General features: G+C 42.6%; 3 protein-coding genes across 3 annotated transcripts; 1 reads left to right on the forward strand and 2 right to left on the reverse strand.

Annotated features, from left to right (window-relative positions):
* Nucleotides 1-3914: 3914 nt before the first annotated feature.
* On the reverse strand, nt 3915-28858 carry arap3 (ArfGAP with RhoGAP domain, ankyrin repeat and PH domain 3). The gene is made up of 34 exons (XM_047018825.1): nt 28493-28858; nt 19004-20126; nt 18782-18804; nt 18558-18640; nt 18347-18423; nt 18019-18255; nt 17506-17575; nt 17219-17339; nt 16578-16762; nt 16159-16265; nt 15627-15826; nt 15080-15165; nt 14428-14610; nt 13652-13793; nt 12970-13074; nt 12427-12583; nt 12194-12296; nt 11515-11713; nt 11364-11427; nt 10969-11132; nt 10503-10715; nt 10282-10387; nt 9954-10101; nt 9709-9777; nt 9521-9595; nt 9171-9288; nt 8618-8746; nt 8259-8395; nt 7823-7905; nt 7678-7713; nt 7290-7353; nt 6803-6940; nt 6667-6705; nt 3915-5728 (listed from the first exon to the last, which is right to left on the reverse strand). The coding sequence occupies exons 2-34, from the start codon at nt 20047-20049 to the stop codon at nt 5219-5221; spliced, it is 5217 nt and encodes a 1738-aa protein (XP_046874781.1). The 5' UTR covers nt 20050-20126; nt 28493-28858; the 3' UTR covers nt 3915-5218.
* A 1033-nt stretch (nt 28859-29891) lies between these two features.
* Nucleotides 29892-38268, reverse strand: stard15 (StAR-related lipid transfer (START) domain containing 15). The gene is made up of 6 exons (XM_047020918.1): nt 37641-38268; nt 34314-34461; nt 33178-33281; nt 32597-32714; nt 31629-31681; nt 29892-30888 (listed from the first exon to the last, which is right to left on the reverse strand). Exons 1-6 carry the CDS (start codon nt 37785-37787, stop codon nt 30673-30675), a joined length of 786 nt encoding a protein of 261 aa, XP_046876874.1. The 5' UTR covers nt 37788-38268; the 3' UTR covers nt 29892-30672.
* Nucleotides 38269-42546: 4278 nt separating this feature from the next.
* Nucleotides 42547-53736, forward strand: tgfbi (transforming growth factor, beta-induced). Its single transcript, XM_047021594.1, has 17 exons — nt 42547-42737; nt 42961-43059; nt 46354-46418; nt 46616-46773; nt 46948-47112; nt 47312-47458; nt 47688-47829; nt 48037-48249; nt 48386-48523; nt 48852-48994; nt 49831-49967; nt 50692-50822; nt 51711-51835; nt 52137-52239; nt 52457-52524; nt 52670-52694; nt 53072-53736. The coding sequence occupies exons 1-17, from the start codon at nt 42622-42624 to the stop codon at nt 53131-53133; spliced, it is 2037 nt and encodes a 678-aa protein (XP_046877550.1). The 5' UTR covers nt 42547-42621; the 3' UTR covers nt 53134-53736.
* Nucleotides 53737-53962: the final 226 nt, after the last annotated feature.

A 53962-nucleotide genomic window follows, 5' to 3' on the forward strand; every position in this document is an offset into this window, starting at 1 on the left:
GAGGAGGAGCGAGGAGAAGTTGCGTTGTCCCCCCCCCTTCCCCCCTCCCCTCTCCCCCACCTCCCTTCTGTGTGTTGGGGTCTGTCGTGGGGGTTAGGAGATTTAGGGGCTGTGAGGGAGGGAGGGGAAGTGCAGAGGTGATTTTTGTTAGTGGGCAGGCCAAGGGAGGGCGGTGCAGGAGTTGTGAGGTGGAGGAAGGGGGGGGGACGGGGACGGAGGAGGAGGTGGAGGAGCCTGCGGTGGTAGGAAAGGAAAAACTGGAGCAGATGGGCCTGATTGTGCTCTCTACGCAAATTAAGGAGCGAGACATCTGCAGCGAGGAGAGGCATACTGGTGGTCCAAGGCAATTAAGGTGGGGGGGTGGGGGGGAGGAGGGGGTGTTGGTGGACTGTGGTGGTTTCGGGGCTGGGGGAGTGGGGGCAAGAGAGAGAGAGAGAGAGAGAGGGAGAGGGAGAGAGAGAGAGAGAGAGAGAGGGAGCAGAGGACAGTCCTGCCCCTGACGGTGCATTGAGATGAAGTCAGGCTTACATTACAATGAGGGACGGTTACAATAGGGGGAGCCGTCGAGGTGGAGATGGGCTTAGCTGGGTCGCGGGGGAGGGGAAGGGCGGGGGGAGTGAAGATTAATGTACGGGAGCAGCCAGCGACAACACACTCTGTCCAGCAGCCAATGTGAGTGATGCACAGGAGGGAGGGAGGGAGTCTCAGTGTGGCTGTTGGTGGTGAGGGACTATAGGCTTGGTCTGAGTTATAAAGTGTGTCCTTTTCTCTTCTCCTCCTCCACCTCCTCCTCCTCATCTCCTTCCCCATTTGAACCCGGGGGTCATTTACAGAGGTTGACAGCTTAGACGTGCAGCGTGGTGGATTTAATGCAAGGCATTTCTTTCTCTACTTCTTCTCCTCTACAGCCCCCCCCCCCCCCCCCCCCCCCCCCCCCCCCCCCCCTTTTCTGCCCCAGAGAGGTGACGTGACAAAGCGAGGTCATCCCTGGGATAATTCCTCCTTTAACGTAGCTTTTATTTATTGATTCGGTGCTGTGGGGGATTTTTGGGGCAGGAGAAGAATGCTTCCATGGGTGTTTACTAGGTCCCGGCTCTCTGGGGATGTGTGTGTGTGTGCATGTGCAACAATGCAACCCTCATCCCCAGATTTGCATAACTCGCTCTTAATCAGAAAACAGAACGTGGTTGTTTCTAATTACTGGAGCAACTAACTGGCAGTAATTGTTGTGAAAGTGGTGCCCTGTACTACTACCATACACTAGAGACTAATTATACTCTCGTTGTCTGATATGACTGACGCCGTCTGACAAAGGGGTCCAGACCCACACACTGCCATGTGGAGATGTATGTATGCCTACTGCATGTTGTGTGAGGGACTGAGGATCAGGAAAGTCAGGTAAGCTAGTTTTGAAGAGGTTAGGGGTTGTGTCTAACAGTAAGTTTACGATTTAGTTTGTGTAGAGAAATGATAAGTTAAGGGATGGCATCTGAAAATAAGATTATTCTATTCCATCCAAACATACCCAAATCAATGTATTCTAAGATCAATGAGCCAGATTACAGGGTTGCTGTGCTTTCTCTACTGGGTTAACCAATCAGTGGTCTTAAATCTGGCTCAAGAGCCAACACCAAAATACCATTAGCAAAAATGTTCAGTAAATACATGTTTTTGCATATTCTACACCAGCTGCTTCACGTTTTTTCTCAGATTTCATGAGTCAAACATTACATGTTGGTTCATAGCTTCCAACAGCCCTGATGAGCCAGCATCCTGTTTCCCCACAAGTGAGGTCAAGGCGGATAATGACAAACTCGTTTTTTATGATGATGCTTTGTGGTTATGGCCTTAATTGCCCAGCCAAAGGACATAGTGGTTACGTTAGTCATCTGGGAGGTTCTCAGCGTTTGAGTGGGTAAACACCGCAGTAAAAGAAAGCCCAATTACTCCGGAACGTACTGTGAATCCCTCAGAGATTCTGGCATCCTGGTTCAGTCTGACACCAGATCCTGCTTACGGTGCTAATCCTGTGGTTTCTACAACTTGTCAAGAGCAACTCCTCTCCCACCGGGTCAGACCATTGATTGGGTCAGACACCTCAAGTGTGAGACACTCTGAGCCGCAGAAAACAAATGTATAGTGGTGTTGAGGAGAGAATCCCTATCCGATTCAAAGCAATAGGGCTTGCTCTCAATGACAGTGGATGCTCCTCTTTAAAAGGACAGGGGAGCCCTGTTCTGAGCTCCTGGGTGCTTAGTGATAGGCTTAATGAATCCTTGTGGGATCTTTTCACACCAGCACTTTCTAGTCAGGGGAGGCTTTGACAGGCCGTGTTTGTTCATCAAGGAGGGCAGGGATGATTCACCAGCCCGTATTGTGTCATCATCAACCGCTCCCCTCTCATCTCCACTTAAGTCTGGGAGATAATGCCGTGAACAAGCACTAGAGGTGTGAGCGAGAGAAAAGCTTGATCCGAAATGGAAAAAGTCCTAACAAGATCAGGGGTTGGCTGTGTAGAGCTTGGGAGTGTTATTAATTAAGTGTTTTCAGAAGGCCTCTCTGAAGGATAACTTAAGAGCCAGAGACAGATTTTCACACGGTTACATTCTGCCTTGTCGGAACACTTCATTACAGTTACATTCTTTGTCTAGACAAAGTATTCTAGACAGATGTTACATCTGTAACAAAATGTCTTTGTTTAGTCTAGAACCAACCATCCAACAATTTCCCAGGCAGTGGTTAGTTTGGACAAATGTAAGTGAAAGCACTCTAAGTCATTTTGTAGAAAAAACATTTGATGCATTTGCACATTTTGCTTGCTGCTAAGACATGACCAAAAGTTTGTTGAAAAGGTTTGTCTTTGGAGAGGCTTCTTTTCAAGCCTGAGGCCGTTCTCTCTGCTGGCCCTGCAGTAACCGATCAGTCCTATTATTGTTCAGTGGGCTGGATCGGCAATCACAAAACACTGCTTTACACACAAGACCTCTGGTGCAGGGCACACGGTAGGTGACGGACTGGCAGTGAGAATGAACTTAATCCCCTAAACCCTTGTTGGGGCTTGTTTCTCTCCCTCCCTCCCTCCCTCCCTCCCTCCCTCCCTCCCTCGAGCACCCCTCAGAGTATAGTCAACCGCAGGCGACAAAGAAACCTCAACTTCGGTCCCTAGAGAAATCTCTTTTCAGAAATGTCGACCAAACCAAGTTTTGCTTTCCTTTTGGTTAGAGAAGTGTAAAAATGTTCCTGGTGCTCACATATGGTAACTTCATATCAAATACAAACAGTTAAGCTGGATATGATATCAGTGAACTTGACATCAAACAAAATAAACAAAAGTATTTCCACCTTTAAACTCATTTAGGCAATTCTTGGCAAAAATGTAAGTAACTATGACGTTTAACGGTCACTATGCAAACCCATTTTGGATGTATTTAAACCAATGTACATATTTTAAGTCCGGTTTCACCCCAGGGTAAAGTGTCACTTAAAGAACAAGCATCAACACTTTTCAGCGATCACTTTACTTTGGGGGTGTCCTGTTAAAAGCCTGGATAAAAAGATTACACTAAAAGGTGATTTGCCAGCCAGGATGACTTGGACTAACTGATTTAGGGAGGTTTCAGGGGCAAAGGCTAGAAGTCTATTGTTTTCTAGATCCTTCTGACCACTGATAAGTAGAATCTGAGCCTTAAATGTAGTATCTATAACTAATTAGAATGGATAGATAATTCAAATACACATATACCATTGTTGAGAGAAGTTGCTGGTGGACCCTTAATAAATCATTTTTCAATGTTACAACTTAAATTTGATATAGATTTAATCAGCATTTTTTCTTACCTCTTTCTTTTATCTTCTAAATTCATACTACAAACACAATACATTTGAATGAGTCTGTTTGAAATTTCAGATGTGGCGCAAACAAGTGTCAAATCATTACACTGAGCAACAGAGCCAAGGTATGTTGATGCTCGATATGGATCGCCATAGCATTTGTTACTCTTGGTTTAAGAGATTAAATAATTGCCCATTGTGGTGTGATTTGTGACAACAAAAAACCTTATCATCGAATATGACCCTGTGTCATATTCGATGATAACGTTTTTTTGTTGTTGTTGAAAAAAGACAAAGAGATCCTAAACTCTAAACAGTATCACATTTAATCTACTCCTTGATGAGTTCAACACGCTCTGTAACATATGCAAAATACTGTGAGATGAAGATTGAAATGGCAGGCATATACAGGACATTATACAATATTTACAGTTACATAGTTTGAGATGAGTGGTATGAAGGGGTAAATTTAATACCGCATCAAAAGAACCACAAGTACGTTGGAACACATCATTGGTTTAGGGATTGATATTATATTGTTAATAGAATATTCCATATATTTGGTAATATATATAATCTTTACAATAATTCACCTTTATATAGAAACTTAGATTCATGGGGAATACTAATACTTCTTCACTACTATGTCCATTGCTTGTGAATCTACACTGCCATCTAGTGCTGCAACACAGTAAGGTTGCTGTGAGGGCAGAGTCAAAACTCACCCCTTTCACAGAAAAAAATCATAATAAAAAATTGATTACATATTCTAGAAATAAATTAATACGTAAAAAAAAAACCTGGAACATGTTTCACAATAAAATAAGACTAATTCATTTTGGAATACTATATACTTGACAATTGAGGAATTATATGAAATACACATGGTAACTCTACTCCAAAAGTACTTAGGTTAACTATACCAGTGTCTATATGTGGACAGCTGTATTGTAAACAAGCATATAGAAGGGTTAGCATTGCCAAATTTCCGTCTTCCTATTCTTGAATGCACGAACAGTACATTATAAAAGCATGAGAAATATTTAATAAGCAAAAAAGGTCAGGTGTTATAGACTGTATGATACATGAGGAAGCTGTTTTTCAACAGTAAAATTACATTAATTTTCAACTAACCAAATCTGGTTGGCATGTAGAGTAAAGTCCACCATGTATATGTGCATTTGTGTACGTTTGAGTGTATGTGTGTGTATGTCCCCAGTTTTTAGTCAAATCTAAACTAATAACATATGAATCAATAACTTCACAGAATACTGTGATGAGTTGAATGAAGGAAGTGACTGTTCGGCTGAATCAAAAGCTCATGGAAATACCCTGGTATTTCTGGATTCAACTGGACAACTTCCGCACGTGTTTTGCACTTCCTCCTTCAGCTGTGGTTAGCACCGTGAGGTGTATCCTCCTGCTCAGTCTTCTTGGTGAAGACAGAGGAGAGCTGCTGTAGCAGCAGCTCCTGAGAAGGGGTACAAACCCCCTGCTGCTGCCTCCTTCTGGCCACCGGAGGTAACTGCATCTCCGTCTGGGATCGGTGGGAACAGGACCCACTTTCTGGGCTGAGGCAGGGGTCGTCGTCACTTCCTGACACCAGGGTGTCCAATGAGCCACCAGCAGGGGGCAGCAGGCCACTCCCTCCTTCCAGGATGTGAACAGGGTTGGGCCCGATCATGCGGTCCAGGGAGGCCGTCTTGAGGGGGAGCAGGGAGAGGGACAGGGGCCGGTCGAGGACTTCCTGGGTCTCGGAAGCGGCGCTGGACAGGAAGCTGGTCTCTAGAGACTTGAGCACCTGCAGGCCGAAGTCGCCCACTTCCTCGTAGAGCGGCTCCGGAGGGGGAGGAGTCTCTGCACGCTCCTCAAACGAGTCCTGCTGCACCTTCATGGGCTGGAGCGCGGAGGAGAGATGGACGGTTAAGATCATACAACCCTGAGTGGGGGCAACCCACGCCATGAGAACCATGAATCCATCAGCGTATGATTTCTGTCAGATTTATTTGAAGTGGAGAAATCCATTCGAATTGACAGTGTAGTCCACGGCATGAAAGACAATATTGCACACTGTGACAGCTGTGCTTTAAAGGCAGCATGCAAACACGTCATCAATCACTAATTCTTACTCTCACATATTGAGAAGTACTTTGAGCAGACTATCCCTTTAATGACAAAAACACAGGTTTTACAGTTCAAGAAACAACAGGCTTCCTCTGCTGCAGGTGCGGCTATTGTTGTAGTATCATAGTGACAACACTGAGATAATCACCTCATTGGCTGAGCACAAAAGATCAAAACTCCAGGAAACTCCCTTTGTAAATGTGATTGGGGCTGGGACAGGTAGCAACACCACACACCCATACCCCGCTAATTAGACTGAAAACACACAAGTGAGGGTCGGGTGGGGAAGGTTGTTGACTAATCTCCGAGGTCAGCCTCAAGACAAGCAGCACAATGCTGCAGAACAATCTAGAAACCAGCTCTTCTTCCTACGCGTCCTGTTGTCCCCACATCAAACATACCCCTACATCCTGGTGGTGTCATATCAGGAAGTAGAAGCTTCCAACAGGAAAAGGAGGGGGAAAAGTTTGGCTGATAGAAATCTATCATGAGGAAACATGCTTCTTAAAGTGGGACACTTGTAAAAAAGTTTTTTCGAAATGCAGATGACGCAGAACAGATTTTGGTAATTTGCTAACATGTTTTTACTTGTTACTTGACCCGCTTTGACTTTTGAGAACGCATTGTGGTATTGTTGAAGTGAACGACCAAAACAATGTGTGACCATGTTGAAATTAGAGGCCGAACAGAGAACGAGACAGAGATACTTACGAAGAACATGGAGAGTGTCCTTCTGGCGTGTAACTTCCTCTGTAGGCAAAACCAAAATACAAGATGGAGAGTCTTAACCTCTGAGGCTTCATGTGGAAATCTGAGAAAAAGAATGTGTCGGACTCTTCCAACATACCAGGGTCTGATTGGCTGAGAGCATGGTGGAGTTGCTCTCGTCCCCGCGGATGGGCACGAGCGGCATGGTTCCAAACTTCTGCTTGGAGATGTCAGAGGAGGAGTGGCGCCGCAACACAGGGGGCCGGGAGTCATCGTTCTGCCAGGAGGAGGAGAAGGAGGTGGGGGGTGGGGGGTGTAGAGATAGGTGAATGGAGGTCAGATCAGGGGGGTCAGATGGCTGAGCGGTTAGGGAGTCGGGCTATTAATCAGATGGTTGTTGGTTCAATTCCCGTCCCGGCCGGGGGGGGAATGTCCCTGTACTTACTGTAAGTCGCTCTGGATAAGAGCGTCTGCTAAAGGACTAAATGTAAATGTAATGCCTCTGAGTCTCTGAGATAAGTGAGAAATTAAACTCTGGTACACAGAATACGTGAGGATAGGGATGCAAATGTGGTCGAACAAGCACGCACTAACCAATGCAAGCTCACACCCACACGTCCACATACCTGTGCTTTGAGGAAACTAGTTATCCAGTCCCAGAGGTCAGTCTCTGAGTTACAACACAGGTACCTGGAGGGGATGGAAGAGAAAGAGGGGGTCGGAGGAAGAGGCACAAAGCAGTGATTAGCTTTCTATTGAAACGGGTGTGGAGGGGCAGACCCCAACACAACACATTACAACCCTAACAATACACACCACTTACATAACGGTCTATTTCAGGTAAGATGACCTCAAATACTGTATACACAATGAGGAAATCAGAGCACATCCTCAGGGAAAATAAGCATTATGTACCAGAACAACTTTTTCAATATTTTCAACTAACATGAGTGTTTTCTAGCTCTGAACTAAAGATTGTTTTGCCAAAAAAAGCAAAAGTTTGATGCTACTTACAGTTGGTGTTTATCCATCATTATTGTAACCCCCCATCTAAAACAAAGAGTAGAATAACATGTATTTTTGTACATTTCCATGAGTGAAGAATGACTGGTCAGGACATCGGGAATTCTCAGGCAAAACACAATAGAAGCGTTCTTACTTTGATGGAGCTTTCAGCTTTTTCCGGATTCCAATGTAGATTTTCATTGATTTTAGTGCCCACTCCTTTTCAGGCTTGATACTCTGCAAGTACAGAAACACTGACCTCATTTGCTTTGCTTGTGAAACAACATGAGTTATAGTGCCCTTGGAAAGTAGGCTGTCTCCTTTATAACCCACATTTTTCTGCTTTACTCAATAACCTTTTCCACAAGTCCCACCAACCACACAACATGAAAACTATGGGCAGAGAAGAGGAGGTGGAGGCTGTGCACCACCCAGGCTGCCTCATCCCAGACCTGCATGGAGGCTGAGCACCACCCAGGCTGCCTCATCCCAGACCTGCGAGGAGGCTGAGCACCACCCAGGCTGCCTCCTCCCAGACCTGCATGGAGGCTGAGCACCACCCAGGCTGCCTCATCCCAGACCTGCTGTACCTTCTTGTCCTTGAGCAGCAGCAGCTTGTGGTCCTTGATCTGGAAGGTGCGCTCCTGAAACTTGTTCCCCTGGAGGAGCTTGGGCGGTTCCTCTCGGCACTTCAGTAGCCCTATTTTCATGATCTCGTTCTGGTATGCTGTAACCCACAATAATAATAAAATAATGTTAACAATCTTATCTTATCACGTAAACAAAAGCACTTTTCCAAGCCCCATAGACGCTAGAATATAATTTCCTTTGGATAATGCATTATGAGTGCTTGAATGTAATGCATTTACTGTATAATAATCACTTGTTCACTCTTTGGGCAAGTTGACAGACTTCAATGTTTTCCTTCTATTGCTTTGTCTTTACTTACAAGTGAGGAGGTTGATCCCCTCTCCTCTGGGTACCCTCTTGACCACCAGGTAAGCGGAGCTTGGGTCAGCCATCTTACACCACTGCAGGGCCTGCTCCAGAACCTTCTCTTTGGGGTGCAGAGGTCGCTCTAGGATGACAATATTATAGCACCTAATGGTGCTAAGGCTGTGGATCTCACACTGTCTTGGTTATGTCTTTCCATGGCCAAAAGTGTTTATTCAGTTCCACATAATTCCGTAGTTTGACTCAGCAACATGGCATGAATGTACACCAAATCGATCCTTTCTCACATATTATTTATCATTACTGGTTCAATAAAACCAACTTGAACAAGCCAATGGTAAAAAATTAGTGTTTTAAATAAGAAACAGTCTCAGTCATTTTCCATCATACGAGTCTGTCCCACTTCTCCAAAACTAATCTCAGTTCATACCGGGCCAATGCATGACCATAGGGCCATGCTGTTAGCTTTTTTCAGTTTTGCTAGCTCCATGTTATTCTCAGTATTTTTTTTTTAAGCCTTGGACAGAAAAAGACAATTGAGTGCTCACCCAGCTGTCCGTCTTCTATGGCCTCAAACGTCATCCAAACATCCTTCTCACCGGCAGGCACGTTCCTCATGTACAGCACCTGGTTGGTCAGCTCTTCAGCACACATTGTAGGAGAAACCTGTCAGGACAACACATTCAGGTGAGGCCAGGGCTCGCAACAAACTGGAACAAATATATATTTTCTACAAAAAGTTTTTAAAATTGTTTGAAATTGTTTTATTTGTTTGAAAAAATGGGTGAGGCTATAGGAGTGTTGGATGATGGAATGCGCCACCATGTGGCTAGAATTGTAACTGCACCTTTTTTATTAAATTAACCTGTAACTAAACAGTATTCTTTTATTTGTTTACCTTGAGTGTGATACAGCAGTCTGGTATCTTCATTTCCAAATAAACTTCAATGATCAAATCCCCTGCCTGGGACAGCTGTGACACAAAGGAGTCATTGCAGAAACATAACAAACTTACACAAGGCCCTTAAAAATGATCGATTCTGTATACTGTGCTCACCCTCCTTCACTTAGACAACCAGCTCTTACCTGAGTGTCTTTCCAGGTGGTGATGAGACTGATCTCCAGCTCAATCTGGGTCTGCTGCTCCTCATCAATCTGAATTCCACACAATCATACATCAAGTATACTTAGCATGCCTTCCCATACTGTTCCACAGTTGTGGCAAAATGACAATAAGTGACATGAACATGTAAAAGCTGTCATGAATGTTTCAACAATCTGTTATGAATGATCTGTGGCGTAGGTTGTGTGTCTAGCAGTCCCATACTCACATCAAATACATACAGGTAGTTGTCTATGAGGTCCTCGACAATCTTAACCTCATGCTCTCCTTTTCCATCGGTCTGGAAAAGGCTTGGAGCGAAGAGCAGGGACAAGTTCTTGGTGCACATCTGGTTCAGATCAGCACACTTCTGGACCCTGGGGCAGAGAGAAGAACAGAGAGGATCATGTATTTACCTGCTGCATATCACCTACTGCAGTTAATGCAGTTGACATTTTATAAGTAGGTAATGCATGTCACAGGTTGAAATACCCCCTAAAAAAAACTGAAAATAAATATATATATGTTAAAGTTCACAGGGGAGAGAGAAAACTGACCTGTACAGGTGGCTGATGAGGGCAGCCAGAGTGGTCCTGTTGACTCTGGGTAAACTATGGATGATCTCCTTGTACCTGTCCAAACGATAGGTCTTCTGGGAGATTTCTACCAGGGCGACAGATGGCCGAGAAATCAAAACACATTTCATTTTGTTGAAGTCGTCCATGCAGCACTTGAAAGTCCCGAATAGAAAGATGAGCATGGTCGTGGTTCAACTCACTAGCTGCCTCCTTCCAGAGAGGGTGCAGCTCAGCCATGAAGATGGGGTCATCTATCTCACGGAAGAACCTCTTTAGCACGTCGGTCACGTCCTCGATGAAGTTGTCCCCGATCCGTAGCTTCACATTCCGGGCGTCCTTCCGGAACTCCTCCATCAGGAGTTTGATTCTGGACTTTGCTCCGTTCTTCCTGTAGATTCCCTCGTGGCCCAGGCCTAGAGGACACAGACGCATGACATCACTTCCTATCTCTCTCCCCTCGTTACAAGTGCACAGCTACAGAACCTTTTTTTTTTTTGATGTGGCAACATCTATTCCTTGTTACCACAAAATAGCTGTTTATCATCGGTTACACTTGGACTGAGGATCCGTTGGATCAATGTTTAACGTTACAAATACCAAGCTTTTTCTAGAAGAATCCAAAGGATTTGTGATTTGAGTTTGGGTGTGACTCATACTCGTACTTACCATACTGTGTGATAAAGGCAATGCAGCTGTCTACGATGATAGGGATGTCGTTTCTGCTGAGCTGCTGTTCTCTCAGGGTGTTCCCCCTCCCTCCGGCAGCCCTCTGGATGTCTGCATACCACAGGGGGAAGTCTGTCTTGCCCACACCCTGCACATGCAGAGTCCTAGTAGAGGAAGAGCATGGTGAGAGAAGGTGGTATCATGTAGGGTCTAAAGTACAATCAGGCGTCCAAGCAAATGAAAATGCTATTCAGTTAGTTCCATCAGCCAATCTGTCCAGGAATTATCTCGTTACTTAAAGTATTTGTTACTTACATATTTGTATAAGTAAGTATAGAGAGAGTAAACTTGAATTTAAACTTAAACTTGAGTAAAATGAATAAATGTAAACTTGCCTTCCTTTCTCAACCAACACCAGAATATCCTTTTTCTCATGGTGCTCATTCTCTGACACTATGCCTGAAACGCAAAACACACACGTTAAACACAAGTGTCGCACAAGAACAATTAGTACAAGGCAGCTCAGGGGCGTGGCAGCCCACTCACTGAGCTCCTGCAGTCGCTTGAGGTTGATGATGTCCTCGGCAGCACCGTCGTTTCCTGGGCAGATGAACAGGTTGGACTTCTGCAGTACGAAGTAAGTCTCCTTCCACTGCTGGGGGTCCAGCATGGCCTTGTAGCGTAGGATCCCCACCCGCTCAAACTCCCGTGTCAGCAGGCAGTGACAGCTCAGGGGCGTGGCAGCCTAGAGGGGGTGGAGGCAGTATTTCAAATGTATCCTTGCCATCGACCTTTCTTGCAGGAAGTATTATCAAGCATAATACATGACTGCGTGAAAGCCAGGCTGTGGAAAGCAAGCTTGGTCCAATCAGATTTTGTTAAGATTAGTGATCATGTGATCATCTCAAGGAAGGAAGAAAGCAAAGGGTGCAATTGAATAGAGTGCAACACAGGAAGTTCAACTGTGGCAGGATGGAACACCAAGGGGAAGGATCAAGTGAAAATACTTAAGTGTTTAACAATAGGAACAAAATGGGAGTTTAAGCAATGAAGACCACATTCCTGGACCCAAAGTCTATTCAAAACACCCAATGATGTGCATTGCTTGATCAGATTACACACTCATCTTCAGATCAAAAAGTTGATTGGTTGAACAGAGAGGAACATAAGAGATGTGAATGAGTAAAGACAGCTTCAGGGAAAAGAGGAGGGATTAATCTGGTACCTTCCCAATGGCTTTGACCCAGCTCTGTAGCGCTTCAGGAGTCTCCAAGCCAAACTGGTAAAGCTTATCGGATGTCAGGTATAACTCAAAAGTGTAGCGAAACCTACAGAAAAAAAGGTTTTAGGAATGTTTAAACTTAATGCAATTTACATGTAATACATGGTGGGGTCAATGACATACCAGTAACCCATCTACATTCATCGACACATAATGAGTTTTATAGCTTCCAGCACCTGTCTATGAAGCCAGTGTTGTTGTGGCAGGAAGCAGGTCTGCTGACACCCAGACACAGGATGTCTTTGACGTTGATCTTCAGACTGGGCTCCGAACACCTGTCCGATTCATAGAACAGTATAGACCTCTCCACTGTGCACCAGAACTTCTGGAAGTCTGAGCAAACAGGAGGGAAGCAGAAACACTTTCAGTTCAGCTGTTGAAAACTCGTGGCAGCTGATACCATACACGGGATGACTTTTCTTTTATATAACTAAACAAAACACGGCAAAAGCACAAGAAATTTGAAATTAAAATTCCTTTTTCCAGGATGTAACAATTGACCAATAATATAAATGACAAACACACGTGTCAGTAAAATTCCACCATAAAATGACCGGTACAACAACCTACAGTAAGCATTTGTCGGTCCCACACAGTATTTTCTGTCCACTTTGTTCAGTAAAGACCTTTATACCAATGTCGGTGTGGAGGCTCATTCCAGTCTATTCAACCTGTGCCAAGTGCAGAGCTGCTGGGAGGGTGGCAGTCTAGTCGCCTACCTTCTCTGGTTTTGCGGGATAATGTGCCTTTGTTCGCTGAGCCTGACTTGTAGAGGTAACCAGAGTGCAGGACCGGCTGCATTATCTCGTCATAAACACTGGGGTCTGAGGAGAGGAGAAGATTCATATTATTTTTCTTTCCAAGTTAATTTGTCTGTCCACACCTACATTCTCTGTAGTAGAGGGGAACAAGCATGGGATTTCATGTTCCGTTGTTCTCTCTCCTGCACAGGGTAGCTTTTACACTGTTAATGTTGGACTCAGACATGACTTTGGTCAGGCATACAGAGCACGCTCATTTATCACAAAGGCTCTCACACTGCCCTTCCAGGTTACTATTCAGTCTAAGAGGAAACGGCTAGAGGGGAAAAGCTGGCCCAAAGAGTGCTATATGCCTGAATACTCTGTCCTTGCACAGTAAAGTACCCTTAAAAAAAATGTCTGCTTTGTATTCACCTCATTGAAAAGTCAAACAGCCTAAAACTCCCTCAAATAACACCCATAATTTCATGTTCGGCATAGAAACATAATTTAGAAGTTTTTGCTATACGGCTTTCACATTCCACATGGCCTTGGGACCACCATTAGGTTGCCCTTCAACTCAACCGTGCCGTAATTTCTTGAAAGCTTTCCCTGGAGGTTTAGAATGTTTGGCGCGCCATGTGACCAGCAGGCCTCTCACCTGAAGCACCATGGGAGTAGTAGTTTGAAAATTGAGGTTTTTCATATCCATTGGTGTCACAGAGGCGTGCCGCCTCGGCATCGGTGAAGATCTGGGTCACGGTCTTCAGCAGGTTCTGCTCAGTCACTGCGGTGCACAGAACCTGCAGGGAACAGAGAGGAAAAGGGGGGGGGGGGGGGGAGCGACAGGGAGACGAGAGGAGAGGATGACAGAGAGAGGAAAGTAAAGAGGTTGAGATAAGGGAAATACACATTCAGCAGACCCACCAGTAAAAGCATTTACTGCCACAGGACATTCAGACCAAATTCCAACACAGCCTCCATTCAACGTCCCTCAGTCCCTTTATCTCTTCTCTATGGTCGCCCCTGTTCTTTTAAAGCACATTCCACTACGTTATGGTCTCTTTGGAGTCGGACTGGTAGCCTGGAAACGTGGTTTCTGGTAGCTTGGTGGTCACAGCGGGACACATTCTGTCATGTCACCGAGTTCAAACAAGTGAGTGTTTTTTGTGTTTCGTTAGCAACCAAAGTTAACAGATAAGAGATGTTTGAATATTTTAAAGGTCATTTGGGATTTAACAGTGGGTTACCATGTACATAAAAGATGAAGAATCTTTCTTCGGGTCTGGGTCTCACACTGTGGAATTCAAGTCTATGGAATTGTGAAACCACATATCAACCCTTTCCTGTTTTACCGTCATTATACATCCTGGCCTCCTGTCCACTGGCGTTAATGTGCTAAGCTATGGTAAGGTGACTGACGGGTCTTGTGCCGACCTTTAGCAGCTCCTCCTGAGTGTTGAAGCTAGGGTGGGGTCGGCGGTAGCGCCCCTCGCGGTACTTCTGGTTGATGAACTCCCGCCGTTGGTCCGGTGTGGCGTCGCAGTCCAGCTCGTCAGATGCAGACAGGCGGGCCGCCCAGAACTCGTTGGCGCGGTCGTTGCCAAGCATGATAAAAAGCTGTGAGCATGCACACACAGGAATGCACGCGCAAGCAAACATTCACAGCAACAGTCAGAAGTCAAGCTAAAAAGAAGTACATCTCACTCCCAGTTTATTCAATATGACATCCATTATAACACCATCTAGCATTTTACCCTGATAGGTGAACATCCATTTATATTCTGTGTTTTGAGGAGGCTAATGTATCCCTTTCATTGAAGAAATAATGGATCATTATGCTATTTTACTTTCAAGATGAAAAGTGAGTCATTCTAACTGAAACCAAAGACAGGGTGTAGCTTACCACAGAAATTAATAGGTATTTTTGCTACTGTTATAGGATGGATATATTTGAGATAAGCAAGCATGAACACTGCACCCTTGACTGACCAGCAATACCACTGGCATTGCCCTTCCACGGTTTAGGTTCCTTAATTCCTTCCTTGTATGCCTCTGTACCACCCCCCACCAGCACACACACACACACCTGCACAATCTCGTTGCTCCACACGCTGGTGTCCAGTTTCAGGCTCTGTACTTTAGAGACCATTGTCCCGAGTCCTCGGTGCTGACCTGCAGGCAGAAAAGGAGATACAAAAGAGCCTGGCGATCACTCTTAAAGCCCCAAACAGAGTTTTTGTGTTTGCAACAGGGGCCCTTACACCAAGCCTTCCAGCTATGCTAGCAGCTACGATTCACACCTTGCTGAGGACCGTTGATACAAAAACAACAGGAAGGAATGCAACGGTCTGAGAGTCACTGGTGTTTGTGTGTGTTCTGTTTTCTCGGATGTGGCTGATGGAAGAGGCAACCGGAATGGGATCAGGTAGCATTCCATTAGGGAAGTGAACCTAACACCTAACTGTGCGGTTCCTCACCGAAGGACTTGGTAATGACACCTGCGAGGCACACCTGCACAAAGGCACTCTTCTAAAACGCATGATACACAGAATCATGTTATCACTAGCACATTTTAACCACATGTCTGTCAGGCTTCCTAGTATGAAGTCATTCCCGCTGAACTGGAGTCTCACCTGCACAGTTCTTGCAGATGACAACACAGAGGTTGATGGAGGCCCAGTCTGGGTTTATAGCTTTACAGTCGGCACACATCTTGTTGGACCGGTTCGACCAGATCTTCTCAGCGACCTCGTAGTCTGACAGGGTCTCGGCTATGGACTCCTGCAGCGCCTCCATCCAGTCACGCTTGTCCCGATCTGACTCAGCCGTAAAGCTGCAGGGGAGAATTAGAACTTTTGAACTTAGACAATCTGGTCTGGTACTTGCCGAACCGAGCCTATTTGGACTCAGCCTAGGTGGACTGGGAGTAGGTGATAAAGGGTGACAGTTACAGTGTGAGACAGTAATTGTTTAATGCTGTACAAGTTAGGTAAGTATGGTAAGTTTTGGTCAAATTGATTTTAGCTGGATTGGGAAGGAAGGAACAATAGCAAATATTGGCAGAAAACTAAAATGGTTGTGCAATATTTCAGACACATGTGAGAGTCAGTAATTCAAGTATGTCAGACACAAATAATGTATGCCACAAAATATGGGAACATTCACCTGAAGGTTTTATAAGGAGTAATGAGGTCAAAGCTTTTATTCTTGCCATCTCGAATTGTTGCTCCTCTGGCTTCAATCAGAGTGATTCCAATTCCATTCTTAAAACACTGGACATGGACAAACAGAATTCAAAACAGAGGGTGAAATTATGGATATGTATACATTAATTTTGCATACATGTAATTTTACTCTGAACAGATAATGTTTTCCAATACACAGTGCAATTAAAACATCAAATACAATAATATCTCTATCACGTCACTTTTCGGGGGCAGTTTGTGTCACAAAACAGTACAACATTCCTACAAACCAACAGCACAGGAACTCAAAGAATCATGTTTATCGAGGACAACGCCCTCGAGCGATGAGAAAGGATAACAAGCGAGATGAGTTGAGGAGTGTGTCAAGGCTGTCATCACCTGCTCGCTCTTGTACAGCCAGATCTGTTCTGTGTTGATGGCCGTGTAGACTTTGGACTTGGTTCCCTTCAGTTCGAGGAAGCCACTCTTCTGGCAGTGGACCCCGGTGCCAAAGCGAGGCCGCCCGAACACCAGCTGGTCTTTCACCCTCTCCTGCAGTGTGCTCACCCACCTGTGTCTCTGTGCTGATAGGTCATGGATGCGAAAGAAAAAAAGAAAATGTTTTTACTTTTTGTACATTTATTTACGCTTTTGATTCATGCTATGGTAAGCCACTCGGACATCTAAAAAATAAAAAGAAAAAAAACTGTAGCATAAGCGAGACATACACAGCATAGAAAACTGTGGTAAGGGGTTTCAAACAGTAGTCTGGTTAGAACCAGTGGTTTAATGAACAAAAGCTACAGTTCAAAGTTCACCCTGAGTATGATTTGTCTGAGATTTTACACTTCATAAGCCGGCTGAATGGGGTGTACCCCCACAAACTATACCCATCCTTTCTCACAGACCACTATGACCTAGTTTTAGCACTCGTCTCGTCAGCATTATTGGGTCAGCTTTTGTCTCTGTAGTTAGTGGTCGTCACACTGCAATCTATAGGAAATGGTGTGTGTGTGCGTGTGTGTGAATGTTGTGTTTACCTTCGTTATCAGCCCGGAAAATGAACGTCCTGTGACTTGTCACTATCTCAAATTTATTGTCTTTGGCCACCCGGGCCATTTGTATAGCAGCCAATGGGATCACTCCTTTAGGATAAACATCCTGGAAAACAGGGATTGGATAAAATTAGTAAATACTGGGATGTACTGTATATTGACAAACAACTATTAAACATATGAGAAAAAATAGAACATAAGTGCACACATAAAAATGTAGTATAATATACCTTAATCTTTACAATATTGGAAAAGAAACACATTTTTGTTACCTTCTCACTGCCAAAGTACATCAGATTCTTGCCATCAAACTTCACAAAGCGCTTCTGGAACACGTAATTCCTAAAGGGCCGAAAACAGAATCACAGAGATATACAAATGTTGCTAATAATATATTAAAGTCCCTGGAGGATATTTGCTGAATGATGGTGTTGTGATAAGTGAAACATCACAGACAAAGCCATAAAAAGAAACCACTGAACTGAATAAAACAAAACTTAACATTGAAAAGGTCAGAAAGAAGAGAGAGGAGACAAAATGGCTACAGTTAAGCCTTAACAGATACGCAGAACTTCTGAATCACCATACTACAGATTAAAACGACTGAGGGGGGAAAACTATAAAGAAACAGGAAGAAGGAGACACACCGTTTGCGTTTTGAGGAGAGGACAGAAACCAAGCACAGACAGTTCCACAGAAGGGAAGAGATGCAGGGAGGAGAGGAGGATAGGAGAAGCAGCCCCAGTCCCTGGCCCAGACCCAGGCCAGACGCGGGCCAGGCATACCCTTGAGGGGACAGCTTATCCAGCCAGCCGCTGATAATGGGCGCGGTGCGCTCGGAGAACGAGGTGTAGCTGGCGTAGGGGGAGATGGTTAGTTCGTCATCTTGCTCAGTGGGGTAGAGGTGGGGGGGCAGGGAGAGGCAGCGCAGTGGAGGGGTGGGCTCCCCGACAGTGCAGTAGCCCGGGGAATCACTGTGGAGGGCGTGGGAGAGGCGCTTGGACTGCAACAACCTTCCTCTGCTGCGGACATGGAAACACACACGTAGACAGTCATAGGAGGTCCAAAACACTTTAGAAATACGGACATGGTCAAATACAGTCAAATGGTTACCCATGATCCTTTGCATGGTTTCCTTCCTCCTTTCGTGTCGTCCCTGTTCCTCTACCTTCACTTCTTGTTCTTTCCACCTGTATTTACACAAACAGTTAGCTTGGTGTGTGTGTGTGTGTGTGTGTGTGTGTGTGTGTGTGTGTGTGTGTGTGTGTGTGTGTGTGTGTGTGTGTGGAGGTCTGATGGTAATGGGGTGTGGCTGAGGTTTTACCTCAGAGTGTTCCAGTTGCCAATTATTTAGGAAGACTGTTTCACAGTATGGGCTGATCTCTTCTTCAGGGTCCTCAAAGGGAACTGAGGAGGGAAATGAAGGTAACTGTGTGTAGCCTAGCTGACCCTCTCCACATCCATCATATTAGAAACTATTAAACTACCGTAATTCAATTAAAAGTGTAAAATACTTTTAAATGTACAAGAGAGACACATGGTGCTTACCTCCTTGATGGGACACAGTGTTGCTGTTAACACAAACAAATATATATATTAAATATTTATTTATCTTATATTAATATACCATTGTAATTTTTATTGATCTTTTACATTTTAGAACATGAATACTATTTTGGAAATATATGATTATAATTTCAAGTTCTATCCCAGAGCTTCAATCACAATGCAGTGTTTATAAACAGATATTTCATGAGTTTGCTGTCGTACCCGTGTCTCTCCGGAGTCCGGTCCAGTGCTTGTCTAGGTGGGGGAACAGGCAACGCGCCCTGGGTCCTCCCACCACCAGGGGCAAAGCCAACTAAAGTGCCACAGTAGATCTCATTTGAGACCATCTCGATCCCCCTGCCTGGAGAACAGCAGGGGGGAGACGCGGACAGCGAGGAGGAGCGTCGGTCGTCGTCATGGTTACGTGGGGAGGTGGAAGAAGAGGAGGAGGAGAGGGGCAAAAGGGTTCCAGCCTCATCAGTTTCGGACCTTCCAGAGGGTGAGGCTGTTGGGGATACCCTGATCGCCGAAGGGGGGACCCCTCGGTTGAGCCTGGGTGGTACAGGGGGCAGTGGTTCTGTCAACGCGGAGCCACTCAGCCTCCTCTCCCCCAGGCTCTGTCTTTGGACGGGGGCAGAGGTCGCCAGGTCGGGGGTCTCCCCTGAGTTCAAGCCCTCCAGAACCGTGAAGCATAGGGATTCCTGAGAAGGTTTCCTCCCCAGCTGAGAGGGCTCTGGTGTTGCTAGGCAGGATAACTTGGGCAGTTCTGTCGTTCTACGTCTGTAGAACACAGTTCTAGGTTTGGGCACCGGCTTCACCATGACCTTGCCCTGCTCAGACCCTGAGTTAGCTAGCATGGCGGAGAGGTTTGGAGCCGAACTGTTCCGCAAAGCTTCAAAGCGGGTGGGGTCCCCTTTTTGATTGGACGGGGGGTTTGTCTGTCTGGGTAGTGGCAAGCGAATATCTGAGTCAGACTGGCGACGGTGCAATAACTGACTGGTCTCAGTTTCTTGATGGTGATTGGTCCTGTGAGCCTCTGCTGAATGCTGATTGGCTCGGTTGATGTGGCTGACCAATCGGAGTATTCTCTTCCGGTGTCCGGTGGCTGTCACGCCCAGCCTGGTGAGGGCTTCATGGTCCAGGTGGGTGAAGTCCCTGGCCTGTCGCAAACCAGATCGATGGAATGCGTTCACGTAGCGTTCCAGGTGGATGGTGGCCAGCAGAGTCTCAACAGGCGTGCTGCCATCCAGCGTTGCCATGACGACCATGGGCACGAGGTGGAGGTCCGCCAGCGGGCAGGTCAACGGCCATCACACAGCTAGAAGAGGAGCACACTGCACTCCATCTGCAATGGGTGGAAAGAAATAAGTACAGCGAGTACATTTAAGTCAATAAATGCATGAAGTAACAACATTACATTACAGTCTGATATTTTATGTGTTACAACCAAGTCACTTTATTCCAGAGAAAAATTAATGTAATTTTTTTCTTTCTTCAGATATTTGTTTTGCTGATTTAGAAGGTAAGATTTACTCTGCATATTACTGCATATGAGCCAAACTAGCACAGACAGTCATTTCAGTTGGTGATGTCAGGTAATATAAAACCCTGTCCAGCATGTTGAGGATCATCCCCAGCAGAGAGGGAGTGAGAGCAAGCATATCCTGATCCCACTGGTCGTGCATCATTTATCAGTGTCATTTTACGACCCCACTGAGGGCAGGAGAGGGTTAATGACTCGGCCATGTTTGGAGAAAGAAAGACGTGCTGTTTTTACAGGACTGAAGTGACATTATGTGACATTTCATCCCTGGAGGTCAAGACCCCTCTTCTAGGCCCCTTCAAATCACAGATAGGGAAACAAAAGGCTGATGTCATTGATGGGACAAAGTAAGTGGATTGTTCCTATTTGAAACAGGCATGAACTGAAGTCAGCAGGGATGGGACACAACATGGCCATGAGGCCTTGTTTACCACAATAAATAAATAAAATTACGTAAAGACAAATTGGCTTTGGTGATTGTCTGAGACTTAGAGAGAGCAAATTGGGAATCTGCAAGTGTTTTGTTGATAAATCATCGATTGGGGGGAAAAAACGTTGGTCAGAATGAACTGAAGTAGTAGTCCAGATAAGAGGGTGGTGGTGGTTTGTCCAGATGGGAAGGGGGGAAGGAATACACCCAACCCTGCAACCGGGGTGAGGCAAGCTGCTGGCGGGAGTGTGTGTGTGTGTGCGTATTAGAGAGTTTATGTGTGAGTACGTGTGGCTATGGGTGTGTGTGTGTGTGTGTGTGGGGGGGTGGTCCTGTCTTTGATAGCTCTCTGCGTGGACATTTCCGGTGAAAGCTGGGAATGCGTTAAGTTTTAATGGATTCAGGCTACTTCTCACAGGGCTTGGCTGATGTGTGTGTGTGTGTGTGTCCCTATTGGTGACTCAGCCTGACAACACAGGAGTTGAGAGAAGAATCTCAAGGCCGAGTGAGGCTCTGTGCCAGATTGGTGAGTGGGAGGCATACAGTCACACACTGTATGGTCTGTCTAGTCCGGTGTAACAAGGAGGGAAGACGACTTTGCAGTCATTGGCAAATCAACTGAGGCTGTTAGTGTGCTATTTCAAGACGTTCACTTAATTCAATTTAATCAAACCAATTTTAAGTTTCCCTCTTTGAAAACACATTCGTGCAAGAACACAAATTTTACTACAGTGTGGTATAATGGTGGCTGTAATCATTGAGGAGGTGGTGGTGGTGGTAGTGGGGGGGGGTTCTCTGTCCTTGGGCAGTAGATATCTGCAGGGTCAGAAAGAAAGGAAAAGCCCAGCAGTCGGAAGCTGCTGAAAAGAAACCTCTGACATACATCCTTCTCTTCCTGTGTCAGTGCTCTGGCAGCTAACCTCTGGCCCCGGCTTGCCGAGCAGATGTCTATGCTCTGCTACCACAGAATTCTGATTTGCATGCTAAGCTAAGCTAGTATAGGCTATGTGGTGGGTCCAGGGCTGGAAGACCATGAACTATGACCTGGGGAAAGCAGCAGGAGAGGAATAGGCGGCTCAGAGGATACAGACACCACCCATCCTACTTCCACTTCCACCACATACACAGGGAAGGAGGAATACTATCGGTCAGGCCTCGACAAGGAGATGGAATTTAACACTGGAGAGGAACCGCGACACTTGTCTACACGGCAGCCATCTTGTGTGGGAGCCAATTTCTCTGTCATACAGTATAACAATAAACAATAAGGATGTGAGTCACTTCTGTACAAACTTTGTGTTATATATATAAAAAAAAATATATATGATTTTGTTTCAGTGCATTTACATAATAAATTCCAGTCAGGTAGGTTTAAAACAAATTCAAATATATATATATATCAACTGTCTTTCCAAAAAACACCAACCACAGGCCCAAACCATTACAATGGAAAAAGGATTAGTCGGGCACAACCACAATGAGGAACTATCACACTTATAACGTAAAAATCTAGACCACAACTTCTGCTCTGACCTGCTGACCACCGTGCACAGAGGAGGAAGAGCTTTTCTGTACTGCAACTTAAGACATAACGAAACAAAGTCGTGTTTTCAAGGCACACGGTCAGTAATCCAGTGTCCACACTGCAGCACTTGTGTGCTTGTTGGGTTAGAATCAGAATCGGGTTTAATCGCCAAGTAAGTGGTCACAAACAAGTAATTTACTTTGGTGGGCAGGTGCATACAGTGAACATTTACACATAATGAACACAATAAAAATGTAATTTAGAAAATGTACAACCAAATAAAATACTAGGGCTATACAATATAATATAAAATACAATAAATACAAAAATATAACATTTTTAAAAAGAGCCGAGAGGAAGGGGGTGGAGGTTAAACACTCCAAGGGACATTCTCACACTTGTTGTCCTCAGTAGGACACATGAAGAGAGCTGCCAACGAGAAGTCAGCCTTGGTCTCTACTATGACAACATAGGTCTCACTCAGTCAATGCTCAAAATATTATGCAAGAAGGATTTCATACTTCAACTACTAAAGACTTGAGGCTGAAGCTAGGATTATTTTCAGAACCAAATTACAATATCTGCAATACGGTACTTAAGCAATTTTCATTAAGGAATCCATTATTCTCAATTTCCTATTTCCGACAGCTGTTATTCAGCTACAGTCACTCCCAGTACCATCGGAAACTCCTCCAAAAAGAAGCAAACAAACAAACTGAGTCCCTTTCAGACTCCTCCTCTTTCCTACCTCCCCTTTTTAACTGTCCTTATCTGTGAGGCACATCAGAGCGGTTCAAAACACAGGACACAGCTGTCCCTTAGACACTGACATCATGGTGGTGGAAAACTCTCTCTGCTCCCTTTCTCGTTTTTTCTCTCTCCCTCTCTTGCCCTCTACTCACCCTCCTTGGTCCTGTTCTCATCACTAATCCTACCTCCCGCTTCACCCTTGCTCCATTCCACTCGGACACCTCCCTCCCCCTCCCCCCTCCCCCCTCTAGTCCACTGTAGAGTCCAGAGGAAGGGAACCACCCTGACGGTCAACCAGATCAAGGATAAACAACAAAGCCCTCTGACACCCACAAAGTCCTAACATGTAGGCTTGATTAACTTCAAGACACTGTCCGAAGAACAACTACAGTAGCTGCCATTGCCAAATGGACAAATGCTACTTCAAAGCAACAGATTGCAGTATATGACACGTGATATAAATTGGGAGAGTAGGATGATGACACAGAAGCAAAGTAGCACACAGGCTCTTCGTTCCAGTTTCATCACGGTTTGTAAATACTCTGCAGTGACAGTGGCAAGAGGAACAGAGATGTCACAGTGACAGAAGCCAAAAACCTCAAGAGATACTTCTCAGATCTTGCAGAGCTCTCCGACTCAATCCAACTACAGTGCCCTCCAAAAGTATTGGAACAGTGAGGCGAATTCCTTTATTTTTGCTGTAGACTGAAAACATTTGGGCTTGACATCAAATAATGAACGTGAGACCAGAGATCAACGTTTCAGCTTTTATTTCCAGGTATTTACATCAGGATCTGATGCACAACTAAGAAAATATCACATTTTGTTTGAATCCACCCATTTGTCATGTGAGCAAAAGTATTGGAACAGATATACTTAAAACATATTTAAGTGAATAAGACTTAATATTTAGTTGCAAATCCTTTGCTTTCAATAACTGCAGCAAGTCTGTGACCCATTGACGTCACCAAACTTTTGCATTCTTCCTTTTTGATGCTTTCCCAGGCTTTCACTGCAGCCTCTTTCAGTTGTTGTTTGTTTTGTGGGGTTCCTCCCTTCAGTCTCCTCTTAAGCAGGTAAAATGCATGCTCTATAGGGTTTAAGTCTGGAGATTGACTTGGCCAGTCTAATACCTTCCATTTCTTGCCCCTGATGAACTCCTTTGTTGTTTTGGCAGTGTGTTTTGGGTCGTTATCTTGCTGCATGATGAAGGCTCTGCCAATCAGTTTGGTTGCATCTTTCCTTAAATTGGCAGACAAAATGTTTCTGTAGACTTCCGAGGTCATTTTGCTGCTGCCATCATGTGTTACATCCTCAATGAAGATTAATGAGCCCGTCCCAGAAGAAGCCATGCAAGCCCAAGCCATGACATTACCTCCACCGTGTTTCACAGATGAGCTTGTGTGTTTGGGATCATGAGCAGTTCCTTTCTTTCTCCAAACTTTAGCCTTTCCATCACTTTGGTAAAAGTTAATCTTTGTCTCATCAGTCCATAAAACTTTGTCCCAGAATTTTTGAGGTTCATCTCTGTACTTTTTGGCAATTTCCAGCCTGGCCTTCCTATTCTTCTTGCTAATGAGTGGTTTGCATCTTCTGGTGTAGCCCTTGTACTTTTGTTCATGAAGTCTTCTGCGAACAGTAGATAGTGATACCTTCACTCCTGCCATCTGGAGGTTGTTGCTGATCTCACTAACAGTTGTTTTAGGGTCTTTCTTTACAGCTCTCACAATGTTTCTGTCATCAACTGCTGATGTTTTCCTTGGTCTACCTGTTCGACGTCTGTTACTTAGTACACCAGTAGTTTTCTTCTTCTTCAGGACATTCCAAATGGTTGTACTGGCTATGGCCAATGTTTCTGCAATGGCTCTGATTGATTTTCCATCTTCTCTAAGACTCACAATTGCTTGTTTTTCACCCAAAGACAGCGCTCTGGTTTTCATGTTGTTTTCACCTCTGAATACAGTCTGCATAGACAAAACCTATCTTACCCAATCTGAACCTGAGTGTAGACATTCAGTGGTATTTATTGATTGAATAATGTATGTAATAGGACACACCTGGGCAACAAAACACACCTGTCAGTCACATGTTCCAATACTTTTGCTCACGTGACAAATGGGTGGGTTCGAACAAAAAGGTGATATTTTCTAATTTGTGCATCAGATCCTGATGTAAATACCTGGAAATAAAAGCTGAAACGTTGATCTCTGGTTTCACATTCATCGTTTGATGTCAAGCCCAAATGTTTTCAGTCTACAGCAAAAATAAAGGAATTGGCCTCACTGTTCCAATACTTTTGGAGGGCACTGTATAATGTGATCAATGACTTGCTTGTGACTGCTGAATAATAAAACACCCATAATGCTTTGCAAAGTGATTCCTGGTCTGTTTTAACTGCGGCACTGAACCAATGTTATTTGTTTACATAAAAGCATCTCAAGGCATGATCATCTTGGCACAATTTCACAACAACTTCCCTTTATGGCTCATTTGGTGCTCAAAAGGTGTTAATGGCCCAAACACAAGGGCAAAGTTTCCCCAGACATGGAAGAAGCCTTGTCTCAAGATCAGAGACAAACTCTATAAAGATCTCAAATGAAAAGGTTTTTAGGCAAGGCTTAATCCTTGTCTGGGAAACCGGGCCTATGTAATCAGGCTTCAAACCCTGTGTGGCGTTGCCAAACCATCTTTATGAGCACAGTGCTATTACCAAGTTAAGCATTACAAACCCATCATTAGCACCCTACAACAGGGCTAATGCACAAGTCAAGTATGAAGGGCAGTAACTTGATGTGACGGATGGGTCACATAGCGCTTCTGAACCTAGCACACAACAACACCAACAAGCAGTGTGTCTAAATTGCTGTCTTCCTCAAAAATGACAAATTAGGAAACAACATGAGATCTCAACCCCCTGGTAGCTCAATCTACATGCAAAAGCATCCGTTCCCACACTTTGTGACCTAGTGAGCCACGCAACAAAACCCAGCACTGTGTCTCGATGTTCCTCTCCGATTCCCACACCGTTCCAACGCCATCTTCTCAGATACAATATGTCCCCTAACAAGTCCCTAACGTCTCACTGGTGGCCACAACTCAAACAATCAGAGGAAGTGCCTGAAGCCCTGAGTGATCCGCCAAAAGACTCGAGGAGGCCTCTGGGATAGCGGGGGGCGGGGTGGGGGGGTGCGGGGGGCTGTATATAAATAACTGTGAGGCTCTATTGTAAGACACAATATGTCATTGTTTGTTCCACGCGGGCTAGCTGGGCCATGGCTCAGCTATGTCACTGCCTAGATGACAGTACAAGCTTGTGTGTGTGTGTGTGTGTGTTTGTCTGTGTGCGCGCATCAGCGCGCTAATAGATGCTCTGCTCTCTCAGTCATCTTTAAACTCTCTCTTCGATCAAAACATCTGACGGAGGAGGACATTGTTTTTGTTTCAGACACTCTCTTTTCCTTCTAAGAAAGAGGAAAAACAAGACAGCTTAAATGAGATGATGGGCCCGCTTTAGTAAACCTATAGTTAGGTACTGTAATTACCATAGTGACTAGCAAGAAATGCCAAGTGTCATTCAAAATAGTAGTGCACAGCACAGAGCAACGCTCTGTGCCAGTCTGTGAATGTGGAAGATCTGTTTATATATAAACTCGTTCTTTGACATTTAATCCTTTTCAACAAGTGAAGCAGTTCCTATACACTAAGCTTGTGACGTCCAAACCACAGCAACCGTATTGTTCAATTTTTGTCACCAGCAGAGAATATTTAGCCCAAGCGTAAAATGTTGACTGTAACAATTACAGTGACTTGATGTAGGATGTCTTTTAAAAGTGTCCGTCTATCTAAAGAGTCATACAGAGAAAGCCTTATCTGCCTGTTTCTGCTATGTGTGAATGTGAAAAACGGTGCAATATGGGAAGGAATGCTTTTGCTTTGCGTACTTCCCAGCCAGATAGGAAGTGTGTTTGGGTGTGGGTGTGTGTGTCGGTGTGTGTGTGTGTCTGAGTAAGATGCCTGTACATGTCCTTGTGTGACGACTATATCAATGTATTTTTTAATGAATAAGTTCTAAAGATGATAATCAGTTCACAAAATCAGGTTGAAAATGCAATTACAGCACAGTCACTTGGGGGCAATTTCTAATTGCTGTAAAAACACAAACACTGATAAGATAATAAGTCTGTCTAACTGTGATACAACTGTATTTTGAGAGAGCATAATGACTGACATCCTGTGTACTTGGGTCCTCAGAGTCTAAGGAACGACTTTGTCTGCAATGACACAGTGGAAAGTTTGTTCTGTGGAAGTCCTATAAAAAAAAGCTAGCAAAGTGAAAAAGACTGGGTTATCAAACTACACACATTAGAAACATTGTACCTGCAGCACTCAGTCAAAAGTTTAGTGGTTTGTCGCAGAAGTTTTTTTTCTTCTATGGTGTATAAAGCAAGGAGCCTATTGCTTAATTACACAACTTTCAATTACCAGTTTGACAAGTGAAGAGATAGAACTATTCAAATTCATATTCATTGTGGCCAAAGTCTTTCCTCTCTACAGCTTCAGCGAGACAGTGAACAAAATGGTATGCTGCAGAGCTATATTACTATCTAACTATGAGGACACAAACAAACACTGCAAAACAATCTAACATGTCTCCATCATCAGCCCTTTTCAACTGTCCAACCTCTGAGTTGTATTGTGCATCGTACAACGTGCCTAGCCTCCAATCTGACTCCGCTGTGACGATGACACAATGTCAATGGTCCTCAGCATTCAGAGGCCATGTCAGCTGTGGGTAAACAGAAGTGCCTGTTGCTGAACAGCTCAGTCAAATGTTTTCATGTCAACACATACGTACTGTGAGCTCAGCAGTGAATCTAAAAGTGTGAATAACGTTAATTGGAAGAATTTACTTTTAAACCTATGTCAGCTTGTCTGAGAAGTTTAGATGATCAGATACCAAACATTAAATCTGCTGTTGATAACTGTGGAATCAAATTGAACAGGGACTGCATTCTGCTTACATGGAAGCACGCTGATGCCTAGTGCCTGAATGAAATTTGGATGTGTTTGTAAATATTTATATATTTTGTATTTAATATGATGCAGAAAAATCCAATGTCACACTTAAAATGTCATTCCATATACCCTATTAAAATCGAGTGAAAGAATTACCACCATCTACTCGTCTAGCCCACAATTCTCAATCACTTGCAGACGCTTCAAATGCATTTAGCCCATCACCTAAAAAAAACTTGAAAAACGTCTCGTGGTATTCAGTTCAGAAAGATTTTCACTCTAGAACTGCAAAAATCGCTCAACACTTCACGTTACGGCACAGTACGTTCAATCACAAACTCGTGGGATGTAACCCTTTAGTCTACGAGATTTCAAAAAATGAATGACTCGGATTGAGATAAGTGATATTTTATAAGTGATAAGTACAATTAAACATGCATGTTTTACCTTTGCTTTGTTTTTTGTTGTATGCAGTTGGTATCCCAATCCCTTGTGAATGAATTGCTTGCTTAATCCCTTCGCCTTGGCAACAAGCGCTCATGACTTGAGCTGAGGAGCCCAGACCCTGTCGGACTCGGCAAGTTTGTAGCAATGATTAGTTCAGTTCGCACAGCATCAAGGCGATCTTAAAGGGAAAGGCGCATTTGCGATCTGGCCAACTTTTAAAGTTCCAAATCACAGAGACAAGCACATGTCAACTCAATTGGCAAAGACCAAAGAATGTAATAAATAGTGAAAAGTGAAGTAATGGATATAGACCACATCCTACAATTTATTCACAAGTTCCTTCTCTTTCCATTTCGGTCTAATGAGAGCTAAGAGAGACGGATCGTTATCCTTGACAAAGAAGACACACCCTTATTCTGTAATGAGACAAGAACAATTAAAGTTGACAATTACGGTCATTTTCACAATTATAGTTAGAAAAGGTTATATAGGGTATCTTAACGTCATTAAACGCAATGTGAATAACCTGAATAACCATGTTAATGCTTTTGGGGGACATTTAGGCCCTATTGATGATTATACATCCTCAAGCAGGCTACTGGTATGGTCCAAAAGAGTGGGAAGTCGGATCAAATTATTTTTTAGGTTCCAATAGAAGTTAGCCTTGTAACAACAGCACCAGGCATGTAGTGTTTCGGATAAATCCCTGCCTGTAAGAGTGATACACCATGAGTGAATCTTGATACAAAGAGTTCTGTAGACTGTGAAGAGACTGATGTGTCATCATTTGTCCTAATCACCCATCCCCCAAACATGATTAACATATTTTGACGCATATAAGTGGACTAGTACTCAGACAGGTAATCACGGTCCAAACACAGCTACAGCTCTCCAATGATAATTATTGAAGATACACAAGTTTATATTGAACACAATTGTATTATTGTACATTTTAGAACTTCAGTTCATATTAACAATTACTTTAGGCATGGATGATTTTTTCCAAAGAACTGTGGAGTCAAGAGGTTCTGGTGTTGCAAGAAATCAGTCAACAATGGTGTTTCCTCCCAGTTGCAGAAACAACAACCTGAATGATGGCGACAGGAAGTGGCTCAATGGGAAGCAGGAAGTGCCTGAGACAATAGAGATTTTGAGGATTGGCCCACAGCTGCATTTTTATGTATGAAAAGGGATTCAGTTGCACATAAATACTGAAATCAAAATGTAACTTTTACTCCAGCCTTTGAGATAGTCACTCAAAATATATCTGTAAGTGTGTATGCAGGATGCAATCCTCACCATTTTAATCACTGATATCTGATACATCCGATGAGTATATTTTGACACAATGACATCCCTTGAAATAAAAACTTTATTGATAAGGGAATATCTTTGGTACTTAATCAGGACACGCATTGCCAAGGTATGACTGCAACAACAACATAACGACCCTGAAAGTGTGTTCCAAAACACTGATAGGTCACGTTTTTCAGTTTCTTTTTTTTTTTTTCTGCAATTGACCCACTAACTTCAGATACCTCAGTAGGCCACTGTAAAAAAGTAATTTTGTCTTTGTGGAAGTTCATTTCCTGACAAATGGACACATTCCATTGTTCCAACACTCATGACTTCCGGAGAAGTGGAACTGTTACACATGTCTGCCACTAAGGGGCACTTCAGGCCTGCAAATCCAATGTCAATGTCTTCTGAGAAAGCTGTTGGTCAAATCAAACAAAGATAAACAAATTAAAGTATTATGGAACACTGAATATTGACAAGGATCCCAATTTGACATAACTAGAAACAATAACATATGTTATGTCACAGTATGGACCTACCTAATGAAGATGTAGTCCATTTTAGTACACAGTTAGGACATTCAGGATGGACATAGCAGCTAGCAAATTTGTAAGATATTTGAATATTTCACAAAATATTTCATATTCTGTCCCAAATCATCATGCTTTTTTAAAATATAGAGTTAAAAACCCCTGACTGGATTCTCTGTACAGTTTCCACCCCTGAAATAAAACAGAACGTTGCAATGAGGCTCAAAATTTGCAGGTCAAAATAATAGGTCAAACAAGTACAGTACATGTGTATCCACACCCACCCTCACACACACAACGCACACAGGTTCCAGTATATTTTATGTACAGACAGTCGGATTGTGGGGTAGTTTAAGTCTCTTCATCGTCGCTGTGTTGTGCTTTTTCCTCGTTTAGGCAGCTCTCGTCAATGTTCTCCAAAGAGTCGGCTCTCTGGATGGTTAGGTCGGCCACATTTATGCAGGGCAGGGTGTTCTGCTCGGGGTACATCCACGGCTTCAGGTTGGGGTTGTGTTTCCGCTTCCACTCTGGATACTTCTGGGAGGCCTTGTAGATCTTCTTCATGGCCTGGGAAAGATGGAGGGAGTATGCGCACTTACTCATGTCGTACATTTGTAGAAAGCATGCATATGTTTTGGCAGTTGTTAAAAGTTAAAAGGGCTAACTCTGGGGAATTTGAAGGTTGTTTGGGTGTTTTAGAGTGATAAATAGGACCCATCTCATTTGCTTCTGAACCAATGTGTACTATATGAGAGTAGACACCTGTACAAGCCTTTCAGCCAAAATAACACTTAACTAAAAGTCTTCCAATAATTCATCCTCTAATTGACATGACATCATTATATATATTTTTTTTATTAATCTGTATAATTTATCTAATCTTTTCAAGTCTCAACTTGATTGATTTACAGTGCCTACTTTCAAATAAATGCAGGATTGTGATAACAAAATCTGTTGAAGTTAGAGAAATCTAATAGCTGATATCACCACTAGGTGGAAGCAGAGGTATCTAATACTTGTAGTTTTCCCTAAATGAGATGGCAATGGAGCCCTTTTGAGTTTTTTATTTCTCTCACTCTCTTTTTTGAGTTTTGCCTCTCAGTAAATAGAGAGACAACATTTAATATTTTAATGATGAGTAATTCACAACTCTAAACACAACTCCAAACACAGTGCACAATGCATGCATCCACACACAAACCTATACCCTTCTTTCTTCATCCCATTTTATATGTATCTTCTATACAAGCCTCTCCCCTACTCTTTCAATTTCAAGATACGTTTTCAAACCAGCTGAGGCCCATTACCTTGGGAGCAACAAACTGAGACACCCTGTTCACCACCCATTTAGGTAGGGAACCTGTAGATGAGAAACACAAACATACAGGCTTAATTACAGTGTACACAGTATTCACAGTGAAGGGTGCAGTAAAGACACATTCATAGTTGAAGTTATGGTGTCTTGTGTGTGCGCATTGGGGTTGTGGGAGAGTCCCATATGTCTGCCATGCACAGCTGGCTTGGGAAGGCTCCAGTGTACAGTATAGCAAACGCCAACGGAAGACATTAATTATCAAGGCTGTATCTACGAGCTGCGTGGAAAGGAATGACATCAGCAAATTCATAAAACATGTCTATTGAGGTGGTTTCACTGGTGGTATCAAAGGCTTCTTGCATTTATATAACTATATATATAATATATATAACTATACATAATATTTATAACTATATATATATAACTGTAACTATATATAACTATAACTCAAGATCGGACTTATCTGAAGAAGGAGAATAATGAGAACAAGACTCCCATAATGACTAACGATTACAAAAAAGAGATGAAAACAAATCGGTATTAGAAACGGCATACTACTGTGCATACATCAGCGGAAGGCCGCCCACACCCCATGCCCCCTCTCTACCCCAGCCAGAAATCTTAGATAAGCAGTAGGCTGGAAAACATGTTTACAAAAAAAAAAGAAACTTTCTGAAACGCAATCTTGCCCAGTTTCGTCCTGTTTGAGTACATCTAAGGATTGCGTTTGTGTACACAGAAATATTAGAGCTTGTCCAGTGTGGGGGCAGTTACAGCAGTCTTTGGGTGTTATATACACAGTCGATGCCATGTCTCCATCCCACCCCAAACACACAGTGATCCTCTTGTACCTGGTACAGTGTTGCAGGCACAGGAGTCAGGCTGTTCCATGTACATAAAAACACGTGCTGTTATGTAAATCATTTTGGACATACTGTATACACATAGATAGAGGGTTACCTCTAGGATCCATTTGGGTGAGGTAGTAGAGGGTGCAGCAGCTGGCTCCGTTGGACTGGATCAGGTAACCGGTCTGCAGTGACACAGCTCTGACATAGTCCTTTTTGGGTGGATATTTCTGCAAGGGGAACATTCAGTCTCGTCTATTATTCAGTGGCACTAATTACACTGTACAAATCACACTGCTCAGCTGTTCACTTGATCACAATATACGTGGGATTGCTTTCCTAGACATAGATCAGGACCTGGCCCAGTCCAGGAAGCTCTACAAAGCTCTCTTACTGGGCAATTGAATTTGACATTTATTATACTTCCAGTTAGCATAACATTTTCATTCCTCTATTTCATGTAAGGAAGAATTGGAGAGATACTGTCCTGTTTCTGTGTTTTTGATCTTGTTGTTTTCTAGGCATTGATTGTGGATGCCCTCTGGACAGAGGTCAAGGTCTCAGTTTTGAAATCCACTTTGGATTTAGTGGTTGAAAGGGAAAATTTAGGAGAAGGTAATCTGATCTTGCATCTGTATCTAGGGACCCCCCCCCCCCCCAAAAAAAAAAGTTCACAGCCAGCCACAATCATACCGGATGTTTGACAGAGTAGTTGATTATCAGGTAGTCGTTGCCAAGAGGGAGCCAGGATCGCATGGTGACAAAATCTCTGTTCTTCAATGGGCTTGGGCACTTCCCTTTTAATTGAAAAAATGACAAATGGAAGATTATTTATTATGTGATTTATATAAGGTGTGTTAACATCACTACCCACATTAGTCAACAAATCAGTTTAGTCGTTTTCTATGAAAAAGGATAAGTATGCCTTATAAACTGCCAATCTTTGGGGGACTTCTGGTGCATCTACTTTACATTCAGTAGTAGTTTATTCTGTATATTTTACCACTATACCTAAGTCTATCGCACTACGGACAAGGATGCAGCACATTACTGCAGCAATTCTATCATGACATAGAGCCCAAAATGACTAATCCATCTCAACACACCTTTTGATAGCCAGTGTAAAGAATACATGTTTTCCTAATCTGTTTAGTTCAAATTACTCTATGACTGTGGTACAGTGGAAAAGTAATAATCAGCATCATAAAACACATCAAAGTTGACAGAGTTAGAGAGGACAGACAGAACAAAGGAAGTTAGTACTCTGTAAATCTGCTCTGTCACCTCTCTGTGGGAACCATGGTATCAATGTCTTGCCATAACTCTTCATCTGCTCACCATATCATTACAGAAGAAAGGTTCGCTGCATGAGGGGAAAACCTCCGCCATAAATGAGGTCTCATTGATTCTCTGGACTACTTAGCTGTACTGAAGCATTAGGTGGTGTATGACAGTGCTCCATATGAGTTACTGTGGGGCTCTCTCCCGCTATCCCTCCAGCTCTGCTTAAAGAATTTGGATATTCTCTGCTTTGACCTTGAGGAGCAAGATTCCACGCAGGCAATTACTCCCCCTGGTTTTTCTCTTTTTACTTATCTTTATCTCTTTTCAGTCACCCTCTCTTTGTCTCTCTTGTTCACACAAAATGCAGACACACAGACGCACACATGCGCACACACACACACACTCACACACACTGTGTTATGACTATCCCTACTGTCCATTAATTAGTCACCGATACCCTTCTGCTGCAGCACTGTAGCTATAGTTTACATGTCTTAAATATTGATTTGTATTCCAAGAGGTTTATCAATATACAATGGGCTCACAGGAGTAATATCCTACGTCTGCGTTGACAGTGAGTCTGCCGATGTCATAGGTGTCAATCATGTTGCTGTCCCACTTCTTCCTGTAGCTCGTGTCGTGGAGGACATCGTAAAGCGTCTCTGCCGTCACGTCCTTGCACACTATTCTCATCTGTAAGAACCAACACAAAGACATGAAAGAACGACAACGTGAAAAGAATGAAAGAATGAAACGTTTTAAAGAGAATCAGCTTACTCCCAAATCACAAAAGCAACAGATTCTGATGATTGTGATATTCTGATGAATATTACTTTTGTTTACTCTCGCTGTTCTTTTTTTACTGAGGCAGTTGTGTGAGCTACCACCCACTGCTGTTGCTGAACAATAACAATTACATGGATTTCATCCCAGTTTATGACACATTGGTAAGTGACTGATGAGTCTACACCGCAACACTGCTGCAGAATGCAATGTACCCTAGGATATCCAGTGACCTCAGGCCATTTATGGTTTTCTTTGCCATTCTGAGAGAGGATAGAATTGGCAGGATTAAACATTGAAAGTATGTTTAGAGTTGTGATACTGAATTTATTTGTAAGGAGTTCCCTTAAATGGGCCCTTCACATCCTCAAAAGGCTTGCATATCTTTTTTTCTATAAGAAAATGCTTGAGTTGAATACTCATTTGAAAAAAAACAACTCTAAATGTACAGTGGAGTTGGGCTATTTGCTTCGTTAAGAGCTTAACATTTCAAAGACTGACATCTAGCTTCCAAGATAGTTAAAAACTCAGAGAATGTATTCGCTTGTGAGGATGGAAGTCTATCGTCTCGGGTAAGGATGTCAGTTCTTTCCGTTCTCTATTGCAGTATTTTCTTTCGTTCTCATTGGGTTTTGACTGAACTGAAAGAATGTAACAGTTGCAACTCTATCAGATATTATGCGGGTCAACCCAGAAGAAGCTCCATGTAACTCAATCAGTACCCTACTGCCGTTAGCTTAATCATTCATGAGACACCCCCTTCCAACCCCATGCTTCCCCAACGACAGTCTCTCCATATTTCCACCCACGGCTTTCTTGGAACCAACAGCCCCTTTGAATGGAATGTCGTCAGTGCCTGCGAACGCTTTCAATTATTCATGACGAGAAACGCATCACCGCTCCAGAAAGATTAATGAATAATTAACCAAAGTCTATCAACTCTTATTTTTTTCGTTTCATTCATCTACAGAAACCCCCAAAATATTACAGATTTCTTCCTGCGTATCATGCCGTTTATTTAGCCCTCAGGTTTTCCAGACCTATTTTAGAATTTACCAAGAGGAAGGCTGGGGGGTCAAATGGACATCCAACATGATTCCTCTCTTCTTCCTTCAAGACAGGTTCTTTGAAGCCAATGGCTAATACAGTGGCTAGCCTGAAGGTCTCAGGTTTCCCCTGTTGCTGCTAGCACACTGCCACAGTTTTCCGCTCTTAATTTTTCAGTACGTCTCCTGGGTGCTCCTCACCTCGGAGAGGCTTCTACCCTGAGGCATCACAGGCGACTGGTGTTCCATGGCAGGCTAAGGCTGTTGATCAACTAGTCTTACGCATAACCCAACCTGGTCCTACTCAGCTTGGCTGAGCCCTCACAGACCTAATGGGCCATGCGATACCTGTGGCCTAATGTCTGTGTGGGTTCATCTTTCCCCTCAGGCCAAACGCATGCTGGACAGCTTGTCTATTAAGGACATAAACACCCTCTTCCTTAAGATACACATTAGAAGGAGATAGGACGAGAGGAAATTTCCATTATTTTTTGATGATGGGTCTATCAATCTATTGGCAAGTCATAGTGAATTTTAATGTAAATGAAACAATATACAGAAAGGCACAGTAGACCGTTTGTAATAGGACCCCTAAGATAACAATATGGTGTTATATAATAATAATAATGTATTCATTTAGCCGACACTTTCATCTGAAGCAACGTACAGTACAGGGGGGATTCAAAGTTATCTAACCACTGAGCTATACCCTCCCCTACCCATCATAACAATCTCTCAATTACATTCACAATTATGAGCCTGCAATATTTAATCTGTGACAAGCAAGATAACTTTGATACAGGAGCATAGGTCTACTTTTATGACTGCCTCTCTGCAAAATCTATAGAAAGATGTATTGTTATTATTGTCCTGTGCATCTGCCTAATGAGTTTCCAATGAGTGTTGTAAGGCAGAAGCATTTCTAAGCCAGACAGCTGAGTTCATGAGAATGTTATTGGGTTCTGCTGTTGCTGTGAAAGACAGAACACACATCAGAGGAACATACAGAACTCTGCAGTGCAGGGGATGGAGAATTTCCCCCACTAGTAATTGTGCTGAGTGCAACTAATATGCTTAAAGAGGCAGTGCAGCCTGCTGTATAACTCACGGATGGCTGGATAGATAGTAAGAAGCTGGTTCCTCTGAAATGAAAGCATAGCAATTGGTTTGAATCTCAAACAATATGGGGATTTTTAAGTTCATTATCAACTATGTCTGTAACTATGTAACTATACATTTTCATTGACAGTCAGCTTGACAACAAACTTTGGCCAGTGGAACTGATCTTCAATCCCTAAATCATGCATTACTTGCACCAAGAAGGAAATGGACCACCAATATACCACTATGAATATACCACTTCAAACACCCTCACATGTAATGTGTAACATGTATCCATGTTACACATTAATGTATAACACAGTAATGTCACATGTAATCCAGCACTGTTAATGTGAGAGGTCCTCATTCCATTCTTTCACAGGACTAATATGACTTGAGGATCTCTTAATAAAGTTGTGTGCTAATAAGTAAATATGTTTTCATATGTACTCATTGTAAAGAGAATGTTTTGATTTTGAAAAAAACTAAAACGTTCAAGCTAAACAACAGTAACCTCTGGAGTGTCCAGGATTGTAGATCATCACCTGTAATACTGTATCTGTTGGAAACAAGCTGGTTATTTGTATTTGAGATATGCTTGGTATGTATTGATTGTGCATGGTAACTGTAACAAGGACCAAACGCATAGGCATCTTCAAAACATACTTCAACTAACTACCACCATAGAACATGGTTAACATCTCATTTATATTTTTATACTAATAGTTTACACTAACTAGACCGTTGGAAGCAAATAGGCTAAACAAAGGAAAGTTGTGTATCAAAGTAAACATATAGACTTCCAAGTTTAAAGAAGGATGAAAGTGCTACTGACAGCATTATTTTAAAATACGAATCAGTTTCCAAACGGTTTTCCTACTTCCATTCACTAATTATACTCTCCGCAGTGCAGACTTTCACAGACGCTGATACTAGACTTACCTTCAGTTTCTGAACAGTTTTACTCTCTTCAGCCCTGCACCATACTGTCACGCCTCCCTTGTTGTAGCGAGCTATCCATCCTTCTTGGCTCTCGCACTGTTCCTTGAAAGAGATGAAATCTTTATCGTCCGGAATTTGAACAGGCATCTTCTTGAATCGTTAAATGGAGGTACAGATTAACCAGGTGGACACCGACGAAAGACGAAGAGCGTTAATCCCTATTAGTGCCTATCAGATCTCGTTTCCCACTGCAATGTCAACCTCGACGTTGATGGTAATACAATAAATGTTCAAGCAACTAAAAGCAGTTCGCTTAGATCGAATTCGGAGATAGGCTGATTGAGCAGTAATTTCTGCCAAGAGTAGCCTACTGTTCTTAAACTACCAGCACCCACTTAATTTAGCAGGTGCTTCGATGTGCTTGTATCCTCTCCGAAGCTCTCGCTCGGTATCAGTCGTCACAGTGATGGACCGCAATGAATAGGCCTAGGTGAGACGACACGTAACCGATATCCTGGTTTTCAGGTGCGGCAGTGTACACGACCGCGTATTTAGTCAGACTGACAGATGAACAACATATCAGATGTCATGAGCGGACCGGCTGTCCTTAGCTATGATGTTGCCTCAACTGGTTTGTTGAGAGCTGTTGTGTCATGTTCGTTGTTTACTTGCCTCAAGCATTAACTATGCAGTTATGTAATTAGCGGGCATAAAGTTTGTCAGACTACACGTCTATTTATTCTGCCATCATATTCACTGCAACTAATTCTGATCAGATGGCTATAACTCAATGACTACTATAACTCAATGACTAATCTTCTTTTGTGATTTGAGGGACAGTCAAATTCTAAAAAGCTGACTAGTTGGAGGGTAATTCTGGTTGGCAAGCACATTACAAAAAAGGCTTCAAACAAGCTAGAAAGCTAGAAATCACGACACATTTATTTTAGCCTCCTGACCTTGTCACCTCCACACATCTGCCCTTGTAATCTGATGCTCAAGTATAATGCTACACCTTTGCCTTCATGCTTGAGATGCCATATGTTACCAACTGAACTGACGATACTTTGTGTTGTAGACATACAGCAATAACAAGTATACTTAGTCATGGGGTGAAAAGGGTCTTAACAATAACACTATTAGACTGTGTTCCATGCCTTAAAATGGTGACCATAGGCCAATGTTTAGCCTGACATCGGTGATTCAAGACATTTGGACAGAGGTTCCTCCTATTACAAGGACTTGAAGCCTGAGAATGTTTAGAGGAGAGATTCCATTGGACTTCTGCAACCAATTATATCTACTCAACTTTTATAAACACTGACACCTGTTATGCCAAAGATGAATGCTGTTTAAGCTCAACTAGCCTCTTCAATGTACTGTCGATAGGAATCTTTTTTTTGTTGTTGCTTTTGCAATCTTCTTGGATCAGTCTCAAATTTCATCCTCACATGCACAAATATATTTTGTTTTTGAACTGTCTAACCAGTTGTTGAAGAGATATGTTTTATAATTTTTATTGAGCCAGTGTTTCCATAATGTGACACCTGGCAGCTTTGCCTGTTTGTGGTAACATGTGTCAATGGGGACTCTACATTCATCTTACTGCAGTGATTGCTGATACAGGGAATTGAGATTAATAGTTGGGGCACTGACCCCTTGCACAACTGATTTCCAGGTTTCATTTTGACTATAGCTGATGCGGTCACTGTGGCAACACAGAGATTGTTTTGAGATTGAAGTTAACCTCAGCATGTACACAGGAAGTACTGACAGACAGTGAGGAGACCTCGACTACCCAGGCGGAGATGGGAAAAACAGTCTTAAGTGTTTTCCCTGAAGGTACACGTTCTCTCTGCAGCCTGTCTTCGCAGTGGAAAAAAACCCTCTTCTTCCATCGTGACTGACTTGCCAGGGATGCTGCAAGGCCAGCCATGCGCAGGCAAACTTTAGAAACAGAGTTTCCGTCCTTTAAAAAACTTTAGAGGTGCTGTGGGCAGTGTAGGGTTAGTAGGGCATATCCATACCTTACTAGGTAATATCTATGATGAAGGAAAGAGAACAATCATCTCAGATACCTCAGGACACTAATGGGAGAGTCACTCAAATGAAGTGTTGGTTTAAAGTAATGGTTTATTCCACACAACTACACAATTGTGAGAGATGCTGAAACTTGAATAAGTCATATTTTGCTTGTTTGTGTGGGTCTCGGGAGCATTTCCTGTCGTGTTGTCATCTCCAGGAGATGTTAAAACCACGTTCGGACTTCTGAGAATGCCTTGAAAAAAAAATCTATGTTTGTTTTTTCCACTCCACACACCAACCAATAAAAATAACTGAGGCTCAGAGATGTAGACAGCACACATACCAGACGAGTCATTACAATTGAATACATTTAATGGGAAATGCTTGGTCAACAGAGGGACTCAATGCTTTAACACAGTGATAGGGAAGTTGCTTTCACAGTTGGGTTCCATATTCAGTGTAAACGATATGACAAGGATTCCCATGGGTTTCACTCAGTCAAAACAGACCCTTTATGGATTAGAGATAATGGGTCCACACACTCATTGATGGAGCGTGAGACCTCTGTTAAACCTATTTTGTGGTTGCACATGCACATGTGGCACACACTCAGATGCATGGCATGCACCCTCACACACATACACACAAACACACAAGTGGTGCATTGCAGTAGGATTTCCATTGCCTGCAGCATCTTGTCTACCTCCTGTGATTTTACTGGAATTTCCCCACGGATCTAGGTAGGAATCTTTGGATAATTACTTCATCATTACATAGTCTGGGCTTTTTTTTTATAACATACCTTACCCTCAAAGACATCACGTGAGGCCAAGGACTTGTTCAACAGCAGGTAAGTATCCAAAATTAAGTGAAATAGCTGCAGTTACAGCCCCATAGTACATAACTATGTCCTGGAGAGTTGGACAGTCCAGCTATAGCTCTTCTCTATGAGGTCCTATGAAACTACCTCCTAGCCCATGAACCTCCCACTGCTGTAAAGGAAGTGAGCTTCAAGCTTCTAGCTGAATTCCACATTGCCAATGGAGCATTATCGCAGCATTCAGGAGAACAAGAGAGGCTTTGAGAGACTGGTATTGTAGATTTATAGGTCCCAAACCCCCCTCCCCCCACTCTTCAGACGTGACACTGGAGGGTTGCTGTGCTGTGGAAATTATTTCAAAAGCTTGTCTTGAGAGGGGTCTACACCTCTCACCCCACTCCTGCCCATGGTCGATTTGGTTTGACCTCCTCGTTCTGCCAAATATCTTGCGGTGGCCTGAATCAACACTAATTTAATTATTAGCTCCAATGTCAGCCAGCTGGATCGGAGGTGAATGATGTTAAAAAAAGGTGTGAGTTCAAAAGAAGTATTGCTTTACAGCATGGAAATGTCTGCATTTCAGCAAAGTTACAGTAGACTAAAACCTCCTACACACACAAATACATTTACACTTGAGGGCTTAACAATGTGCCGTGTGGTGCAATTAATGAAACCAGGTCTGGATGAAATACTGTTTCAGGAAATGTATCTTATGTTCCATATTCATAAATAACCTGCTATGAGTGCAGGAGATTACAAGGGTTAATAGTGAGATTCAATATGTTTTGGAAACATTTGTTCCTATTGACTTGGTGAGTTAATTAGTTGATTTATTTTGACTAGTAATTGAGCAATGTCCTTATCTGTATATTGGTTGTTTGGGGTTTACATAGAATGATGTTTTCAGAATTGAGAGGATATGTTTCTACTGCATGCATAACTCACCAAACCAACATTGGGAAACCATGCAATTATGAAAATTCTGATTGGCATAATATAGCAGAGGGCCATCAATCAGCAGTTAGATTGCTAGAAACCGTCGCTGTTTGAAATCAAATGGATTTCTTTGTGTGGTTTCTATGGTAGAGACCAGAAGGGAAGGCCAACAGTAACTGGATCTGTGCAGTGGATCTGCTAAAGCAATTCAGGTCTCAGTCAGTGACATTAAAAAAGTCAGAGACATTATGTCCTCAGAAGCTGGATGCAACAATTCCCCTCCTAAGTGTATCTTTTCAGTTGTCAGTCATGAATGCAGCATTCTCACTGTAACCAGCTTTAATATACTGTACATATTGAATGGACTACCGATGCATTTTTTCAATTGAGAGGTGATGTGTGGGAGAGACAAATGTGTGAACGAAATGGAAATGTTGTCACTGTTCCCAGGAGTATGACTTCTTATTTGGCAGGAACCTTTGTGTTAAGGTCAAAGAGAGAGCATTTAGACTGTCTGAATATATTGGCTCTTATTCTTCTTGCAAGATACATTCATTAAATTATATTATTCTTGAGTATACACCTTGATTGTGTTGTCTTGCTTGGCACATAGGGTCAATCAAATGCTTTCAATGAAACAAAGAGGTCTGTTATCACAGGCACTCTGATCCCATGCAGGGCTATGTACTCCATCAACAGTCTTGTTCCAATCCTCTCTCCTACACTCACACAAAATGTTAGCTGAGCTCTACATCACTTCACATCTAGGTTTAAGTAAGATCACATAGTATCCTTGTAAATGCCTATTTGATTTGTGCTTGCACAGTTAGGCATCCCCCCCTCCCACTTATAAGTTTAAAACAGCCAGTAGAACTGTGGAGCTGTAAATATTTTGCAAGTATCAATGCCAGGAGGACATATTTCTAAAGTCAGTGCATGGCAAGATCTGTCAAAAAAGGTTTTGGCCAATGACACCTTGATGTATCCCTTATTGGCTACATCTGTGCGCTTTCATTTATCATGGCAGTGCACTTATGAAAGTGCCCTTTATTTATTAATTTTTTTTAATAGAAGCATGTCTGCCCTGCGCACCAGGCCCCTCCCCATATCCAAAGAGTAACTCCTGTATATATTCATGGACGGAACGCTCGCGGACTCGTCTGGTGCCTGTAAGGAGGCGGAAAAGTGGGAAACGCCAAGATGAAGAACTTAACTTTGATCGCTTTGGCACTCACCTTGATTGCAACGATTTGTGTTGCAAAGTCGCCTTATCAATCAGTTCTTCAACACAGTAGAATAAGAGGCCGACCACATGGGTAAGTTTTTAGAACGTGACAAAACTTGTGCGTAAAGTTGTGCGTCTTAGAATCCCAACGGGAAGGTATACGTTAATGTACTGTGAAATACATAATTACGATATTGTATCCATGAGTCAAATTATACCGATATGATACATAGGATGATACGTTAGAGTTACATCGTTTTCAATAGGTGACACAAATGTATTGACTATTTCAAGCGTGGCTTGATTTCTTTCAGACCGAACGTTTGTGCGATGCAAAAGATTCAGGGGACCGACAAGAAGTACTTCACCAACTGCAAGCAGTGGTACCATCGAAAAGTCTGTGGCAAGGCAACGTAAGTGAAATTAAAATGATGCCGTTTTGTTAAAAAATGATAGCATATTTTATGTTCTATCCACAAGCAGATTTTGGTTTGTGATAGATAAAAAGAATGTGTTCCAAAACATAGAATTTTGACAAGCATGTTCTCAACCGGCGCATGAAACAGATACGTTCAAAATGTAGGGTGCGGTGAAAGCTAGTTTAGTCTTATAAAGGTGCTGTAAAACTGCTTTTTCCTCTAACATCAGCTTGCATTAAGCATGATATGCGACACTTAAATAAATACAATTCTTTCCACTTAGACAGTAGCCCAAACGATTCTGTAACAGACCACAATTGCTAACTGCGGTAAAAATGCTTTTCAGCAAGGTTTATTTCAAGTAATTTGGGGATGGAGTAGTCACTAGAAAACCTTGTTCAGATTAACTTCACTCAGTACTTCTAGAAGCTTCTGAAGTGGATTTTTCTTTTTGCGGTTGCGAGAGCGGTTCTGTTCTCTAGGTATTGCCAGACTGTGTAATGCCATCAGACTCCCTCCTCAGCTTTTAACAGCGAATGCCAGCATTGACAACACCCATGGGGAAAATACAGTCTTGTAAAGGTGTTAATGACTTTAATGGTCAGGGTTTAAATGGGAGCATCAACAGCATTTATCCAAGATAAAGGCATATAAATCTGCTGCAGGAAAATTGGTCTGGAACAACCCAAGTTTCTTTTGTCAGCAAAATGCAAAGAACTCCGCAAAACAACGACATGATGCAAGATCATGAGAGTAACTCTAATCATAACTTGGATTCCATCTTTAATTTTACAAATATTCAATCTGTACGTCAATTAACATAATTAGTTTGATGCTCTTTTCATGACTGACTAAACCTGACTCAATTTTAAGTTTTAAATGTATGTCCAACTGCTGTGGGAGCATAATGAGGGCCTTGTCTTTCAATCAATCTGTCATGGTAGCATTAAATGGCATGGCAGGCGCGAAGGGAAGTGGATAACTCATATTACTAACATCAATCTTTCTGGCCTGTCTTAAGCCATGGGGAGCTGCTGTGGACTTAACAGCGAGTGCAATGACAGGCTGCCTCTCGAGGAAGCTTTAGTTTGATTGACGTTGTGTGTGTGTGTGTGTGTGTGTGTGTGTGTGGGGGGGGGGTTATTAGTTACTTGCTCTAACATTCCACTGAGATTTAGCTGTAAGTTAAGGAAACCCATGTGTAGACCATTACAGCATTATGCTGAATTGCCCATAACTTTGCTCTGTGTGTGAGAGTGTGCATGTTGTGCATGTACCTTAGATGTGTGCGTTTGAGCATGTATGTGTTTGTGTGTGTCTCGAGAAGAATGCTATAAAAAAGCTGTATGTAATTTGAAGAATAACAAACACATTTTTTGAAAAACAAGCGAGTAACAGGTCTTGCAACAGTGTGTCTTTCATAGCGATTCTCATGAAATTGAAATAGGAAATCAACTTCACTGTAGGCGAGAGATCTAGGAAATGACGGCTTCTGGGGATAATGCTGAGTGACTTACATCCTCCTAACACACACAAATCATTCATAGTGGACTCAAAGCGTTTTTCCACAGCAAATCCCGGGTCACTTAGAGCTACAGAAACCGACATTCAAAGGGACTAACCGGCTAGTGCAAACACTGGGCTGAGGCTTTTATCATCTCAAATGTTATTAGATTTGCAGACGGTCACAGAGTGAGGTTTTTGAAGACCAGGGGTGTCTAGCTGAGCTTTCACAGTGAACAATCCTGGTCTTTGTGTGAGGGACCCATAATGTGGAGTGTGGGGTGTACAGAACGGGAAAGGGGGGAAGGGGGTGGAGGGCACATAGAGGTGGTGGTTGTAGCCGGAAGGTCGAAGGTCACGTGAGGAGAGACTCATTAAAGTCTCTGTAACCTGTTGCCCCTTCCGAGACCCTCCCTCATCTTTTAGACAAACAAGACACTAAAAATGTGTGAGGATCAGAAGTGATTCTAAAAATACCAAAATATGACCCTTGCAATGTTCACCTGGCATCAAAGATAAGAATGTTTTTTGTTTTAGCTCTTGCCATTTGTATCTGATAACTGCATAATTTGTTAGTAATAGAATACCTTGAAAGATAACAATTATTTAACGGCAGCATGCTAAATCTGTTGGAAATGCAAACCCATTAAACATGCAGATTTTATCGTAAGCCAAATGTTTTCCCGGCACGTCTGCTAAATAGCTCTGCTCTGGCTTCTTTGGAAGTTCAATGTACACAGTGTTTGAAATATGTGACCCCAACTGTTTATTTAGTCAGAAATCCATGGCTACCGTCTTTGTTTATACTTGTAGGGAACAAATAGGAGTTGGGTTACCATCTGTTTTGATAATCAGCTCAGTCTGGTTGCCAGACTCCACAGTTTTACAGGGTTTCCCCCCTTTCAGAGAGTCAGGACTGTCCCTCAGCACCCTAACAACCCGCCTCTTTGACTTCACCAGTAGCCGATTGCTTACATATCTTTGACAGCCCCTGTTTGTTTTACAAGTTTTCCACACTTTGATAATGCTCTGTGATGCTTTAAAGAGGTTGATGTACATATGTGTATGGATAGATACATGAATTAACAAGACATTCCCTTATTTTGACAACAATGGGTGAACAGTGTTGAAATTTGATTCATTCGATTAGAATGGATCAACTCCTTCTGCTGTCAAAGTAATCGACTTTCACTTATGTGTATCCAAATAAGGCTACCCTGTCTAAGTAACAACTGGTGAGAGAGTTATTACAACTCCTGTGCTATAGTCCTGTGTCCTATCTTTTTTCTCTTTAGTTCATGACAGCAAACTGCTTGAACCTGCCAATGAATATAGTTAAAAACATCCTTGTCACTTTGTTGAAATGCTTGTTCTTTGCTATTTATATGAAGACAGATCGCTCCGGCTCACATTTTTATAAGCTAGCTTAGTGGACACCTTAGCTTGGCAATTGGATGCTTTGTTTTTTCTGGCGAGACCCGGGGTTTGAGCACCGGCCCCATAGGCCCCCTTCAGAAGTTTCACTTGGCCAAATCTGTGTCTGTGGATTCCTCCCCTCTCAAAGGAAATGAGTTTTATTACCTTCAGAGACCAACTGGGCCCAGTTCTGATTTATTGTGGAAATAACCTTTAAATGCACAAAATGGAGAACTATGTAGCCTGCAGTTGCATCAAAATTTGGATATGGATAGTCATTGTTAAGTTGGATAGGGGGACATATCTATTTGAATATGCTTTTGGATGAAACATTGAAACTTACTCATACTTATGATACTTGGTTCACAGGGTGATCAGCTATGAGTGTTGCCCTGGCTATGAAAAGGTCCCAGGAGAAAAAGGTTGTCCTGCAGGTAAGAGATGCAATTGTTAAATGTCATCACTACAAACAGTTGCATTAGTATTCCTTGTGGTATTGTATGAAACATGAAAAGTATAGTTTTTATTTAGTCAATAGTCAACTAAATCAAGAGCATCATTCATGGCATCCATGACAGACCATATCCTCAAGAACCGACATTGTTGAGAAAAATACCTATGTTTCTTCCAGCCTTGCCTCTGGCCAACATCTACAACACACTGGGCGTGGTTGGAGCTGCCACAACCCAGATGTACTCTGACAGGGCCGATCTGAGGGAGGAGATAGAGGGACCTGGTAGCTTCACCTTCTTTGCCCCCAGCAATGAGGCCTGGGCCGCCCTTCCCACCGTGAGTCACTGACTGTCAGGGGTTGTCGCATACACTCATGCACATGCAAACATGCACACACATCTACATGCACAAAATCAGACACATCACACTCTCTCACACTCAGACACTCTTATCCTTCTGGGAACAGCTCAAGTCAGATCGTAATGATTAACTGTGATAGCTGTTTTCTAGGAAATCCTTGATGCTCTGGTGAGCAATGTCAACATTGAGTTGCTCAACGCGCTGCACTACCACATGGTCAACCGTCGTTTGACCTCGGAGGAACTGAAGCACGGCTCTGCCTTCTCCTCCATGTACCAGGACTTCAATGTCCACATTCACCACTACCCCAATGGAGTGAGTCCAATTTGTTCCAACAACATGTTATGCTTTTGTTGGAGCTCAGTCTTTCTAAATGAGGGAATGTGTCTCTTGAATTTAATCTTAAACCTGCCTTCCTTAAATTTTGCTGCACTCATCAAGTCTATGTTGACAATGGAAAGCCAAAATGGCCCAACATGAGACTTTAAATGAATCTATATTTCTCTTGATACAGATTGTCACAGTGAACTGTGCCCGCTTGATAAAGACCGATCAGCATGCCACCAACGGCATAGTGCATGTGGTGGACCGGGTCATCACAGCCATCACCAACAACGTGCACACATTCCTCGACACGGATGATGATCTGGAGACTCTGCGTGTACGTAAATCACAGTGAATCCCCCTTCATTATCGTATGGCCTTCATTTTAAGCACTCTACAGATTACTGGTAGAATCCAGGAATTGTAATGCAGTTATATGATTCATTCTCTTAACGGTCACTCTCTTCTGCTTCAGATGAAATTGCAACACGCCCATCCGGTTTTGATTCGTAATAAGGAACTAAAAATGTTGCCTTTTTTTGTCACGTTTTATGTGTTGGTTACAGACTGCTATTGCTGCTGCTGGTCTGACTGCCATGCTTGAGTCGGAGGGTCATTACACAGTGTTTGCTCCCACCAACGAGGCCTTTGAGAAGATCCCCCCCGAGATGCTCAACAGAATCTTGGGAGACCCGGTGGCTCTGAAAGGTGACCTCTTTAAGAAAGTTGACTAAGCCTACCACGACTTTTAACAATGGGAACAACAGACAAAAAATACAAGCACACTTAAGATTCATACACCCCTATACTGACACTGTCACCATTTAGGTCTGAAACCATACTCAAGAGAGTAGAAAGATGGACAATGGACATTGGACATTTAATGTAGCAGTTGGACTTGTTTTCTCCCCTCAGACTTGCTAAACTACCACATCCTGAAGAACATGCAATGCTCAGAGGCCATCATGACAGGGACCCCAATGGAGACCCTGCAGGGCACCATGCTGGAGGTTGGCTGCGAGGGAGATGAGATGACTCTCAATGGCAAGGCCATCATCCATAAGAAAGATCAGCTGGGCACAAACGGAGTCATCCACTACATCAACGAGTTACTCATCCCAGACTCAGGTAAGCTGTGCCTTTTTTAATGGAGAAAGGGAAACCGGGGAACCTCAGGGTTGTTTACCCAACATCCAAGGAGGATTGTGGTAGGTTATATTGGCATGGTAGGCCTTTCATGTATTACTTTTGCCTCTTGTTTTAGCAAAGACCCTGCTGGAGCTTGCCGAGGGATCCCCTGTGACCACAGCAACCAAGCTGTTTGTTGATGCTGGTCTCAGTTCTCACCTTACCGGCTCTGAGGCCCTCACCATGCTGGCTCCTCAGAATGAGGCTTTCAAAGGTCGGGTCTCTCTTTTTTATTGAACTCCCACCTCACTTTTTGTTTGCAGTCTGCCTAAAAAAAGTCTGCCAGTCACTCACTTGCATGCCTTCTACCTCTCTTTCTCTCTCTCTCTCTCTCTCTCTCTCTCTCTCTCTCTCTCTCTCTCTCTCTCTCTCTCTCTCTCTCTCTCTCTCTCTCTATCTCTCTCTCTCTCTCTCTCTCTCTCTCTCTCCCTCCAGTCGTTTTATATATTTATATATTTATATAACGTCTTTAATCTTGACTCATAACCTTATACTTTACACCCATGCCATCAACATTGAATATGTTTACTGTCGTTAAACAGGTAGCGTATCAATGACTGGCCCAATGAAGAAACTGATGACAAACCATATTCTGAAGAACCAGCTTTCCTCAAAAAGCCTGTACCACGGACAGTTGCTGGAGACCCTGGGAGGAAGCAAGCTAAGAGTCTTCATCTACCGCAATGTATGTTTGGAGTCATTACATGATTTACAGAAAAGAGCAGTTAATTTGTTATTTCAATTGTTCAATTAGTGTTGTAACAACACTGACACACTAGACTGTACCTCAGAGATAGTAGATTGTACCACTGTGCTAGAACATTACAAAGATATGTGCTTACAAAGGCCTAAATAAGCATAGACAAAGCTTATATAGGTAACATGGTAATATTTTAGTCACTGAAGTCGTTTTTGCTGTAACTGAAGTGCTACAGTAATTTAAAAAAATGTCCCTCCAAAAACAGGCACGGGGCCAGAAAACACAATAGTTCCCATTGAACCCTGGTTCTACTGTATTTGTTATTCCTCTGGTTTTTAATCTTCCATTCACAGCCATGTTCTCTTGGGTGGTACTGTAGACTAAGGTTTGTGAGTTTGTGAGGGTTCTCACATTTCTGCTTTGTAATGAAATTTGCAGACCGCAAGAAATTTCCTTTCAACATGGGTAACTCTTTCCAGACACTGCATGTGAACCATCAGTTTGAAAAAGAAGGGGGAGCAACTGGTGTACCCGACCTAAGTCAAAAACGGTTCGAAATCCTCTCATAAAGCTTGGTTAATGGAGATTGTCTGCTCCGATGGAAAAATTGGAATACACCACAAAGGAAATGAAAATAGATTAAAAGACTGTTCACCTGTGACTCCAGGCAAGGTGAACATCCGAAGAATTTTGTATACTGTTTGACCCAGAATTGACACCTACACGTCATTGTGTAGTAAAGTATAGTCGACTCACTGGAGTGTTTTTCTGATGAGTACTATCATTTTCATATATATTGCCTGTTTCGTCTGATTCTGCAGAATCTGTGCATTGAGAATGCCTGCATTGCTGCACATGATAAGACTGGTCGTTTCGCAACCATGTTCACTGTGGACAAGGTTCTGACTCCTCCCATGGGAACTGTCATGGATGTCCTGAAAGCCGATGATCAGTTCAGGTGAGAGATCAATGCTCTATTAGACGAGTCTTGTTGCAGTTAATCGAACAATAATTATTGTAGTTAAAAATCCAAACCCTGTGAGGTCCTTACTAATCGTATACTTAATAATACAGCAAAACAGGATAATGGTTTAGTCATACATTTAAGGTTGTATAAATGTCAGCCCTTGTAATGTCAAGTTTTATAGATGCAAGAGACTGTGGCTTTCAAAAGTCAGTGGAGCTCTATTGAAGAGTTACTGTACCCTGAGCCTCTATGACTATCATTCTACTAAAGAAAATTAAGGACTAGTGCCCTGATCAACATAATGCACAACATAGGTTTAAGAAGTTTTGTGAATTAAGAGGGTTTACTACTGTATTCTTTTGAAGTCTGGACGTTTTTTAGCTTGATACCTTGGGGAGAGTGCCTTTAAACCTCTGTAATGGTTTCAACAGACCAAATGGAGGGGAATGATATTCTGCAGTCCAACTTCATTGTTAGTCTTTCCTCTCAGTTCGTTTTTTTCCTTTCTTTCTTTCTTTCTTTCTTTCTTTCTTTCTTTCTTTCTTTCTTTCTTTCTTTCTTTCTTTCTTTCTTTCTTTCAAATTTCGATATAATTCAGATACCTGATATTAGGACTTCAGAAACACATTTCTCTGTCATTATTGTAACAGACCATTTTCTCTTAGAACTACTTTATTCTGCCATTCAAAATCACAATTTACTCAATCCCTCCCAGTCTGCTGGTGGGTGCCATTCAGACTGCAGGTCTGACAGAGTTGATGAACCAGCCAGCATCCCACACAGTCTTCGCTCCCACCAACAAAGCCTTCAGCGCCCTGCCACCAGCAGACCTCAACAAACTCATGGGTAATGTAGCAACAGTACACACAAACACACCCAAGCATAGACACCATAGATTCACTAAAACCGTTATCTTGTCTGGCTCTCAAGTCTCAGTCTTCCATACTACAGTAAAAACTCACCAGGAATTACTTTAACCACAAGATTTTGTTTGCCCCCTTTCTAAAACTGACCTTTCTGTCTGAAACTCTAATTCAAGTCGCACACATATACACACTCTGTACTCTTTCCAAACTGTGAACATGAACAGAAATCCCCTACTCAGCCTACAGTACAGTACAGTAGTTACACAATACCTCAGACACAGGAGCTATGTTAAGCAGAACTATGTACCATCAACGTTTATGTTTCAGTGTTATCATCTCTGTACAATCATATGTTTTTTCTGAAATACAAACTAAGAAGGTTGATCCATAAGTTAGACAAGGGGATTTGCCAGTGCCTGAACACACAAGGATTTGCACACAGTTCTATTTATTAAGGCAATTTGTGTGCTAGTGGTATGGTCTCCCTTGCATTTCAAAATTTCAAGATTATTTGATTTGGACACAACCCTGCAACCTCTTTAACAAGAAAATCTTTTAACAAGGTTTCAAAATAGTAAAACTGAAGGAGAAAATAGTTAAAGAGAGCCCACCTACATTCAGTGGATGATTACAATATGGCATGCACACATGAATGAATCTTGGCTATAAGATAGTGCCAAACAGCTGTCTTTAAATGAATCCAGTTGTACTGTACTTTCCTCACACAGTTAAACCAATATTGCAACAGACTGATTCATTCTTTGTGTCTTCCTCCTTTGCTTTAGCCTAACTTTGAATCTGGTAGAAGGCCAGAGTACATTGCTAAAATACAATATATTGGTTCTTACTTTCCTGTTTTACAACACAGGGAACAAACAGGAGTTGGCCAAAGTTTTGAAGTATCACATTGGAGAGGAGCTCCTGGTCAGTGGAGGGGTGGGGTCCCACAACAGAGTCAAGACTCTGCAGGGAGACAAGCTGGATCTGGGCATGGTGGGTAAACAACTCCTGATCCTGGCAGCACAAGCTGATAACCGTAACTGTCACTACCGTATAGATAAAACTGATGTATCTGCTTTGAACGTTTAAAAAACAAATATCTATGGTCACTGAATCACAAATCTAACAATTTAAAATGTCTATGATTCTAGCTTGTTGTCCCTGTGGACCTCACTTGCACTGAATACTAATATTGGTATAGATTGTTATATATCTGCTCAGTCAAAAGCAATTGACAGATCTCCCATCTCTATCACACCACCCTCACAGAAATGTTTGTTTTATTTTTTGTCAGCGTAACTACACCGTGTACGTCAACAAGGTTCCGGTCATCCAGGCCGACCTGATGGCCACCAATGGGGTCGTCCACGCTGTTGAATCCATCATCAAGCCCCTGCGTAAGGAAAATCGACCCTGTCTCTACATAATTATCCATTTAGCTATTTATATTATACAAGCCCAAAGTGTTCAATTTGGTTCAATTGCAAAGAACGTCTTCATTTTTGTGCTAATAGGTTGTTATATAAGTGGTGTTTCAACTTTGACATAGATAATGTTACTCAGAATACCAATGTCTTGCAATCCTTTGTCTCATTCTATCTCTTTTTCATCCAGCACCAAAGGTTGATAGGGAACAAGCCGATGGGCCTGTTGGCAAAGTCAGACTTGCCTCTGCTTCAAGAGTAAGTCATATAGTTGTTAGATCCTACTGTCCTTAGGGAGCGATCAATTTAAAATCTAGTACAGCAGATAGATCCACAATACATAGAAAATAAGGTGTTTTCTTTTCACAATTCAAGTATATTAAAATAGTTTGTTTTTTTACAGTTCGACTCCCAGGTGTTCAAAAACGGTGAGTACTTTCCTATCTCTTCCTCTCACAGCCCACAAGGCATGTGTCAAACAATATAATTTTGCACTCATATTAAATACAGTATAGAGTCACTCACTATATGGGATTGGGAATGACCATTTATCACACAAATGTAAAGACCAGTACTTTGTGTAGCTGTTTTATATTTGCAGTGGAAATAACGCTCCAGGCTTCTGCAAGTTAACCCATTAGATCAAGATGTTCTTGGTCTTAGGGTGACATTTGCCTTACTTGTTTAATTTTATGGTAGGGCCCCAACACAAAAGTGGGGTTCCAAATCACATCTGCTACATTACACTCCAGAACTGTGTATTTCATCAACTGTCCCACTTATGTTGTTATAATTTGTTTTTCAGATGACCTTTTCCAGAAGGTGATGAAAAGTCATTCCAGTAGGACAATGACTCGCGTCCAGTAAAGCCCAGTAAATTAAGACCACACACATTTGCAAAGACATGATGATTATTCCTGTTGTTTATGGAATATGCTCTCATCTTGACCTCTTAAAGGGTCATCAACCTAATGATTTTGTCAAAAATTGTCAACTAGTTTGTCATAACCCAGTACTTGGTGAAAACAGAAATGAAATATTTTCATGGAATATGTTGTACAATTGCTTTCATATACAAGTGGCCAATATTTGGATTTGAATAGCTGTATCCTTTATGTAAGAAATTTAAACCAAACAAAATGAACAAATGGAGCCATTTTTATTATGGCCAAGATAAAAAATTCCAAAGAAGAATTCTCTCAGAAATGTATACTGTGTTTTGTTTTGATATACATGTAGCATGTTTGCATGGTATGAGCTGGAGTAACCCAAAACATTTGACACACGTAACTGGAGAATACTTTCAGAAAAAGTGGTTCTCACATCATTTTTGTTAACCTGTTAAATCTGTTGAAAATGAACACATATGCAAATAACACACATTCAATTTGTAACATAGTGTAGCAATATATTTTTTGTGGAACCAAAGATCAATGTCTGCACATTTCTAAATAAAATGTTCATTTTGTAGCCATAGAGTTCAGGTTTGAAATCAGTCACGCACCAAGATTACTGGAACTATTTAAGATGAAATATCATAGTCTATGCAAAATGTACATTATTACTCCTTTTTAAGTTACAGAGATTCCTGCCGAAAGCTTCCATTGAATGTCACTCATATATTAGATTATGAGAATAGGCACAAGAAAAGGAAAATGTTCTTGAGATATCAAGAAAGGAATCCAAAACCAGTACC

This window comes from Hypomesus transpacificus, chromosome 1 (assembly GCF_021917145.1).
Source record: "Hypomesus transpacificus isolate Combined female chromosome 1, fHypTra1, whole genome shotgun sequence".
Classification (NCBI taxonomy): domain Eukaryota; kingdom Metazoa; phylum Chordata; class Actinopteri; order Osmeriformes; family Osmeridae; genus Hypomesus; species Hypomesus transpacificus.

What these genes read in the sequence shown, in the direction of transcription:
- arap3 (XM_047018825.1), bottom strand. Translation starts at nt 20,049, where the DNA reads ATGGTCGTCATGGCAACGCTGGATGGCAGCACGCCTGTTGAGACTCTG. An exon ending in AACCATGCAAAGGATCATGG is followed by an intron (nt 18,256 to 18,346) that starts GTAACCATTTGA and finishes CCATGTCCGCAG; the next exon opens with CAGAGGAAGGTTGTTGCAGT. An exon ending in TGTACTTTGGCAGTGAGAAG is followed by an intron (nt 17,340 to 17,505) that starts GTAACAAAAATG and finishes CCTGTTTTCCAG; the next exon opens with GATGTTTATCCTAAAGGAGT.
- stard15 (XM_047020918.1), bottom strand. Translation starts at nt 37,787, where the DNA reads ATGCCTGTTCAAATTCCGGACGATAAAGATTTCATCTCTTTCAAGGAA. An exon ending in ACTACTCTGTCAAACATCCG is followed by an intron (nt 32,715 to 33,177) that starts GTATGATTGTGG and finishes TTCCCCTTGCAG; the next exon opens with AAATATCCACCCAAAAAGGA. An exon ending in CTCAGTTTGTTGCTCCCAAG is followed by an intron (nt 30,889 to 31,628) that starts GTAATGGGCCTC and finishes CATCTTTCCCAG; the next exon opens with GCCATGAAGAAGATCTACAA.
- tgfbi (XM_047021594.1), top strand. Translation starts at nt 42,622, where the DNA reads ATGAAGAACTTAACTTTGATCGCTTTGGCACTCACCTTGATTGCAACG. An exon ending in TTCACCACTACCCCAATGGA is followed by an intron (nt 47,113 to 47,311) that starts GTGAGTCCAATT and finishes CTCTTGATACAG; the next exon opens with ATTGTCACAGTGAACTGTGC. An exon ending in ACAAGCTGGATCTGGGCATG is followed by an intron (nt 51,836 to 52,136) that starts GTGGGTAAACAA and finishes ATTTTTTGTCAG; the next exon opens with CGTAACTACACCGTGTACGT.